The sequence below is a fragment of the Anas platyrhynchos genome, chromosome 1, assembly GCF_047663525.1.
Source record: "Anas platyrhynchos isolate ZD024472 breed Pekin duck chromosome 1, IASCAAS_PekinDuck_T2T, whole genome shotgun sequence".
Classification (NCBI taxonomy): domain Eukaryota; kingdom Metazoa; phylum Chordata; class Aves; order Anseriformes; family Anatidae; genus Anas; species Anas platyrhynchos.
This window is the reverse complement of record NC_092587.1, coordinates 30,155,075-30,222,702: the sequence shown is the minus strand read 5'-3', so window position 1 is coordinate 30,222,702 and position 67,628 is coordinate 30,155,075. Positions and strand designations below refer to the sequence as shown.

At 38.8% G+C, this 67,628-nt stretch overlaps 2 protein-coding genes and 2 long non-coding RNA genes across 7 annotated transcripts; 2 read left to right on the top strand and 2 right to left on the bottom strand.

Moving 5' to 3' along the window:
* The first annotated feature begins 7,482 nt into the window (after nucleotides 1-7,482).
* LOC140001422 (uncharacterized) lies at nucleotides 7,483-8,469 on the top strand. Its single transcript, XR_011806641.1, has 2 exons — nucleotides 7,483-7,669; nucleotides 8,238-8,469. It is a non-coding gene; the product is annotated as an uncharacterized lncRNA (long non-coding RNA).
* Nucleotides 8,470-11,540: 3,071 nt separating this feature from the next.
* LOC140001620 (uncharacterized) lies at nucleotides 11,541-36,739 on the bottom strand. 2 transcript variants are annotated; one of them, XR_011807045.1, is made up of 4 exons: nucleotides 36,369-36,739; nucleotides 32,501-32,628; nucleotides 21,574-21,630; nucleotides 11,541-16,102 (listed from the first exon to the last, which is right to left on the bottom strand). It is a non-coding gene; the product is annotated as an uncharacterized lncRNA (long non-coding RNA). The 2 variants fall into 2 exon arrangements; XR_011807046.1 differs by lacking the exons at nucleotides 11,541-16,102; nucleotides 21,574-21,630 and adding an exon at nucleotides 24,711-25,033.
* A 13,490-nt stretch (nucleotides 36,740-50,229) lies between these two features.
* On the bottom strand, nucleotides 50,230-56,552 carry THAP5 (THAP domain containing 5). The gene is made up of 3 exons (XM_027457290.3): nucleotides 56,394-56,552; nucleotides 53,087-53,276; nucleotides 50,230-51,758 (listed from the first exon to the last, which is right to left on the bottom strand). The coding sequence occupies exons 1-3, from the start codon at nucleotides 56,474-56,476 to the stop codon at nucleotides 50,796-50,798; spliced, it is 1,236 nt and encodes a 411-aa protein (XP_027313091.2). The 5' UTR covers nucleotides 56,477-56,552; the 3' UTR covers nucleotides 50,230-50,795.
* A 63-nt stretch (nucleotides 56,553-56,615) lies between these two features.
* Nucleotides 56,616-65,148, top strand: DNAJB9 (DnaJ heat shock protein family (Hsp40) member B9). 3 transcript variants are annotated; one of them, XM_027457297.3, is made up of 3 exons: nucleotides 56,616-56,740; nucleotides 59,854-60,081; nucleotides 61,457-65,148. In XM_027457297.3, exons 2-3 carry the CDS (start codon nucleotides 59,865-59,867, stop codon nucleotides 61,885-61,887), a joined length of 648 nt encoding a protein of 215 aa, XP_027313098.2. In that variant the 5' UTR covers nucleotides 56,616-56,740; nucleotides 59,854-59,864; the 3' UTR covers nucleotides 61,888-65,148. The 3 variants fall into 3 exon arrangements, with proteins under 3 accessions (XP_027313098.2, XP_027313107.2, XP_005019083.2); XM_027457306.3 differs by having other exon boundaries at nucleotides 56,731-56,847; XM_005019026.6 differs by lacking the exon at nucleotides 56,616-56,740 and adding an exon at nucleotides 56,884-57,090.
* The last annotated feature ends 2,480 nt before the right edge of the window (nucleotides 65,149-67,628 follow it).

Sequence of the window (67,628 nt, the reverse complement as noted above, 5' to 3'; positions counted from 1 at the left end):
TAAGGCATTGCTTAATCACATGGAGCTGCTGTTAGGCTGCTCGGCTGCTGCTCCTGCAGATTCTAGGTGAAGTATGCCCAGCATGGAGAATATCCTGGCTGTTTCTCTCTGATGAGGATGTGTGAGATCAAAAAGGAATAAGATGTGATATAAAAGTCCCCCTCAGCGTGCAGAAAAAGTGCACATGCACGAATGGTACACAGTGGATGGTGGAAGCATATTGTGTTTATTTAGACTGCTAACAGTGACAACAACAGATGATTGGAAATGGACCACGTGAATTACTAATGAGGATGTCTGCCTGTAGACATATGCACTCAAACAGGCCAAGTGACCACAGATTATCTCAGGGAATGTCCATAGTGAAGGCACTAGCACAAGCAAAACCTTAACTATTGTACTTTTTTGATGAAACAGTGCACTGAATATCTGACTGGTTGTGAACAAAGTTAAGCAAGGGATTAACACATGGAAAGTTGATTAACACATGGAAAGTTCATTTTGTGAGACTAAGAAGAGAAGACAACACGTCGCAACTCAGGTTCTGGGTTTGTTATATTCTGGAGATGCAAATATTTTCAGACAATAACTTACAGAGGCTCCTTTTGCCTTCGTTTTGCCAACACGACACAAGGCAAACATTGTCTAACCAAGAAAACATCAACACAGAATGTTTGTGGATAGAGGCAGTTTAGTGCCTGGCATTCTGAAAATCTAAATGCACATAAATATCACACATTAATTAATAGGAACATAGTACAAGCACCTCTCTGATATCCACTCAAAACATGTATTCAACTGTTACTGTCTGTATCTTTTGACTCCTTTTTGCCACAATTGTCACCTTTGTCTGATACTTTTAGTAGAAGCTCCCTATAACATATGGTAGAAGCTACCATATGACAGAGATTTTGTTCTGCTGAAAATGAGGCAGTTAAGCTCGTCTTACTCATAGTTTAATCAATGACTGTCTCTAAGCTACAAACTGTTGAATTCTGTTTTTAATTACCCTGGAATATCATAAAAAAATACATTTTAAGTCACTGAAATGCAGGAACTGAGCTGACTGAAAACCTGACTTATGTATTAATTCATTAGATTCAGACTTTCCTTTAATAAAGATTCTTTTCTGTAAATCAAAGCAGATGAGAGGAATATCATAAATGTAAAATGAGGTTAATCCTATTGAATTTTAAGCTGTGTTGAGGCTGATAGAATTAATTCATTGATATAGGACAAAGAGTTAACCTGAGACTTTGATCAAAAGAAATACAGTGTTTTATATGCATTATCTATACTATATCTGGGGGTACAAAAGGACTGTCCCTTGAATGCTATTGAATACTGGTGTGTGTTTCTAACGTAAGTCCATCATTCTGTAATTAAAAAAAAAAAACACACAAGTATGTAAAATCAATGTTTACATGTTGATTTAATTTTGTGATTTGATATAAACTGCATAAATTGTAACATTGCTATTTCCCATACTTGCCTCCATAACTAGAATATAGTCTCTGTTCCCAGGCTAAGAAATCAATGAATTACAAGTTTGTACATGCATTTTTGTCCTGGATGGAAATTTACGGTTGATTCAGACAAAAATATGCTAATTGTGCTACATTCAAATTGTTCATCAACCTCCTGCATTTGTAAGGGAAAGAAATTGTGCAAAAGTATCATTTTTTTTCCAGAAATTTCAAAATTTCTGTTAATACCAAATATTATGGGAATATATTAAGACTATGCCGTGTAGCTAGAAGACAGTGTCACAGCGTAACAGGTAGAATCTACCTTTACCTTGAAAATTAATGCTTTAGCACTGCGTACTTTTACATCATTGTTAAATGATGATTTATCTTGATATCTTACATGAGAATGAGAAAATAGAAATGGAAATACTTCAGATTTTCCACTTAAAATAATCTGAAACTCTGCTAATTTAAATTCTACTCTTCACAGAATGCCTCAGAACTCTAAAAATTAATGTTAGTTTTATTAATTCCAGTTATTTCAAAATGTCACACCCCTCTGGTGTAAAAGGGAATGAAATGATTTAAATGAGTGTTCATTACTGGCACCAACTTTCACACTCGACTGTGCTCCCTCAAGGCATGCTGCATGATTAGAAATTGAATGATCACTGAGAAATTAAAATGCTTAGTGTATCATGTGATGGACAAATTAAATTAGAAAATGGGCCTTACTCAGAAAGTAAAATAAAGTAAAATAAAAATTAATATGAACCAAAATCTGAAACCAAGTACAGACACACAAATTCTACATTCAACATAAAGACAAGTTGGAGGGGAAGGGTCTCATAAAGCTTTTTCAAGTCCAAGGCTATTCTACAGTGGACAACTTATTACAAGACTAAAAATCCAATAAAGTGCAAAAATGATTATTGCTGAATCCTACAAAATCCCTATTAACAACAGTTCTATCATATCTCTGTTTCAAAGTGATGTTTGGCAAAGGGGTGTCAATATTAGTACCTGTGGTTTCCTTTGGTGTCTGTGGAGAAAATGGTAATATTTCATCCTGGGTAGTCTTTAAAACAGTATTAACAAACACCTTAATGTGTCACATATGCCAAACTATGTTTATGCAAGTCTTAGAACCACTTCCATGCCAATATCAACCTCACTCTCATGTGTGCTGCCAGATTTTTGGTTGCTGTGTAATTGAGCAGCACATTTTCAGCCTGTCTTGATACCAAGTAAATACATTTAAGGAAGCATAGACTGTAGAAAACAGTCAGTTACCAAGCAAGTTTTCTGCAACACATATGCTATGGAACAGCAAAATGTAGCAGAATAGGTTTGAGGGTCAGTGAACAATGCCAATTTGTATGACATAATTACAGAAGCATTTGTGCTAATTTTTTCCTACCCCCTGAGAACATCTACGGACTGTTTAGTAACTATTAAGGTTTGCAATTTGTTCCTTGGCATATGGAGAATTCAAATTTTAAGCTGCTTACATACTTTTTTTTTTTTTTTTCATGTCTGTGGTTTGAAATCACTTGTTGCTTGAATAATCTAGCAATTCTTTTGTCCTGAGCCTTTTTTTTTTCTTTAATGAATTTTGAGAGTGTTCTGTTAGAAATAAGATTGTAAAGACTAAATCACACTCTCAAAGCTAATGAGTACTTAGTGGGTGATACCAAACTCCTACTTTTTGGGATTCCTAGTCTGAGGTCTGGCTGAAGACATGAGGATTCAAATAATGCAAGGATCTAGAAAAACCCTTGTGAGCAGACCTCAGGGTCTGCCCTGATCTCTGGAACACTATACATCATATGCAGAAGATATTCTTCTGCAAGGGGTATACAATCATATAACTAGATTTCTGGTCCTTACTGATTTATTAGTTTGTCTAACAGGGAGAGAATATTAAATACACCATATCTTCTCTTCATTATTGCCCTATCAGTCATTTTATGAAAAAGACCTTTAAAACAGTCCTTTAAAGTTGATTATACTGAGTGCTATATAATGGACAGATAAACACTATTTCTTCCATAAAATATCCACTTTCTTATTCAATACTAAACATGCCATTATCAGAATGAAATCTGATATTCTGATAGACATTGTGAATCCTTTTCTGTTATGCAATAATCTGAGAGTGAATGTTTGCCTAACATAGATTGTCATAGTTTCACAATGTAAACCAGTTATTGAATGCAGAGGCTTCTAGGCTGTGCTTTCAGCAGTCACAGCCAAGATACCAAACTATGACTCCTAAAGAGTAACACTACACTGAGAATTAATGCTAGCAAGTAAACGAGAGTGCATTTCTTTCTGCCTTCATCAGCTAGCCATGGAACAAATAACGCCATGAAGGTTTCCTCTATTTTCAAGTCACATTGCAGTGTGAAGTACAATGTGTATTTTAGATATCCATGGTTGAATGGTTACAGACAGAGGCCAAGATATATGTAATATTATCAAAACATAACTTTTAAGATGTAAGTCTCTAAAAGAACAGCTTATTTATTAAAGCCTAGAGAATAATTACAGGCATAATTTTTAAATATAATTCATATATACTATATTTTTATTCTTAGAGTTGTGTTTGTCTTCCTGAACTTGAAAACAATGGGACTGATGCAGGTGAGAAAAGGAAAATTTGCTTTAAATAAAGAAAGGTATACAATGATCATGGAGAATAAAAAGAAATGGTACCAAGGACACCAGTGACTGCATATCCTCAGAAATTTAACCTAGTTTAACAGCTTCAGGTATGAGCTTTCTTACAAATCTCATTGTTTTTTGTACATGTCTATTTGAACAATCATTTTTGTGAGAAATTTGTCATATAACAAGAATATGAATTCTTTTATAAAATGTTCTTAAATGGAAACTACAGCAAATTTCAAGAGCATGAAGCTTGTAAGGTTGTCTTAGTTCTACTTTTAATGTTATAACAAGCCAGTCTACATCAAAGTAACTGGATAGTAAATAAGAATGCCAATATAACACCTTTTTTTTTTTTTTTCACTGAACATGCCATATTTGTTTTATTGAATGTCAATTAAATGAAAAGAGGCTCCTCAAACTAGGATATGTCTTTGCTCTTTGAGGATTTGTCTCTGTTCTTTGTTTGAAGAAGGTGAACTGTGGAAACTTGTTTCATCCCTGAATTTGGTTACAAATGTGCTAGATTGCTTTTCGTAATAACATGGTAGATTGCAAGTGGTGTTTGCCCCAGTTCAGCTACAAAGGAGAGCTTCAAAAAGGAAGAATAAGTAATGGTGGAAGTTAGAAGCCAGCTCAGTTAGTACTGTGAAGGCAGAGAAGCCAGGCAGAGTCTGCTGGAAGCCTGAGAGATGTCTGGTAGGCAGAATAAGGAGCTGGGAAGTAGCTTTGTAGCAGTCACCAGTCATACCGGCAATGTATATTTCTGGGACTTGGCTGCAGGTGGAGTTCAGATGAACTGTCCAAACAAGACAGAACTGAATATTTGCTGTATTTGTGGTCAAGCAGGTCAAACGTGTGGTTACTTGAAGAAAATAAGAAGGCTTCAGTAAGCATTCTTGAGACCATTTAGTTCACATTCGGTGAAAGGTTTCAGCTAAAAAAAGTGTATGAAATAGAACTCTGAAATGTCAAAATGATCAGTTTTTCATTCAAAGATATCACTTTATGAAAAAGTAAATAGGATTAATCTGTTTGATTAATCAATTTTATATTTCAAGAAATTCAGAGAATCTGTTTCTTCTGAATTGATCTTGATTTAATATTGTTGTCAATGTCCTAGTTTAAAAATTATCCATTTTTTAAACAGCTCACCCTCTGGGAGAATAGTTAGCCCACTGTGTTGCCAAATATGAAAGAGCTGGGTATGCCACAGATTTCAGAAGAATGCTCTGGGATCACTGTCTGGGTAGTTACAGTTCAGCCCTCATACCATCTGTCAAAATGACCACACAGATGAGTGAGTGCTCAGCAAACATAGATAGTGTTATAAGCCCTCTATAACTGTATGTCTGTGTCAGTTTTATGTCCTTCATGCTGTTACATCCAACTAAGCTTCTGAAGTATATTTCTGCTAGATATAGTATTCTTCTGAATATGTATTAAAACCTGCTTTATGTGAAAAAGAGTTATCAGTTAAAACTTCTTGGGCTGAAATGCAAATGAACAGGGAGGTAATAGCCAGCCAACATGATCGTTGCATCCCAAATCTTTCATGGAATAATAATATATAAAAACCCCTCAGTGTATAAATATTGCCTTTATGCTTTGAAATTTATCATACCAATTGGCACACAGGCAATATGAAGCGAAGGTTCCAGTACATGTGTACTTTATGGTATAATAAAAAAAGACACAATATTCTTCCCACAGGAAATGTCATCTATAGGAGATAGCATAATTCATTTAAAAGGCACCTCCCTGAGAGGTAAATTCTCCCTGTGTTGCAACATTCAATCATTTCCTCTAGAAATTTGTCTAAATATTGCATTTGATGCTGGTTCTTTATGAAGAACATCTATATCTAAAATTAATAATTTATTCTAACTTTCACTAGGATTAATTTTAAATGAAAAAGGTCTAGGTATTGTATCATAGAATCATACAATAACTTAGGTTAGAAAGCACCTCTGGAGGAGATGTAGTCCAATCCCCTGCTCAAAAGAGGTCTAATTAGTTTGGGTTGCTCAGGGACTTGTCCAGCAGAGTATGCAGCATAGATTATAAACTTAATCAATCCTATTTTTGGCTCAAAGCCCTACATTTGTAACTAGACAGGACCACTGGTAGAGAGTTTAATGAAGCTCTTCTATTCTATTTTTCTTAGTTAATTTCTAAGACCATGATACTTGTGCATTGTATTTCCTAGGCATACTTGAGTTATGCCAATATACAAATAGGCAAGAAATTGTCTCCTGTACTGGATTTCATCATAGCTTAATCTTTACATTTGTATCTGAACTACAATTATGAGATGTAGATGCTGAAATACTGCAGAGTTCTAACAAAAAAACAAAACAAAACAAAACAAAACAAAAAAACACTGACTATGAATAGCAGGACCTTCTTGTCTGGATAAGACTAAATGTTCAATATTATGTTCAATGGATAAAGAAAGGCCATGATATATTAGAAAGAAAGAAGTTTTTTTTTTTTTTTTTTTTTTATCCTGTGATGGGAAAAGACAGCATTAGACGCTGATACGTTTATCACTAATCGTCTGACAGGTAGGCTAGATTTTTACAAATGTTGGAGTCAAAGTAAGATGGCTAAAATCCTTGTGACAACCAAGTGACAGATTATTTCTTGTCCTTGTCCTTGTTTCTTTGACACAGATTTGCGAACAAAGGAAGTGTGATAAATATTTCAAACCTTTATTTCATTTAAACATTAAATGTTAATGGGGGTGGTGATTTATGTGTTAAGATTTTATCATTTTAAACCATTTCCTTTTTCTAGTACTTCAAGGAAATGAAAGGAAGACTATAATTTTATGGAGTCTTTAGATAAAAAATACTCAGGGAACTGTTAGAACTTCTTATTTTGACAGTAATGAATCAACAATAATTTTGACCTACCTCTTCATTTATTTTTGTTATTTCTACTCTACCTTTTAGAAAAAGCATGAGATAGTGATTGCAATGAAGTCTGTTAATAACATTTCTGATTTTTTGGTATAAATAGTTCAATGAGCTTGATGACTGACCTTTGTACATAACTTAACCATGGGCAAGTCAAAACCAGTGGGTTTCTTTTACGTTTATTGCAGGAGGAAGCTGCTGGAGGTGGCTCTGTAGCTGGTTGCTCTTTGCATAGAGTTGTGCCTCTTGTATTTGTGTGATAGGGTTCAGCCAAGCATACTGGGAACAATCCCAGAACCCTTATGTTTGGACTAAGGTCTAGGAGCACTGCTTTACCTGCACCCAACACTCAGGTTCAACAGGGAACATATTCACAGAAGTTTCCCCATGACTGATTATGAGGCTACTATATGCAAATCAGGTGTGACCTCACGGCTTTCTTGCTGTGTCAGCAGCACTTGCTGGGGTGCTCACAAAGCCCACCTGTGGCAGGATGGCCCATGTAACAGCTGCTGTTGGATGGGAAACTGAGTGTGCTCTCCCCCACATTATATGAGAGGGTGTCTGCCCAAACCAACCACGCTGAACAGGAGGATAACTATTGGCCAGGTACCAGGGAACTATGAAAGAGACTTCTAAAACCTAATGAAGTTCAAAAAGGCCAAGTGTAAGGTCCTTCATCCTGCACAAGAAGGACATGGAAGTATTGCAATGAATCCAGAGGAGGACCATGAGGATGATCAAGGGGCAGGAGCACCTCTCTTATAAAGACAGGCTAAGGCAGTTGGGGTTGCTCAGCCTGGAGAAGAGAAAGCTCTGGGGAGACCTTACAGTGGCCTTCCAGTGCTTAAAGGGGCCTACAGGAAACCTGGAGAGGGACTTTTTGTCAGGGCATGCAGTGATAGGACAAGGGGGAATGGATTTAAACTAAAAGACAGTTGGTTTAGATTAGATATAAGAAATTCTTTGCTCAGGAGGCAGTGAGGCACTGGAACGTGCTGCTCAGAGAAGTTTGTGGGTGCCCCATCCCTGGAGGTGTTCAAGGCCAGGCTTGATGGGGCTTTAGGCAACCTGGTCTGGTGGGAGGTGTCCCTGCCCATGGCAGGGGGGTGGAACTGGGTGTGCTTTAAGGTCCCTTCCAACCCAAACCATGTTATGGTTCTATGTTTCTAAATAGGGGAGCCAGCTTGAAAAGCAGTGTAAGCATGAAGATTTCTAACAGTGGGAAGAGAGCTTGGAGTGGGAATGGAGTCATAGTACAAATCCAGTTTGATGTTCTTAAAAGCTGACTCACCAGCATCACAAGCTCTGCCTCTGCCTCTCCCCTGTGGATGCAATGAGCAGCCTGTGCCCAGCTACTGGAGTGACAGAGTGGGGTGCACCAAGTGGGGAGCTGGGGCATGGTTATACGGCCTTGTGTGATGATCTCTGAACAGCTTTGTAATTAGTGAGCATCATGGTGCTGCATGTAATGTGGAGCAACCACACCTGCCACAGGAGGTGTGTGCAAGTGGGGAAGACCCTGCTGCCGTGAGAGTCTGGTGCATATAAACCACCTGAATGAGGGGATATGGTGTTTGTGTGCATTCAAGTATGTTTGGGTGCTTTTGTGTTAGGGGGAGTAGAGCTTTTTAATTTTATTCATAGAGGGATGTTCAGAAATGTGTAGGTGTATGTTAACATTTCTTAAGTGACTGGTATTGTGATATATCTGTTTTATTTCTGGCATGATTCTGAGTGGTGCCGATACTGAGCTCACAGACTGGTGATTAATTATGTGTAGCCAATAAATCGAAGAACTGCTTTGATTTTGGTTTTGTCTAAACTGTCTTTTCCCTAAGATGAGTGTCTGTTAAGACAGCATGGTCACTATATAACAGTTGAGCAGTGTTCAGAGGTGATTTCAGAAGGGATCCTTTTTGAAGCTGACAGTGCTTTCAGCCAATGCTCTATTAATCTTGCCTCCGTGGTGAAGCTGGGAAGGGAAGACAGTGATGGTTACCTGCAGGGCTGCAGTACCCAGCTGAGGGGCCTCTCCCTCAGTCAGCCAATGTTTCTGTAGGAGAATGAGTCTGCTCTGCTTCTTGTTTTCTCTTGTTCCTTCCACCCACAGTTTCTTTAAATTAATATCTTAAAGTCAACATAATTACAATTGGTTTCTTTTGTCTCTTTGTATTTGACAGTCTTTTTCCATATTCTTGTCTTCCTTCTAATCCCCACCCTGAATTTTAGCTGCTAATCCTGGAATGTCTCCAGAAAGCTCTTCTGCCTTTCAGATCTCTTTTATCACTCTCATTCCTATCTTCTCTCAATTAATCTACAGCACACATCAGGAAGATGAATACTTCATTTCATGGCTAGTGTTATGTGAAATCTTCACTTGGATTTGTATGGACACAGATGGGGTCATATTCCAAGCAGAAATGTCTTTTATGGACTGCAGGCTTGACTGAGAGGCAAGGGCAAAACTGGGTGATTGGACAGCTGAAATGAATGGCAAACTTTCCAGTGATATGAAGTCTGTTATATGTGTGTCTAAGACTCCTATATATGCATGAATGTGGCAAAGTCTGGCTGGATGGGAGCAGCTTTGGCATCCGGTATTTCTGGAATGGCCAGAAAAGAGGTCAGAGAGGCCAAGCATGTAGTTGGTGGGTGGCTGTGTGGTAGAGTCTGCCTATGACTGCAGTTTGGACCATGGCAGAGATAGGTCTTAGGGACCACTGGCACTGAAAGTATTGTGGATTTTTTGCCTATGATGTCCTACAAATCTAAATCAACTGACCATTAAATTTAGAAAATTTAGAAAATTCAGTCAGTGGAACAAGCAGAACAGTTTACAGGACTCATGTCTGGACAAGTATATAGGGGTAAACTGCTCATTCTGTATATTACACAAAACATTTACACACTGTCCTGTAAATGGATTATGTAATATTCTACAGAGCAATACAAATAAATCCAGCTCAGGCAAAGATATGATGAACTGTCTGCTAAGCCAGAGAGTTCACAAACATATACAGACATAGGCATACACACATATGCTACTTTAAATGCTCATAAAAAGATACCTTAAATGCCAGAGAGGCTTTTGGGAATCTGCTCAGGGTGGGATACACAGAGCTTTCTCAACTTTCTGAATATTCAGCTCCTGTTAAAATGGATGGGAACTGAGCATCTGTGCTCCTCATCAGGTTCAAGAACTTTGTCGCTAATTACACGCCTCATTTTCCCTCTTTGAAAGGGGAATAATAATTTTCCTTTCTTCCACCTCTTATCTCTCATGGTTGTTTTGTAGCTGGGTTTCTCTCTTCAGGTAGGTACCTCAACTAGGACAGTGTGCTCCCTAATCTAAGAAAGAGCTTAAACAGTACAATAAGGTGAATGTTTAGCCCTACACCAGAGTAATCTGATATTCAGTTAGTATTAGTCATGAACCCACAGAAGTAACTTAATTTTCCATGTAATTTGGCAGAAATAAAATTTGTCTCCAGAAGAGGTGGGTCTATAACCTTTCACTCATTCCTAGCTGTCTGTATCCTTCCCTATCCTGTGTTGGATCTAGCTTTTTTGTTCACAAACTGATCTAATTTTTAAAAGAACACACACAGGAATAATGGACACATTTTGGGTGTGTCTGTTAGCTTTCTGTCAGATTAGGTGGTTGATCAGATTCTTCTAATGGTTCTAAGGAACATAATATTAATTTGGTGGGAAGCTAGGGAAAGAGCAGTCTTAACAAGACTTAAATCAACAGAGACTTGTGAAAAAAATGGATTTTCCATGTCCGCTTTATGACTTGGTAACATTCAGGCATGAGGTACCACGCTAATACCTCAGTACCGATGCGTACTCATGTGTTTTTTAGTAGCACACTTCTGTGTCATGTAGAGTGAATTCCCTGTGGTTTTGGTGCAAAATAATCCTGTGGTTAATGCTAGATTGGCTGGCCTGAAGTTCCACAAATTTTGTTACTGTTTTGTGAAGATGGGTGCAGCATTTGCCTTTCTCTAGTCATTGCTCCAGTCCTTACCTAGCTCAGTTAGGAATTTAAGAATTTATTCTTTAACCAAGCTGGCCTTCTTCTCTGTCTGCCTATTTTCTTGCAGACTGGGATCAATTGCTCTTACACGTTGGAGGTCAACCTGCTCCCCTGAATACTTTCACCTGTGAGAACAACCCCCCAAAAGGATGAGTTTAAAAATACTAAAAAACCCTAAACCTGCTTGTCTAAAATCCAGGGTTTTCAGTCAGAGTTTTTAGAATAATTTAAGTAGAAGATGACCTCTGGAGGTCATCTGGTCCAATCCCACTCCCAAAGTGAGTGTGATATAACTCAGGTTGCTCAGGACCAAGGACAGAGGTTCCACACAGTTTCTGGGCCATCTCTTCTGGTGTTTGACCACCTTCGGGCTCTAAAATCTACTCAGAATTTGCATTGTTTTAATGTGTGTCTCTTGTCTCTCAACTTATCACTGAGCACCTTCAAGAAGAGCCTGGATTTATTTTCCCTGTATCTTCATACTAAGAATGCTGCTATTTACTTAACTTTCTCACGTCCTCAGGATCCACACTGCAGTCCCTGCAGCCAAAAATACCCTCAACTATCACATTCCCAGCCAGTTCTTCCTTGTATTTGATTAGCAGTTGAAGCAGAGTGCCTCCTATGAACAGTACCTGTGTGAAAAAAATCCTCCTCAAAGCATTTCATGAATATCTCCATTGCATAGATTATGAGTAGTTGAAAAAGATAATTTTTTATTTTAACCAGAAATTGAATGGTTAAAGCTTGACAAAGTTTACAACTTGGATAAAGCAATAAACAACCCCAAAGTACACTGTGCCTGTGGCACTGACATCAACAGCATAGATATACGCAATTTGTCAGCATTTAGCAGTAATTTACAACTCCAGTTATAATCTGAGAACATTTCCTGTCAGAGAGGTATTTACATGGAGAATACTAAAATCTATTTTTGTAATGGACTGACCATCATTACCTCATTAGAAGCTACTGACAGTACAAGTCATATCCCACAAGTTGTTCTTTTTTAATATCATGACACATGGTCTCAAAAAAGGCACAGTTTTGCAGTCAATCATTTAAAGCAGCTAATAATCATTTTATTAATGACTGTCATAATTATCATTAGATGGTCCTCCAGAATTTAAAGTCATGGTGACGTCCACCTAATGATGGTTTTAAAAGTGTTCACAGATATTCCAGTTTGTTTCAGGTGATCTACTGTTTAGCTGGTTAACTAGCACAAAAGAAATAACATGAAATTCAAGGCTTCTGCTCTTCATGTAACACGAATACGCACCACTGTTGACTTTTTTCTTACCAGTCTTCAGTGAATTCATGTATGAGACTTAACTCACTGGAAGTTCTGCAGGAAAGCAGTGCAGTGAAATACAGATCTCTGGCAGTCTTTCAATTCTTATGTCTATTTTTAATTATTTCCCAACTAGAGCGCAGTGGGAAACACAGGACATAAATATATTTGGATATATTTAGCCAGGAGATTTACAACTGTTAGGAAACTCCAAATAGTACAGAATGTGACAGTGTTCCTCAGCAACACAGGCTACTATGGGCACTTCTGATTTGCATTCAGCTCTTTACAAAAGCTTGTTACAGCTGAATTCAGAGTTCTTATATCACTACATTTAAAGATCTTTTAGATTTTCTGTATTTAGACCATCAAAAACACTTGAGGGTGAAGACCATCTTTTCCTCTTTGGATGCTGTGGCATACAATTTGTGTGAAAAGGAGTTTCTCAAATGTTTTATGTGTACTAATTTCTGTTTAAGGATAAATCAGAAAATCAAGAAATGTACAACTCAAGTCAAGCTCTGAAAATTAGGGGCTCTTTCTAGCCTTGTTCTTGTACCTTAACATCACATCTGTAAAGTAGGGCTTGTAACATTCACTGCCTCATTAAAATTTGTGAGAATACATTTATACATATGCAATGGTTAGATATTGGAAAGACAAGTAGCAGACATGAAGTCTGTGAGGAATTCCCCTGCTCAATGCAAAGTTTGATTGGCATATAACACCTGAAGTATTAAGCTAATCATCAAACAATAAGAGAAATTATTTGAATACTGTATGTACTTACGTACTGAATAACACAGTGTTCTCAGAAAATACAGCAGCGATCAAGCATTAAATTTATTCCCTTCTATAGAAATATGGAAGATAGGGGTTTCTATGTTGTCTATCAATATATGTCATGTGGTGCCCATTATGATTATCCAAATAAGCATAAGGTTGATGCTAGTTCATTTAACCATTTTATTGCCAAACCCTAACATTCTTAATCTCTAGAGACTTTGCATTTGTGTGTATGTGCACAGTGGAATAAAATTTAGGCATTTGAATGTAAGTAAATATATACAGATGGGAAGTTAATTTATGTTTCTTGCCTTGAGATTATTCTTGTCATTAGCAGAATCCTGGCCAAATGTGGCATAGTCTTCAAATAACAATATTCACAGCCTGATGAGTTTCTGCCTCTAGTAATGTTTATGTTTTATTTGAGTTTTATTTTTAATGTTATCTGCTATGGATCTTTCACTCACACTTAGTTCAGTTACTATTGCTGTAGCAAAGATTTTCATAGGGTATTTCCATCTCACTAGATTGAAAAAATATCAGATTGTGTGTAATGAGATATTACTCATTGTAACACCTTTTGGAGATGTTCTTTGTGGTCAAAATATATGGTCAATTCTTACACAGGAGTAGCCATTTTCACATAGCACAGGAGGGTTTTTCAGTAAAGTATTCATTGATGCTGACAGGACACAAAAACCTGAGTTTACTTGCAGTTATTTGAAAATGTCTTCAATAGATGAGTGAAATTAAATCAATGGAACTTGTGAGAAAAATCTTAAATAATTTTCTTCAGACAGGATCTTCTGTGAAGCTATTTTATTTGCAATTGCAATGGCAGGCATCCTGTCAATCAGGAGCACGTTTTAGTAATCAAATCATAACCTTTTATTCCCTATTACCTGATGCCTGATCACCTCCCCTGTTTCCTCATTGGCTGAGTACTACAGGTTCAAAAGCTACTCGATGCTCCTCTATACCAGATATGTAAATATTTTTTTTCAATCTTTTAGTTTCTCCTTTCTTATGTTTTGAGAACTTGTGATCTTTGTTTTACTGTTCTCACACTGCTCATCCTGTTTTTTTCAAGCTTCTACCTTATTTTGGAACAGTGAGGCCTTCTGCTGTCCACTTATCTACTTAGCATTTCTCCTTATTATGACTACACAACTACCTTTGAATACAGAAAATTAGTTCTCTACTCCAAAAACACAACTTAGCTTCTCACTATATGGAACTTAAGATCTGTAGCAAAGGGGTCAAATGCTTCTGTGGTTATTTTTCACCCTGAACAGATATATATATCTTTTCACATTCATGCTTCTCAAGAAAATAGATTTTTCTGGTTTTCTGACATTGTGTCTGCCAATATTTCAGGTGTTACTTTGCTTCTGTCATTGCACCATCAATGCATTCATTTACCCACCTGTGTGTTGATGCATGGGTGCTATTTACTGGTGACCTTGAAAATGTAGAGTACTATTATATTTTCTTTTTCAAGTATTTCAGGTGTACCATTTGCAGTGAACTAAATCGATCCCATCTGTCCAAACCTACTGCAATTACAACCTGTATTTCCTATCATTTGTTTGTGGAGATAAAAGCTTAATTATACCTATGTCTCTCAGTTGCACATTTGTCCTGTGTCTGCTTCTGTTTATTTCTAAGATATTCAAGGTACCACTCATGGTCTCCCAGAGACAAAATAAAGTGTATGCTGCCCAAGACAGTCACTTCAGCCAGATATTAAAATTATTTTTGCTTGAAATCTCTCCAATGGAAAGATATGTCACAGCAACTCATTACTGAAGTAGTTCTTGTAGCATTAATCTGTTTAATTTGGCTTCTGCTTGTCCCTAGCTACAAACAGAATATGATTCAGGAAGGGTCCTGTGTTATTCCTCTCAGACATGCATTTTGATATCATTTGTCACTGCTGAAGGGGAATGAGAAACTCTTACTGACCTCCTTGGGAGTATTTTCGATTTCTGGACAAAACACATGCATTTGGGGAAGTTTGAGCTCTGTGTCTGGAGAGAGGATATGCTGGGGGCAAAGCACATCTACAAAACAAAATGAGAACTATAGTCCTTTGATAGAAATGTGGTTGCCTGAAGCAGACAGTGTGAACTGGAATATGTAAATTTGTAAGTCAGAAAAAATGTCAAGCTATATAAAAGCACATTTTCCCGTCAATGGTCTTAGCTTGTTACCAAAGTGAAAAGGCAATACATGACTTTTGACTTCTTATTATGATATGCCTAAATGTAAATGAATGTTTTTTTTATAGGAAAAGTGCTAGCCTTTTACAGAGAACTGAATTTGTTATGAATAAAATGACCCCTGAGACTTGAGTGTTGTATGCATTAGCATAGACACATGCTGCTGCTGCCAGCAAGAGGAAGAGATCCTTTCTTAAGTTTTATTGTTAGCTGATTTTCTTCTTTGTTGCTCTTTTACAGACTAATACTAGAACTTTTTATTTATTTTTTATTTATTCCACTGCATTTTACATGGCAAAAGCTTTTAGGCACTTTCAGTTTATAAAGCTTCTGTACATAAAATTTGCTTCATGGAGTATTTTATAGAGGGGAATATTCCTTCTGCATTGCAAGTCTCATCTGAACACTCACTAACTGTCTGCAACAAGAAGTAGTTCTGTATGAAAGATGAAACAATTTTACATTTTTTACTGCCAGAATATATGGAAGAAAGCCTAACATTAAACACTAATTTTTCTTTCGAAAGCTAAGTCTGCAGACTCATTTTGACTGTATTTCAGGTGAACTTCTTGATATATTTTGCTGGACTTGACTAATGATAGCCACGCTGATTTCCCAAGTCACCCAAACCTGTCATATCCCAGTGCAATGGTTTATTTAAAAAATGTCTTCTCTTTCTCAGTGTAGGAATACTGGAACTGTGGAAAAACATATATCACAATAACTTCAGTAAATTGATACATTTTGCTTTCATATGCAAACTTGTCATTCTTATAACCCTAACTTGTTTTATTGTGAGTCTGAAATTTCCTGTAGATTCCCTTCATTCTTTGGCAGCTGCTGCTGAGATTCTTTGTAAATATTAATGATTGCTTCTCATAGAGACTTTTAAATCTGCATCACTCCATAGATGTATGGCAGCGAGTTAATTTATTATTACTTTTTTTTTTTTTTTTTTTTTTTTTTTCCATCAGAGAAGAAAAGGCTTGTTTCAGGTCTGCTTGCTGATTTTTGTTTGTATTCTGGAGCTGTCTTCATGCTATTAAGTGAGACTTTCTTGCAGAAGAAGTTGAAAAGCAATTGTGTCTCTGCTAATCTTATTCTGCTTTGAAGAATATGGTCAACATCATGGTGCTCTCATACAGGGCCTTAGGTGCCTTGGTATCTCAGCCTTACTAATACAGTCTTTCTTCCAAACTGCCATGACATTATTTCTCCAGACTCCCTATGGGTGTATTTTCTCCTTTTATTTTTCTTGTGCCTTTTGTCTCATAGCCTTGTACCTGCAAACCTCAATGTTTTTATGCTGGGTTTGCATGGGAGGTGATAATCACCAGTGTGAGAATTTCACATTTTTCCCCTCTTTTCCTCACCTTTTTTTTTTCTGGTTTTAGCTTATAGCAGAGGAAAAGAAAACACAATGTATGGCAAAGTAGATTTCAGTCGTTTAAATACAGGATAAATATTAACCTATAATACTTGTGTACAGGAGCTTAACAACTAATGGATATGCACCACTTACACTTAACTAGCATATTCCAATCAGTACTGACAGTATTGTAGACTGGAAGTAACAGTGACTTTGAGGAAATCACAATGGAATGTATTGAGGGGAAAAGCATGATGAAAATGATGATTATCATCATCTTCAGTGTTGACAGCAGCTGCACTGGTGAGAGCATCCAGAGGAGGACTCTGTGAATGCTCTTCCTTGCTGGCTATGGGGACAGCTTGCCTCTCTCTCCCTCTCCCACTCCTTCTCCTCTTTCTCCCTCTCTTCCTTTCTCTTCCCTTGTCCATTCTTTCCAGCCATGAAAACCCCTTGATAAATCCTTGTGCATGTGGAAGTGTCTTGACATCACTTGCGCAACACTGCCATTCAACAGTAAGGTGCTCCTTAAATGTGGATCTTCACAGTCTTAGCCCAATGCAATGGGCTTTACAACTGAAAGGACATGACTTTGGAAACAACTGAAGGAGAAATATTACATACATGTATTTCTTCCTAAATCCAGCCTTTTTTTTTTTTTTTTTTTTTACTGAGAGATACCAGAGAGAATGGGTAAATAGTGTGTTGTAATTTAACCTGCTGGCAGCTAAACACTACACAGCTGCTCGCAGTTCACACCCTCCACATGATGTGACATGGCTGTATGGCTGTCAAGCTTCACCTATACCCATTGTGGCAGCTTTTGGCCCCAGGAACAGCTCCTGGAAAGTATTGCCCAACTAATCCAAGACTTTCTCAGAGAGAGCATAAACATGCCTGATCTATTTCGGTGATCTTAAGTCACTGCTGAAAGTGATTCAAACTAAGTGTGCATGCGTCAGCAAGTGTGCTCTGACGTGGATCCACACTCTATCCCAGTGCCCTGCTGTAGGAGCTGCAACCTGTAGTCCAGAGACAGAACTGATTATCTGGGACATTGACTTCTTAGGCAGCTGACATTTAATCAAAAGAGCTCCTGGGATCCCTCCCATAAACTTACAAGTTGGGGCAGTTTCTATGTATGAGAAATTTGATCTACCATAGTGTAGTATAAAGATCACTAATACCAGGCAGGGCTTTTACACAGTGCTGAAAGACTAACTGATTTAGGGATCGATCTGGAAAATCCAAGCATTGATCCAGCAACTCTTTCCAGTGTGCTAATAAAAGTAAGCTAGATACAAAGTGAAATGTGATATATGTGAAATGCTGCAACTCCTAGGAACATTTTTCCCTTTCTTCCAAAACTTGTTTACTTTTCCCAGCAATAAAGCCAATGCTCTTGGAAACACTATGTTTAAATAGTACTTTCTTTTCATTATTATTATTATTATTATTATTATTATTATTATTATTATTATTATTATTATTATTTATTTTTTATTTTTTTTTAAAAAAAAGATTGGTCCCTTTGGAGGACTTATTTTTGGAAAATAGTGGGATTTACATGGAGGTTATGTGCTTAGCTCCTTGACCAAGGCAGTTCTGGACATTTGTACAGGGCTGAACCTCAGTCACAGGCAACAAGAGAATATTTAGACTAAGAAGACTGCAATCAGCAAGGGGAACTTTTCAAATACGGGTAGAGGGGCATATTCCTCTTTCACATGCTTAAGGCTTTGACATGTAAACCACAATTTGTCCATCTAGAAGTAAGAAGATACTGAACCATATTCCTGATAGTGTCTATTCCAGTCAGTGGACACATCCAGAAGGCAGTTCATCTCATCTTTAAGTAGGTGTCTTTGAGGTGCTATGCAAAACCTGATTTGGAAGTTGCTGTTATTCTAAAGTGATTATAATGTGAACCGGGGATGACTAGTTCAGACTTTTACGTCTAAAAATAGTTAAGATGAATCCCACTGACAGTACTTTTTTTTTTTACTTTTTTTTTTCTTTTTCTTTTTTTTTTTTTTTTTTTTTTTTTTCCCACATATCTATTTATTTTTTTCATACAAACTTCCCTTCTATTGCACCTGGAGTTGGTCTTTGAACCTACTTCTGAGTAGATATCACAAGGTATGCTGGCATTGACCATGATCTGTGGAAAACACCAATCAATGAAAATTAAAGGGTAATGAGAGGTTGGTCCTCAGAGATTTGCATCTCCCATTGTCTTCAGGTAAATGATTGCTGTAGTGCTCTGCACAGGTATGTGATTTTTAGGAGCATAGACACCAGTGAGCCAGGCCACCATTAACATATATATTCAAAAGGAAAAGCAACTTTTATTACTATTATTATTATTATTTACACCAAGTATTCCTGATGTCCAAGCTCTGAGGCATTTCAATTTTATCTCCCCAAACCCAGAAGTGGAAAAGTTAATATTAGGATTTTAGGTCCCCAAATATTAGGTGGTTTAGCCAAGACTTTTGCTCTGGGCTATCACTAACTTACAATCCCACAAGCCTTTGGTAAGTGCTTTCTACTGCATTCCAAGTCCCTGAATACCTCTCATCATAACCTAATTTCTGTAAAACGAAGAAATATTGAGGGAATTAAAGAATTATTATTTTAGCAAATTCATGTGGTAATGGTAGCTGTTTAATAGATTGTTGCTTTATTTACAGCTCTGACAATCGCGGTGTATTACCACTGATTGCCATGTTCTTCTAAAATTTCTTATGTTGTTATGACAACTCAGATAGGGAATTACATTAGGAAGAAATTTACTTATTCAAAAGAAAAAAGGTTTTCATCACAATGAGTACAACGGACTAATAAAAATATTTAGACATCAAAGTTGCTGTGAGTGTGCCTTGGTGGACATACAGTGCTGCTCAGCATCTGAAGAATCTCTCTCATATGTATGATATTCTTCTCATTGGAGAGAATTTCAGTTGCTACCAGCAACTCTTTTTGCAGCAATACTTTGCCATGTCATATCATCTGGGTAATGAATGCATCATAAAATTGGAAGCATTGACTTTGCTGCTCAATATTACAGTTTTGATTTGTTTCAAGGAACATGCTTACAATCAATAAACCATGAAAGCAGTTGAATGAGACACATTAAACATTCCTGTTATAAATAAAGCAATATCTTTCTGTGACAACAGCAACATCAACAGGTCATGGGACAAAAAAATTCCTGAGTATTTTGAACGCATGTGAAGATGGCATCCTGCTGCCTCCACTCTGGTCAATGCAATCCACCAAGTGAGCTGGCAAACATGTTTCTAAGAAAACTGAAGTACACTGTCTGACTGAGGGCATGGCAGCCAAAGAACATGTGTTCTTCTTCAGCCCTGTTCCTAATTTAGTGTTGGACTATCACTGCAGGACTAAAGGAAAGAAACTGCAGTCACTTGGTTTAGCCAGACCTAATCACGGTTAAATGAGACCTCACATGTGACGTTGCCCTCTTTGTTGGCAAATGTACAGCTAAAGGCTGCAACTGGTATCTGGTATCTTCAACCCAAGTAACAGGAGGAATTCTACTGTAAACTTATATTTTAGAGTTACTGAAGTTGTTATTACTGAATTAATTACTCTATCAGTTGTCCTGGAAGGGGATTTTGACATGAGCACTTTGTAGAATACACAGAAAAACACAGACACATTTCTTTCCAGTGCTCTTGTTTTTGACACCTCTGGTGATCACTATTTTGCAGGAGGGTACTGTTTTTGTAGGGAAATACAGGCAGATTTCTAGTCAAATAGCTATATGAAGGGCAATTATTTAACAAGCAAGAGATGCTTTACTTAGGGATCATAGTGCTTTCTGCCTGGGAAGCATAGCTGTGGGGGAGTGTGAGCATTGAGAAGCTGATGAGATCTGTGCTATGCTGAGAGTGAAAAGGTCAGTGCCTCGAGTTTTTTATATCTTGTTCCTGGGAAGAGCTGTCTTTTCTCAACAGAAACCCCAATTAATCCTGAACCGTTTCTGTCATAGATTCCATACAGCCACTTATGAAAGGAAAAAAAATAAAAATAAAAAAAAATAAAAAGCTAGAGTAAGTCACTTCAAAGGATTGGTCATTTCTCCAAATCCTCCGAAACACTTTTGTGGCAATTTTGTTTGCCCTCTCTCAGGTTTTCTACTACTGTGCAAACTGTCTCTTTATTTCTTTACTTTCCAGGGTAGGACAAATACTCTGCCAAGAGCTGGCTCGTGCCATTCTCTTGTTAGTTATTATTATTTTTCTTATTATTATTTTAACTTTGATATTAGTTTTTATTTATTTATTTTTGTGTGTGTGTGTTCTGAGGCTGTGATTGTTATTCTCATTTTGAAAATGTCATACCATTTCATTGTGACATTTTCAAAATACAGATTATTGTTTACTTCAGAGCAATAATTTTATTTAACACTGACCTAATTTTGGAGGCCTGTCTGATCGGAGCATGTGAGCTATCTGTATCTGTCATGGAAATAAATTTTCATTGGCCAGACCTGAAAGCAGGACAAGGGCTTACAGGTTTCTTCAAGTTGGTAGGTTGACAGAGAGAAATCCTTCTGGTGGCCTGATGGAAAAGCAGGAGAATCCATGCCCACAATCACCCTTAAGATAATAATTTATAAGGAACCAGGCTTCATTGATACCATCACTAATGTATTTTTGGCTTTATTTTCTGGTCTTTTCTGGTTCAACAGCTAGCCCAAAATAACCATTATTTACTCAAAATACTTTATTCAGAATGACAGTATTAGAAATGTTTTACCAGCCTCCATACCTGGGTTTTGTGCAGGTATCCTGTTGAAGCAGGCCTTTGTGATGCTCCTCATCTTTGCTGAAGGAAAAAAAAACGTTTTTTTTACTCACACAGGACTGTAGGAATGCATTCGCTATCTACTTCCATCAGCAGAGACTTGGCCCTCCAGCCCATAATAGCCAAGGCCTTGACTCTGTAGGGAATTAAGTGTATTCTCACTTGTACTCAGGGAGACGTGTGGAGCAATCTGACAAGTGGGTACATAAGGCTGCACATGGCTTTCCAGTACAACCTCTGTGCTGACCTCCTTCAACAGTCCCTCAAACTTACACTGGATTTCTTCTCTGGTGTTTCTTTCCCTCAGGAATAAAAGAAACCAGATACAGAATTCTAAATACATGTAAGTACAATAAATACAATAAAGTTTCCCCTTTTAAAATGTTTTAGAAATTTTCATCTCAGCCTGGAAGAGGAGCAGCAGCAGACTTCATTCTTTTTATTGGAAATAACTCTCTCTGTAGTCAGAAAAAGGCCTGGTACCTAATTTTGCTGGTTTTGGCTATGTTTTTTCAATCTGTCTTGTTAGGCAGCACCCATGAACTGCATTTCATAAAAGCAGCAATTGATTTAAAATTCAGTGAGGGAGATTTAGGTTAGATATTTGGGAAATACCTTCTACTGGGGATATTTAGGCACTGGATTAGGTTGCCTAGGGAGGTCAAAGAATCTCCATCAGTAGAAACTTTCAAAGTCTTGTTTGGCAAATGTCTGCCAGGGGTTATTTAGTTGATCCTGCCTTATATAGACCAATAAGTAAGATGACCTTTAAAGTCCTCTCCAGCTTTGTTTTCTATGATTGCTAAGAAAGGAACGGAATATGTGGAATAAGAGCACTCATGCCCCATCCTAGGTTCTGTAATAATAGGGCCCTGTAACAGGGATTAAAATACTCATCTTCCTGAAGCCCCAAGGTGCTCTGCAATAATCATGTGTACTTTAAAATACAGAGGAAGTATCATTATTAGATACAAAAGTTAAATTTATTTTAGATGTATAAAAGGACACATTGTTAGTAGCCTAGCAACAGGCTCGTCATCCAATATTGTAGTGCATTTAGAGGCGCACAGATGTGCTTGAATGAACACTTTAAAGATAGAAAAAGTAAAAATAAGCTGGATGCTCTCTTGCTTACTCATCACCATCAACAGCATCAACTGCAAAAAGTTTCTGTAGGGTGTGTTCTTTTCTTCATGTCAGCCAGAGAGCCTTGCTGATTTCCAACAGTGCACTCAGATGGGGCAGGATAATGTCATTAATGAAGATAATGTGAAGCAAAAAAAGAGCTCTGGTAAATGAGATTCTGCAGCTAAAGCCCACAAGGATTCATTTAGCTCCTTAATTGAGAAGCCTGTTTTTCCCACCTGGTCAGCACAAAGCAAATATTTTTTTTTTTTTGTATTTCTGAAATTCTGATTGTTGATGTTAAAAAAAAGGCGGGGAGGAAGGAAAAAAAAAAAAGAAGGGAAAGGAGGGAGGGAGGGAGGGAGGGAGGAAAGAAGGAAGGAAGGAAGGAAGGAAGGAAGGAAGGAAGGAAGGAAGGAAGAGAAAGAAAGAAAGAAAGAAAGAAAGAAAGAAAGAAAGAAAGAAAGAAAGAAAGAAAGAAAGAAAGAAAGAAAGAAAGAAAGAAAGAAAGAAAGAAAGAAAGAAAGAAAAAGAAAAGACCCTGACACAGATTCTAGGCATGAATAAACCATTAATAAACCATTTTGTTAATAAAATATGACATACAGTAGAGTTCAGATTGTCTTCAGATAGCTGTGTCCAGTGTGCAATAAATAAGAGCAGGAATAAGGATAAGCTTGTTTTGCTGTAGAGGACTATGGCAATGGCTCTGAACAAAGCTATATAGCAGGTGTATAATTTTTATACCATCCTTCAAAGAAAATAAAACATATCTTGGAGAAGTTAATAAGTTAAGGGTGAATGCAGGGAAAGAAAGTAGTCTTATGAGTTTGGTGGACATCTGAAGGATTTTGAAAGGTTTTGTCTAGAGGAGGTGGATCAAGAAATAAATAGCTACTTCCCTCTTTGCCTTTCATTCTAACATGCAGTTAAGGAAAATAAACGAACATTTTTGAGATATTTGTGATAAGTGCAAGATAACCTCTCCTGAGATGGAGAAAGCTAAAATGCAGGCAAGCATCAGATTAATGACAAACCTTTCTAGCCAGAGAAAGGAGGAGATACAGACACTGAGCAGAAGGTATAATATTCCTCCCTTCTGTGACTGTGCAGTGTATGTCCATCCATATTCAACACATGGCCTACTGCATTTACAAAGCAGGCTTCAAGAAGAATTTCAGGAGGCAGGACTGGTAGGGAGCCATTGCATTGTACTTCAAAGGGCGTTGCATTGTTAAGCACTGAGGATAACACTGCTACAGGTTTAACACACATCTCATTTTCCAATGTATCAATACATTGCTTGACTACAACATTAGCTGGAAGCCTCCTTAGCAACAATTTATTGTATAATGGCAGCTAGTGATCCCAAGCTGGCAAAACTCTCCAAACAGCATTAGTTTTGAAAGTGCACTGAAATTAGTGCCAGAACCGTTTTAATTCAGGGCAGAATTAATCAATTATGTGTTTAGCTCCCTCTTGCTAAATGAACTGGGATAACAGAAACTGATCTTAAAAAGCCAGAATGAGGTGGTTTAAAGGAACATAAAAAAACAGAAATTTGTCCTTCAATTATTATAACACCTGACTAATACTCACAGTGAAAGGCTAGTTACTGTGAGAATCTTTTGCTGTTTCAGTAAAAGTGGTTTTAGGAAGAAATTGCTGACTGTCCATTTGTGTGGGGTCAGTGAAGTTGCTTTTATTTTATTTTATTTTATTTTATTTTATTTTATTTTATTTTATTTTATTTTATTTTATTTTATTTTATTTTATTTTATTTTATTTTATTTTATTTTATTTTATTTTATTTTATTATCTTTTTGAGGTGGGGTTAAATATACTGCTTTAGGAGTAAGTATATAGTCCAAGTGATATATAAAACAATACAGTCAAGGATCTATGTCCTTCAGAGTAGTTAAAGACATACAAGAAAAAAACTGCTTACATGAATACAAGTAAAGTATACCACGGCTTGGTTTTATTTTCAACTACTTTTCTACTATACAGCTTCTGCTATATATACATGTAAATGACATACCAGAAAATCTGTCTGACAACAATAAAACTATATTATACTCCACATTCAGTCTGGGTCAGGGTTATTTATAGGAAATTGTTCATGGGTCCAACAGGAAAATGCAAGAGAGACCGACAACTCTGGCAAGCCTTGGAGATCAGACATTGGTCTTCGTTTGTCTTTTTGCACAAACCCACGGAGCAGAGGGAGATCAGTAGTTAGGCAGCTGCAGGCAGCACAGATTTTCCAGTGATGCACTTCAGCTTTATAATGCATGTGCTAGTGGAAACAAGGAAATAAACTGACACAGTGTAATATTTAACTCCTGAGCCATTTCAGATTTTATTTCTGAGGTATATCTTCCCTCCATTACATAGACTAAAAAATCATCTCAGCCCCTGCCATATAGTTCACTACAAGAAAAATCCTACTTGTCATCACAAGCACAATCTTTTATTAGTTTATAGCTTTGTTTACAACAAATCTAACCTCTATATATCTTCTTTGCTTTGGAATCCCATGTACAATCCTTCCAAAAATATTGAGTCCATCTTGAAAAGATATAGTGGTGTCATTAGATGATATTTTTACAAGACAGATGGCATACAAGGTGGTAAGCTAGTGATTTCCACTGGGATGATCTGGTTAGATACATTATGGACCTGCAGACTGCTCTTGTAGCTAATGCGTATGTTCAGCTGTGCTCTTCAGAAGACATGTTTTCTTGTGTTTCAGAAGATGGTGATATCTGTACTCACCACCCTGCTGGTGAGTATGAGCATGCCTCTGATCACTATCTGATTGTCGAAAAATATGAGGAGAGGTGAGTTTGGACTTGGGAACAAGCTCAAGCCAGCTCTAGAAATGCAGTGGAGATCCTGCCCTGTGATGAAGTGCACACTAGGAGCAATAATTCACTTGAATTAATCTGTTTCTCTTGTAGCTCAGGATGGATAAAAAGATGTGACTTCATTCACAGGTACCAAAGGAGTTGAACCGCACAATATATATCATTTTGTTTTCACATTTGTTTCAACTCTGTAAACTTTGGTGCCATTCTGACAACAACTGTCTCATAGTACGGTCTTTTAGTATCCATTAGATGGCAAATGCTCTTATCTAAAAAGGCTTTTGTCATCTAGACCAGATGGTATAATTCATTTCTGTAATGAATGCTTTTTAATGTGGACATTATAAAATAAAGACATGACAAATATACAGAAGGATGGCTGGAAGAAGTCATATATAACTAAATGGTTCCAGGAAGATCAGATATGTCATTACTGTACTTTATGTCAGCAGAAATTACTGCAATTTCATTGTCTTTTGTGTGTGTGTGTGTGTGTGTGTGTGTGGCTTTACACATGCACAGGATTTAGTGAGCTGAATATACTAAAAATAATCACTTATATTAACAAGTGAAATTAGGAGGTACAAGCAAGATCTGCTGAGGGAGCTTGTGGACTTTACCATAAGTTAGGTGGCTGGGAGATGCATGGACCCTAGAGCAGATTCTTCTGTCTGATGAAATGAAAAATGGATAAAACTTAATCGGCTTCTCAGGCATTTTGCTGTCCTTTTTTTTTTTTTTTTGTATGTGTCTTGAAGCCTTCTTTAAAAGTCTTCAGTATACTATAAAGCTTCACTTCTACAGAGGCTTTTACTTTTTCCAGCCTTCCACGATGAGAATTATCTTGTTTTTATTCCTGTTATGTCATATCTGACACTCCTTATCCCATGTTCAGTGATTGCAAAGAGCCAAATGTCCGACAGAAGTATACCTCATTCAATGTTCTTTACTCACCTGAGTACCTTCAACAAGAGTCTTAAAATTGCAGTTGCCCATTGATTCCATACTTAGTCTCTTTTCCGTATTTTTTGTAGATGCCATTTCTCCATTTAATTGTTATTGGCATAGACAAGACAACTGATTTACTGGGATGTCTTCCGAGTGAGACCAATTTTGTTTAGGGAAAATGAACTTTACATAGCTGCTGCTTAATCATCAGAAATAATACTGTTTAACAATCATTCATTTATTCCAGGCCAAGTTGTTAGCTTGGGAAATTTTAATTATTTCAAGAGAATGCAGTCAAGAGCAGTTTTATTAAATTTCGTTTCATGTTTGTTCAGATGTTTAAGAATTTCTTCTGTTGGTTGGACAGAACATTTAATTGGGCAGACAGAGCACCTGAAAGGGCCTCAATTTACTGAAACACTCCATCTACAAATGCACAAAAGCCCCTCTCTAAGCAATAGCTTCAGTAGTTCCTTCCTGCCTACACTTCAGTTTCTGTTTAGCCCCCATTCAAAGCCATAGTAAAAAAGGCTGATAACACAAACAGAAGATCAGGAAGATCAGGACTACCCATTCTAGAGGCATTTTTCCTATCAACCTTAAAGAGAAAGATGTTTTAGGGATCTTGGGAAAGTCTTGTTAAAAACATAAATGAAAAGACTTGCTCAAAGGATGCAATGAAGCCTCCTGAAGCTTCCTCACTTTCTTCTTTCACTTCTTCCTCACATCCTAACCACTGACACCTTTAAGCCCAGGTTTGCTTTGGTTGTACATCTGCTTGCACACACCGTAACCATGGCTCAAAGGCATGATAAGACTGAAAATCTTCCTAGATTTTCTTCGTGTCTTCGTATCCAAACATCAGATTTGATGTTTCCTTCTAACCCACAGTGGATGCCTGACAAGGGTGCTAGGTGTACTCAGGACTTGCAACTGACTACAAAAAAACATAGAGCAGTGTACTGTTGAAGAAGGCTCCTTTAGTTTCCTTTTGTGACTGGTTTACTTCACTCTTTGTCACAAACATAAAGCTCCTGGTTAAACATGACAAGATCGCAGGTCATTCTAAAGTAATTAAGCATGATATTAAGCCACAACATTGACGTACAAATATATATTGGGGTCTGGGATTTGTTTGGCTTTTTTTTTTTTTTTTTTTTTAATCATCCCTTTACTGAAACTATTAGAACTAGAAACTTATCAGAGGCTCTCATGCAATGACTTAAATACAGAAGCCTGGTCTTTAATATGTTATTTATTGTTAGACTTTCAAGAAAATTGCAGTGACTAAAAATATTTCTGTTGTAGAGGTGCTTATGTGAGTGTACGCTGAAATCAGGGAAAAAAAAAAGAAGAATGCCAAAGGGAGTTTAGAACGTCCCTCTTGATGCAGTGCAGAGTGGAGGGTGAAAACCCTGAAATGTGATTTTTAAGTTCAAACACCCTAACCTTCCTCCTCTGCTTCCTCACCTCCTACTCAAATCCTGCCATTTTAAATTTGTTTCAAAAGCAACTTATATGCTCCTTGGAAGTACACTCACACATTTAGTGATACAACATTACTAGCAAAAATGTTTTTTGGTGGCAAGTGAAATGAACAGCCCTGAGTATTCCCTGGCAAGCTGTTTGAAGCCTGGAGCTCACACGTATAATTATCCTCGTTTTGTTTTCCTGCCTTGGCTATTGAAATAAAGATAAAAGTGTCTTTTTGTCTCCCAAAGAAAAATTGAGGGGGAAAATGGCATTCATATAAGTCACATCTCTTATTTTTTTTGAAGAGGCTTAAGGGAAGGGATTTTTGAAAGAAGCTTAATAACTGCCACAGAAGCCCTACAGACACACTGCTAAATAAGAAGGGCAAACTAATGATATCAACAGGGACAATCTATTTCAAAGGAAGAAAACACAGCTGATAAATATGTATCTAAGCAGAGTGGAAAGAATTGAAACAGTGGAATGTGACAGAAGGAAATGTTTTTCTTACAAAGCACAATAGATCTTATTTAGTTAAATAACTAGTGTAGCTTATTTAACTAAGCAATTATTTTTACTTTCTCTCTCTTGTTTGGCAAAACTAGATCTCAGGGCAGATATCCAAGTGGGGGGGCTTAACTTTCATGGCAAGCAGGAACAGCTGGTAAGCTAATCAACTGAGTCAATGTTTCTAGTAAAGATGTTCCTCTACATATGCATTAGCTATCTATAAATATTTATTACAGGCATCCAAGTTTCACTAGCTGGGACAAGTAGGAAGTGAAAATTAGTAGTAATATTTCTGGTCTATCATTTCTATTTGGAAAAATATCTAAAGTAGCTTTTCCATGTGCTGTTTCCTATGTGTGGAAAGGGATTTCTGTCCAATTAAAACCATTGGAAAAAAATCAGAAGTAGGATTTTGCTTTTGCTCTTGGTAATTTCAGAAAACATGACATTGTTGTGTCACCTGTTAAGAAGATGAATAAGATGAATTATACACTTTTTTTTTTTTTTTTTTTTTTTTTTTTAATATATAAATCTAGGTCTCTCTGCTGGCTTGTAATGATATTCCCACCTTTTAGAATATATTTTCCCATTGATCAATGGCTAGATGAAATTCTTTACATATTATCCATCAGTGGTAACAAGAAAGGAGACAGGTGAATTGGTTCTTTTATGCATGTGTTCATTGGGTCAGAGCAGAAGTGTGAAGAGACCATTTATATGGAAATCTTATTTCTTGATCCAAATTCTGCCAAAAGCAATGAAAATTAATGGAGGACTTATATGCAAACATCTGTCGCATAACTGAGAATATTGGCCTAGAAGAGAATGCAGAAATCAACTCGCATTCAGAAACAAGTTCTGAGGTATAGTGAAAAATGCCATTATAAAAAATATTTATTTTTTTTTCTGTTATACTCTTGTACAAAACTAGGAAGATATGTCAAAGTAATGTGTAACACCCAAAGGACTGAGGGAGAATAAAGCTTTTAAAAATCAGATTGCTTTAATACAACCCTAAAAGGCCTTAATTGTAATGAGAGTTTCTGTGGGACAATAGCATGTGTGTACGCGTGTTTGTGAATGAACACTTTTACAGTATTCGAACAGTTTACTATAAACTTTTTAGTTCCTGTGTTACATCTATTATCAGGGGTTCCAGGCCTTGATTATATCTAAATGAATAATACCTGAATAATTGCAATGGATGAATGTTTGCAAATAGAAAGAGTATGCACAGTTAGATTGCATTGTGAATATTAATGCATATTAACTCAAGGGGCAAGCAAAGAGATAAATTCCCGGTGCTTTAAAGACATTTATTCTTGCCACCCTTTATGATAGTATTTTAATATGAATTGAAGTGGATTTGTTGTCAAGGAAGTTTTTATCAAAAGTTCCTGCAAAATTATATTTTTCAATATAAAAAACATTTCCTGGGGAGCTTATAGTTCAAAGTACCTAAGCACAAGAGATAAAAAGGGCTGAAAACATGTGGAAGCACTATGTGGCTCCTCCTTGGTTATTTGAAAATTCTAATTATGTCAAACGCACATTCACTAGCTCCAGAGAGAAGGATCCTGATTTCAAGCTGTTGTCTGCCTGCTATGTGGTCCCTGGCACCTTCCTTTAAAGAAGTCTTATCACAACGGGTCTTTGAGGAGGGCTGTGGGTCTGAGCGGGCTGGTCTGCTCTCCACAAATAAGTCAGTGATTGCATCTCAAACTCAGTCCCTGGTCTGAGCATCCTCACCCTTGCTTTCCCTAGGCAGGAGGTGTGAGGGATCCACCACACGTCACTGTTGGGGCTGTTCACAGCCCCCCACAGCAGCACTGCATGGCATGACGTGGAGCAGACTCCTCTCTGCCTTCCTTTCCAGACCCACACCTCTAGGAAATGTCTCCTCCTCCACTGGTCTCTGAAAGCTGTTCTCCAGCAGCATTAAACTGAGGATCTGCCTTTCATGAGGAATTTGTCTGAGGCTGAAGGCATTATAGGCTTTGTACGCATTAGTACATTCACAGGCTAAGCTCTGGTATGTGCTTGCCGTCTGCTAAAATGTTTGCACAGAGATTTTGGCCCAGTTCTGGCTTCAGTAATCTAGGGCTTCCCCAGCAGCATCTGGGTTTGCGGCAGCTGGCACAAGCTGGATACCATTCCCAAACAGCCATGTATTAATATTGTTAATATGTATATCATATTGTACACATTAATATAACAAACAACATATTAATATTAATAGTTATATGACTATAATATTAACATCATCTACCAATATTAGTGTATGTGATGCTAATAGAACTGCTGTGTTTGGGAGGATCCTGGGCTGTGCCATATTGCTTGTTTCAGGACCAGGCAGTGCCTCCTTCTCCATTTCATTTACCCATGAGGATATGACCACAAAGTCCAGCAGCCAGTCTAAAGGCAGAGCAGTGACTTCTGAGCTGCTGAGGGTTACGTTAACTTCTGAAAGCATCTACCACAAAACAGATGCTGAAGCTAGAGGTACCTGTGGTCACTTTATGACAAAAACATGAACCCTGCTGCTATCTGCCTGTTGCCAGCAGCATGGCTGGGAGTCACCAGGCCCCAAGGGCTGATGCTTTTTCATCTGGCTTTTGTTTTTTTTCATATATTATCATTAAAATTCTTAGGAGCACAAATAAGCAAATAACAGGCATCATTTCCAACTAGAGAAAAGAAACATGTAGCCTCATCAGTAAGTCTTCCGTGGTCAGCGTTTGCGTATGTGTGCAACACTGCTAGGGATCACACCAGGGTCTGACTCAGATCTGTAAACCACAGAAAAAGCAGAGGCAGGAGACTGGTGAAACAATACTTGTTCTGTCAGCTGTCCAAAAACATGCTTAATCAATTCCCTTTATCAGGACCATGCAGACCTCATTTGCCAAGAGAAATTAGCTGCAACTAATTTACAAGCAATGAGTAATAAGCAATTTATCTAGAAGCTTACAACTGTTGCCTGGATACAAATCTGTTCAAATGTGTTTATATATAAAATGCTTTCAGGGTATTTGCAGCAATTTGGATTGATGACAAATTGTCGTACAGAAAGCCAAGGCCCACAGCACAGTGCCTTTAGCCTCCTGTATGACTCAAAGTGCTGTCCTTATGCCACCACTGAATAGGCACAAAGAGGAGCTGCCGGCTGTCGGGCACTGTCTGATGACAGCCCTTGCAGCCTATGTGGTGCTTGATTTGCCTCCGGAGGCTAAGGGAGGCGAAAGCACAAAGAGCAGAGTTTCATTTAATCAGCTCACTACATTTATTAGCTGCTGTTATATGGCACACTAAAGTGCTGGAGAAAACTATTTATAAAAAAATGAAATACACTGGGTTAATAAAGAGTACTCTTAGGGGCTGAACTGTCAGAACTGATTGCAAGGATGTTAAAAATTTATGAGTAGGAAAAAAAATCACATGTAAATGTGAAATGTATAAGTGTACAGTCTGGAGAGGTGTTTTCAACCAGCTTTTCATTCTAGTGTCTGTCTGCATTGCCAAAGTCAGCCTCTGTACAGATAAGTGCAAATAAAATACTGGAATTCCCAAAGTGAATGCCGAGCTGCATCCACATGTCCAGCAGCTGAACTGAGTCCCAGAAACACAAGGCTGTGGTGGGAAACAAGGAAGCCTCCTTTGCAGAGATTTGCTGTTCACTCAGATTAGACCCACACCCTGATTTTGTTAGAAAGCGTGGTTTGATATAACTGTGACACCTGGTTATGAGCTAGAAGATCTATTCTATTTGGCAGGAAAAGAAAGCAAAGTGGGAAACAAGAAAGAAGAAAGTGGCACAAACAACAGTGACAGAAAACACTGGGGACAGCAGTGAAGCTGCTGCTGCATTTTCCCTTCTGAATTCATTCCCTTTATTTTTGAACTTCATTAAAGAGAGAACACCAGCATGTCCTTTAGGAGCTTGGGCCAACAGGAGAGGAACTTACTTCTGGCAGTCTGTGATATTCCTCAGGTTCCCTTTCCCTGGCACCTTCCCATGCAGTGTGGGCAGGCTGGGTAGAACAAGCGTGTCCCCATGCCTGGAATCTTCTGCACATTACTTTATGTGAAGATACTGTATGACAGAAACAATAGAGTTTATAAGATTTGTTGTTTGTTTTAGAAGTTTCTAATAATCAAGATTTTCCCTCTTAAAATTCTACTTAACATTTTCCCAAACTTTAAACAAACAAGCAAATTAATGCATAGAATAAAATATTTTTTATCCACTGTATTACACTGCCTCCCTCTGTCACCTTCAGCCTTTGTCTCCTTAGCATACATTTCCTAGGTTTAAAAAATCCAGATGGTCAGTTTTAAGAGATCACTACCAAACAACTTTGGCCATAGCTGCATGAAAGTAGGACTAACTAAAATGTAGGATGTGAATATTTTGTGCTCCCGATCCTTTGCATTCTCAACTGAGTTTTGATATCTCATTTTCCTGTTGTTATTTGTGGATATATGTATAACACCATCGGCGGCATTTCAAGTTAATATGTCATTCTTTGAAATACACTCTTATTCCACTAGGCTGTTCTGATAAGGAAAAAGACTGTGCCCTAAAAATCAATACAGCCCTATAAAAATGGCCTCTTCGCTTTCTCTTGAAGAAAAATGTTTTTTTTTTGGGGGGGTGTGGGGTGGGGTAGTGATGTTTAGAAACATGGGCCCAGCGGGTCTCCCTTCTGGTAAAACAGTCAGCTCTGCATGACTGATGAAAGTACTGCCACTTGGCTCAAATACTTAGCCACTAGTCAGGGCCTTGCTAGCAAGGTTTTCCTTGGAAGATAAATTCTTGAAAGATTCAAATATTTGGCACAGCTCTCTTTATCTACAGAAATGCAGTCAGCAGTGCATTTCCCGCAACACAGACAGGCTGAGCAGCAGGAGGTAGACTTCTCTTTTGGAAGCCCAGGACTCATCCGTGCCAAGCCCATAAAAGATCTCTGTTGCCTTTCTCATGGTGGAACCACGCATCTACCACTGGCTCTCTTCTTGACATCTTCTGTGCCAGAATGAATGCAGTAAAAGGTCCCACAACTTTTTTTTTTTTTTTTTTTTTTTTTTTTAAATCCTATAGAAACATCTTTATCTGCTTGACTCACCTTCTATTTTGCCAAATAAAGCTACTTTGCCAATCAGTTGGGTGCTAGTTGCTCCTGCTTAACTGCTGACAAAAGAGAAGCTTTCTTCTTTTAGCTTGAATAAGAAATGGCTGCTGTGCCAAAGCTTGATGGCAGATCAAAGGCATCACCTTCTTAGCATCTATCATCACTTCAGAGCATCAGATAATTGTTCATAGAAACCTTTGGCCACATCTCTTTAAGGTACAGTATCATTTCCACAAATTGAAATGAAGCTGCTCATTTCAAAACTGAAGAACACTCATCCAGGCTTCTAAATGTGAGAACACAGGACATTTTATTAAAAGATTGCATTTTATGGCTAGATTAAATCCTTTGGAAAATTTCTCCAGGATAGTTTGCTGTTGTAAAGCCAATAGCTAAAAATTATAAGTTAACACATTAAGATGCAAAAGAGAAACCCATCCTTTGCCTGTAAATGGTAGGAAGTGCTAGTGAGTTATCAGGCAGGAAGAAATGAAGACAGTAAAAGAGAATAAAAGTTACTTTTTTTTTTTTTTTCTTTCTGTCAAATTCTTTAAGACCCTTGAAAAAGCTGTATTTAAAATAAAGAATGAAGAAAAGAAGCTTAACCAAGTATGCAAGAGAGACAGCTGCAGCTGAGAATCCATTCAAGTTTAAGTTCAGGTGGCACAGAAGGGCTGCTGCCTTTGCCCAATATCACCTGGAGCTCCACTGCATCACTGTACCATGTCCTGGAGCTGACACGTGCATGAAGGGACCCACAGGCATGAGGGAGCAGGGTGATTTGCTGCTGAAAGTTGGTGAAGAATGCATGTAGGTGATGAAGCCATTCAGGAACAGAGAAAGGTTGGGGGAAATCTAGCACACTGCCGCTTGATTTCATGCCCACTGCAGCTGGCTACGGTGCGAGGTGGATGTTCAAGCTGTGCTCAGTGATGACGCTGTAGACCTGTCTGATTGTTTGCTGGGGGGCTTGGGTTGCAAGTTAGAAGAAGGAGACTCTACCATTCCTATGAGAATTCTTAGCACATCTTGTGATGTGCTAAGTGACCCTGCTTGGCAGAGGGATGGACTGGTGATCTCCAGAAGTCCTTTCCAACCTCGTCCATTCTGTGATTCTGTGAATTCACTTTCAGTATATCTGTACTGATAGCTTCAATGATATTGTCAGTATAAGATGAAAATTAGGAAGAGGAATCAGCTAAAGCAGATTTTAGGGGCTGCCTTCTTCACTGAGAATTACTAATTCATGGAGTGTATTAGTGCTGTTGCAGGTTTTGGAAGAAAGGGTAAGCTTTTGTTCTAGGTAACTTGAATTTTATAATAGAAATAGTTTTGATTATCTAATAGTCTTTAATATCTTCCAATCTCATGATAGAAGGTACCAGTGAAGTGAAGTAAAAATATAACTTGGAATTTAGGAATGACTTTAGGAAACTTCAAGTTACTCTTTAGGTCACTAAGTTTGTCCCTGGTAAGCAAAATATAAATGACAAATTGACAAGTGTGCCTCATGGCAGAGAGAAAATCTTAATCCAAGTGGATGTGCATTGGTTAAAATTACACGGGAAGTGCTGAAGCAGACTACACAGATATGAGCTTATTGATGTTCTATTTCATGGCATCATTCTTTTTCTCTGCCTCTAGTCTGACTCAAGTTTCCAGAGATACTTATTTTGACAGTTTGAAGAGACTTCAAGACAATGCAAGAGTTTCAGTTCTGTGCATACCAGCATATTTTTCCATATTCTAAATCATATTAGATGAAGACTGAATTTTGATTTCTGTAGAAAATAAAAGTATATTTTAAAGTTCCTTAACAAAACAGCTCTGGAATTGTTGCTATTATATGACACCTATAAAATGAATTTGTTTGCTTGTTTATTTTTATTAAAAAGTGTGGAAGATACAACAAATGCTTAAAGTAGGGGTCTTATCTGCAAATATTCCTTCAATAGTTGTATGTATTGTCACTAATGATCCCACTGAACGTCCTTAAATGTCATTAATGAAATATTGTGTTTTCAATGTATACAAAGTCCTTTCAAATGCATTACATTTGAATAGTAATTAACGTTTACCATAATAATTATCATAAATTAATGTCAGAGCATTGGAATATTTGTAGCAGCTAAGGTCAAAGGCCCACTTAATCTGACATTCTGTGTCGAGGAATGGCCATAAGTGCAAGAACAGGGTAAATGTGTATGACGCTTCCTTCCTATTCTCCTGGATGTAATTTGCTTACTTAGAGGATCTAAATAGTAGCAAGATGCCCAGTAGGTGTCTTTCCAATTCATTGTCAGTCTCCTCTTGAGCCTGAGTAGACTATTTGCATCCCATGTCCCCTGGCCAAATTCCATTAAAGTATCTGTTCTAAAAAGGTTCCACCCATTGCACAAAGCACTGCCTGCTGCTCAACATTTCAGACATTTGGAAGAGATGGGAAAGAATGTCTGTTCTAATGAAAATTTAATCAAAAAATATGGGTACTCTTCTATGTTCCTTAGTATATATACATGTAGTATGTGCATTTTGCTGTAATCTTGATGGCATGAGACCCGTAAGACTGAAACTTGAAACTACAGACTTGACAAACAATCCAATATGCATCTCCACGGACAACATAACATCTGAGTAGTTCCTGCATTTTAGAAGGAGAAACAATTGGATAGGTTAAACTCAAGAGCAAGGCTTGACACACCTGGAAATAACCCATATGGCTTGCTGCACCACCTCCACAGCAGGTCTACACTGGTGGTCTTCTCCTTTCCTAGTGCAGGTGACAAGGGCTGGACCCCTCTCTGTCTTCTGCTTTGCAGGTGTCGTGGCCAATAGCTGTTGTGGCTCTTCATGGCTGAAGAAAACTTGGGTGCTGGAATTAAAAGAAAAACAAAGTCTTTCCAGGCAGATAGTACTGTAGATTACAAACTCTCATTTTAGAGAGTATAGAAACAGTTGTTCTTCATTGGCCATGAAATTCAGATGCAAGAGGAAAAACTTGGTAGCCTGTGGAGCTGTACTGGGAAGTTACAGAGAGCACAGCAGTTGTCCTGGCATACATACGCATGTTCTTCTGAAGATGGCAGCTGTTCTGGGCTGATTAGCAGCTGTGAAACTGCTTGGGTGCAGGCCAGACTGATAAATAAAGTAACTCTTTCAATACCAATTCTGCTCTTAGATGTTAGAATGGAAATGTATCAAATTAACTGTTCCACTTTATTTTCTAGCCCTACTGCAAGAGTGTCACCTAAAACAAGAGTAAGGCTCTATAATGCTGAAATGTACTATCTAAATTTAATGGACTTTTTCAAGGAACTCTGAGATAAATAAGTCAATTACTTCAGACTGTAGAATGAGATCAGAATGACCTCAGTCCAGTTGGTCAAAAGGGATCTTCACTCCCACTCTGTTCTGAAAAATACTGCTGGCCATCAGCAGTCTCCAAAACTGTTTTCATTTCAGCCTTCTTAGCTAAGCTGGGCTGTTAAACAGCATGTTTGATTCCCAGAGCAGAATTAACATGATCCTAGCTACAGTGGTTTGCCAGGAGTATCTAGGTTGCCCAAAGGAGCCGCAAAAGCTGAGCATGCTGAAGAGAGGCTCCTCTAAGCTGTGACACACAAAGGATTTCATGAAGGGATAACACTGACTTCAAAGATAAGCAAGTTGCTACGAAAATTAAATCCCATTGAGTATGATGACAGCTGGGGAAACCATATAAGAAGATTAGTTGAAAAATGTAGTAGTCATAAGATTTAGCAAGTCGGCAACCCCCTATTTGATCCTGGAAAGTATTTTTGAGATGGTGGGGAAAATAACAACTCAAGGGTATTTCCTAGGTACCCTCCATCATGGTATAAAACTGATTTACATTTAAATACTAATGGCAAAGAAAAAACACTAGAAAATAAGTGAAAGATTATTTTTACTTAAGGGGAAAGGGTGTCTGCAAGGCAATCTGTTCTCAGAGAAAACTAAAACCAAAAAGCATCATAATATTAGTACCCATCAAAACATAATTTCCTATGGGCTTTCAGATTGCTAGAACCTAAACTGTAACCACATCATCCCAGTGCAGATCTCATGGTTTGATAGAGGTGGCAAGCTTCTGCCTACTCCTTGTGCTTGAGTATCGCCATGTCTTATTGATGAGCTTGGCACCTGCTGACTTGGAAATCATGTTGTGCTGCTGGTGGTGATGTCTGAGCAGAGCTGCTCAAGCAGAAAGGCTCTTTGTGTGGAAAACAGCATCTATTTGCAGCCTACCAGACTCAGTGAGGGTAGCTCAGTCTGTTAAACAAGACAGCTTGCGTATTATAACATCCGTGCTGCTAAAAACATAGGATTCTTTTAAAATCAAGTGTTCAGAGGTATTAATGTCTGTGGGTGTGTGCTCCAATTAAATAATTAAGATGGCATATGGGAAATAAGAGGATTTATCAATGACAAGATCTTTCTCTCTCTTTCCATCATTTAGGTTCTCGGGTAGGTTTCAGCCATTTCTGGGCAAATACTGTGCTAATTGGTTTCAGTTTCCCTGGGGAAAGGATCTGACCTTTTTTTTCCCTTCCCCTGAGAACATGTTTTCACACTTTTAATCAGAATATGCTGAGACTGCTTCAAGTCGGAGGAGTCTGTCAAAATACACAATAAAACCTGGAAAGTTGTAGTGGCAAGTTGGCTTTTACTTTTTCTACTTCTTTATATTTTTACTTTTTAGGAAAAAAAAAAAAAAGCTTCAGCCTGTTCATAAATATATATCCACATATATTCAAGAATCATTTGTGGAGATTTTCATGATTGACTTCTTAGACTGAATTAGGGAACTGGCAGACAAAGGCAGGATTTTGAGTCATTTTGCAGCCCTGGGGGATGTTATCAGAAGGAGAAGTGGTGCTGCTTACCCCAAAGAACATCAGCTGATGCTCAGGCCCCTTTTTATTCTCCCATTGATATTTCTCTTTCAGAATCATCATGATCACAATCTGAAAACAAAGCAGGGCTTAGTATGGGAGGATTATGCTGTTCCACTGCCACTGTTTCGAATGGATGTTCCGAGTTCTCTGTTAATCACACAGGGATGTCTCTAATGCTACCAGAATTTCAAAGCCTGCATATTATAAGAAATGGCAAACAAAAGGCTCTACTGCCCCCTTGTCCTCCATCCTTTGACCTAGTTTTCATTCTCTCTCTCTTTTTTTTTTTTTTTTTTTTTTTCCCTAGCTAAATATGGCAATGGAATATTTACAAAAGAATCATAAAAAAATAATAAAGCAGTAAGTGTATTTATGACCATAAATATAAACTGCTAGTGCTTAGATATTTGTATGAATTCTGAGAAGCTGTGTTAAATAATGGATTTATTTTATTTTTTTTAATTTTCCTTTTCTACTAACTGGAGCAGGTACAGAACAACGCTTGGCAGCCTTTCCATTGATTATGGTGTGTTTTGCATCATCATGATGCCCTCCTCACCCAGCAGAATTGGAGCTCTGCATGCCATCCTAAAATCAGAATGACTTTGTTCAGCCTTAAACTAGTAGGGCTGGGACATGGCTGGATGCCATTGCTATTCTTGCTCCATGTCATCTTATTTTTCACTGATGACATGTTCTCACTAATAGTTAAACCAGAGGATATTAAAAACAAAAACATTTTAAAGTCTTCAGCCAAAAAATATTGGTTGCTTGGTCTATACACTCTTGCGAACATGAGCACATCGCTGTGCCAATAGTATATTCAGAAATGATAGGGAGAAATTTGTTCCCTTTATTTTATGCAGTGATTGCCCATAAAGCAGAGAGCATCTCGGTGTGGGGCTGCAGTCCGTGCCAGCACCAGGACCCTTTCCTCCCTCTGATGCTGGTGGGGAGCAGCCCAGCACAGAGCCTGTTGCATCAGAGCTGTAATTGTAGGGTGGTAGGGCTGCTTTGAGAGGGGTCACTTTATGTGCCGTCCACAGTCCTGGTGGAACCAACATTTCTGACATTTTTTGGTTTTGTGGTTTGAGGCTAAGATACTAGACTGGCATCTGGAAGCTCTGGGGTCTTTTTGCACCTCTCCCAAGCGCTTCAATCTCCCTGCATGGCTCCAGCTCTGTGAATTAAGGGTGCTAAAAACATCTTTTTGTTACTTGCTAGCTGATTGGATTCATTACTGGGTATGTTTTTGGGGCCCATGATCCCTGAGAAACACGTTCCTTTTGTAGTAGTAATGCAAATTACTGCTAACCTCCCTGGGCAGTTGTGCTGTGGTTGTGATGGGTCATGGGAGATGGAATTTGGATAAAAGTTGATTTTATATTACTTTGGCCCCCACTCTCTCTTTAACCACTTTCAAACTATTTTTGCAACATGTTTTATAGTCTCTTCAGTATCTTCAGGATCACAAGTTAGTTCATTTTCTTCTTTTGTGTTTTTCATTTTAGATATATGTTTTGGCTCAAGTTTTAAATAAATGTTTTCAGTTACAATGCTTTCTATCAGTTTTAAGAGTATTGTTTCCCTTAGCATTAAACGTTCGGAACAGAGCTGTGTTATTACATGAAATTAAATCATCTGAATATCTATTATTAATGTTTACATGTATAAAGAAAATATTACCTATTTAGGAGTTAAAAAAATATAAAATGGAAATGTGCATGATTTGTTCTTGTGGAGCTGCTCTAAAAGCAAGAGTTGGCAGTAGAGGAATAATGCATTTTGCAAACCGTGTGAAACTGGCAGATTATCTTCACTGGTTTATAGAGCTGTGTTTTTCATGTAGTATTTCAAAAGTTACTGTTCTCACTTTTCAAATGAATAAAATGTTTTCACTGTGGGGGGAAGGTTTGCATTTCTTCCTTTAGGAGCTACTTCACAGTGACTTCTTCCCAAGAGAGGACATGACACAGTGGAGTGCAAGTATTTGTCCTTCGCTGGGGTTGTTCCAGTGCTCTTTGGAGCAAGCACTGATGGCAGGCGGCTTGGGGGCAGCTGCTGGTGCACATTGCCTTTGTGCAGAATTATGTTTCACGGGGGGATGCAGGGAGATGTATTATCTGCAGGGAGAAGAGGGGGTAGCATTTTTCAGAGATAGCACCAGGAATGTTATCTGAATATGAACAGTTTTCTGCTCTCTTGCTATTTCACATCTGCATAAGTTTTTCCTTAGTGTAGGTAAGGAGTATTTTGACATTATGTCATGTCAGGTGACAAATGTACCAGCCTTTTAGCATTTGTAGAGTCCTCCCAGCCTCCAGGCTGCACAAAGTATGTTACCTGCTCCTACCAGCTATTGCTCTCCCTTGGAGGCAGGTTGTGGGGGGAGCATGCCTGGGCTAGAAACAGTATGAAAAACTCTATGTTGAAAATTCAGCTTCACCTCCATCTTATTCTGTGTGAGGAGGCTGGGGGAAAGGACAGTAGAAATTTGCAGTCCTTACTTTTCATTCAAAACAGCAGCAGTAAGTTTCATACAGGCAATGAGGTCCCAAGTGCGTCATCCCACTGCTTGTGGGATCCAATGTACCGCTGCCTTCCTGAGAGTTACTCATGGAGTTTCTTTCATAACAGAAATGTGTTTTTTTTTTTTTTTTTTTTTTTTTTTCTGCAGAGAACAGGAAATTACCAGTGTAATAAATAAAGAGTAGCAAGGTTGGTTTAAACTTAAAAAATCACGACTGTGCTTTTGTTTACAGTCTTCACTCAGATCCCTTGAAAATCACAAATCTGGGAAGAAAAGCAAAATGAATAAACACTTAGTGTTGTTAATAATCCTGCAGTTCTTAAGTATTACTGGCTTCTGCTTCTTGCTCAGAAACCTGGACTGCTGTGCATGTCAATATTAATTTCAAATTGGACATCCACAGCTACAACGAATCTGAAAGATAACTTGTTTCTGTTTGAACAGCCATCAGTTTTGCTGATTAGAATGCAGTAAAGGGAGTTTCCCAGAAGGCTATTGATCCTGTCAAGGTTTGAGGTATCACGAAACAGTGATTTCCAACATTTCACTGTGTTAGAGAAGTCCTACAAGAAAAGGCAGGATATGTTATTCTGTCACATGCCTTTTTATTACTGCTTCATGTTCCTTTGCTAAAAAGTGTCATAGAAAGAATAAAATGTGTGTTTGCCATAGAAGCTGAGAAACAGGAGCACTTTTTTTTTTTTTTTGGTATGCTTAGAGGGAGAAGGTGTTAATATAACTTGTTCTAGCAATGTTATTTCCTTCCTTCCTTCCTTCCTTCCTTCCTTCCTTCCTTCCTTCCTTCCTTCCTTCCTTCCTTCCTTCCTTCCTTCCTTCCTTCCTTCCTTCCTTCCTTCCTTCCTTCCTTCCTTCCTTCCTTCCTTCCTTCCTTCCTTCCTTCCTTCCTTCCTTCCGCCAAATGTGGTACTTTGAGTGTTTTGTGGGTGTGCATGTATGGTAGATGGAGAGGCAGGGCACTCTATCACTTCACACCAGTTCTGCATTGCGTTCATATCAATGCGTGACACTCATTGCATCACTTCATATGCAGTGAAACCTACACTGTATGCTCAATTATTTAATTGTTATTAATCTTGTTTAGTTAAAACCCAAAGAAAAACTTTAATGGCTAGCTGGGTTATTATTTGGCAAGGTATTTCAGTATTTCTTTAACTATCAGTCTGCTGTTTTTTTTTTTTGTTTGTTTGTTTTTCTCTCTCTTTTTTTTTTTTTTTCTGGAGAATGCAACTAGAATACTAAAAAAAACACTGCAGGTGTTTTTAGAACAAGGAATTTTTAAAGCATCTTCCAAAAGCTTTCTAGCTTTTATGTCTCCTACATGTATGATGGGAAGTCAACCAGTGATTTCTATTATATTATTTCCACAGCTGTTAATGGAGAGGGGAAAGTATACCAGTTTTCAAACTCTATATTTGTCAAAGAATCAGATCAAATAAACCAAAAAGATCCCTATTTTTTTTCCTTTCATTTTATTCTTCCATTCCCATATATTTTCTGATATAAACAATGAGGGAGCTGGATCTGCAGACACCACAGTTGAGAGTTTATTATCAGCAAAATCCTTTCAGACATAATAGGTTGTTTCTTTTAAACAAAGTGGATTAAAAGATATGCTATTCATTACACAACAAGATCAATACACAACTTATTTACATTAACTGGTGGAAAATAATTCACCTTACCAGCCAAGGCATAGCCAAAGGAAGATGAGGATTTCAACATAACAAGCCATGTGCTTGCCTTTAACCTGATTTTAGTGTGAGCTTGGAGTAAGACAAAGAGATGCAGGCTGAAAGCAGTGTCTGTTAAAAGCTGCAGGCACCCAGCAGCTTGGCTAGGGATTTTGCAATAGGAAGGCATATTCCAGGAGTCCTGAAATGAGATTAGTGCAAAAGGTGAACAGAAACGACAGGAAAAACAGGGCTCTGCCTTCTTGCAGTGACTGTGCTCTGTAAATGAAGGTAAGCAAAGAGTATCTGAAGTCCCCCAGCGCAGAGTCTCTCTGAATGAAGAATTCATCTAATTTGTGAGCCTGAAGCTTTTTTGTACTGTTGGGAGCTAGGACACTATTGCACATCAAAACCTGTGGATAAAGCTATAAATTCATTTCAGATGCTAAGTGCAGGAAAGAAAAAGAAAAAAAAAAAAGAAAAAAAAAAAGAAAAAAAAAACAAACAACCACTGAATCCTTGCAAATCACAAATGTATAAATACTTTTACTGAAGTCTCATAAAATGGATCCCTAAAGAAAAGAGTTGATGGCTGGAACATCAAAACTGTAAAATACAATTTAATTTGGATTTATGGCTGTGATATCATTATGGTGAATTATATATTTAAAAGTTGTGAAATTAGTCAACTCAAGTGCAATTGTGGCTGAGTGCATATTTCTGTAGTAACTCTTAGATAAGTGTCAGTTTCTAATATAATTTTAATTAAAAATCTAATTGGGATTTGTTACTGCTTCTAATTAATCTCCATAAATGAAACATAGTTTTCTGCTCATTATCTGCCTGTTATTCTCCGCGTAGCATTTCCTACCCCAGCAAGTCCCAGGAGCCTGGCTTATTGGTCCCTACATAAAGCAAACCAAAGGGACAGGGGGATAAAAGCGAGCATCCATCCACGTTTTGCTTCCTTGTAGAGTCATTGCTGGAGGACTGATTCAGTTGAAAGCCATGTCCTCTGTGCCAGCCAAACCTTGAATATTTGGGGCAAATTTTCTCCTTCTGCACCAGAGGACTTGCAGAGCTGTGCTGGGGTAAGCCCCTGGCTTCTGGGGCTGTGGTGCACTGCCCTGATGTGGTCCTAAGCGGGAAACTTCACAGCAAACTTTCAGGGCCAGTAATTTCACAAGGCATCAGACACCCTCTCTAACATCAGCCAGACAAGGCTTTAATTCCACCCCTGGACTTCCTGAAGGTCAGACCCAAAGTAGGAACTGCCTGATTTAATCTACTTTCGGGCTAGGGACAAGAAAAGCCGATTTCCCCCTTTTTAAGGGACTGAACTTGTAACAGAGAGGTGGAGAGAAGCTGCTGCATTGGTAGCAAGGTGTGAAAGGCTTTCTGTAGGAGTCTGCTGGGGCTGTGACCTGGAGAGAGTGTGAGCTGTTGTACACCCTTATCTAGTGACAGTAGAATATTGGGCATTTCCTGAGAACTAATGGCCATTCTGCAAGGCCAGATAACGCAGTGCTGTGAGAGTGTCAATGGCTGGGCAATAGGCACTGAGGCAGTATGGGCTTAGTGCTCTGAAACTGCCCTGTAGCCAAAGCCAGCTTTACAAAGTACAGCACTTCTCATCATGTAAAACACTCAATAAAGGGCTTTGATGTAAATTTAATAACATCTGCTTACAAGTATGAGATCCAAAGGGTTTGATTTATTTTGCATGCTGTGAAACTACAGGCCTTGTATCTTTATTATCCCTCATCTCTAAAAACTAACTTTTCTGGTCATTGAGAGCTCCCAAACCTGTTCTTGTTTGTCCTCGTAGTCTATTGACTCAAAGTGAAGGTCAAACTATCTGCATTTACAATCTATAATGTCCTTACCCAAACATGCATGGCTGAAAAAGAGCTCCATGTGGTGTTTGCTACTACATTGGCATGACTTTACAGTGGGCACAAGGTTGTTTTCCATCCCAAGGGGCTATAAGGTGTCTGATGATTATCTGTTTATGTTATTCATGAAGCAACGCAGAGCTCTTATGTGCACCTTGTGAGGATGTTCTGCAGCACTGAGAAATGTGTCTTCGATACTCTGAAGAGAATATGAATCTGTTGAATGAGTTTTCCAACTTGTCCACATTTTCTATACAGAGAAAAAATTCTTTCAAAATCTTCAGAAGAAAAATGTTGTAACTGTATAAATGACATATCTGAACAGGATCTCCTCTAGAAGCTCTGAAGGACCTTCCTCTTGTCACTGGCTGTACAGGAAATCGAAGCACAATTTGGAAGAATTGCCTTGCCAAGAGCTTTTAAATTAGGACTTAGTCTTCCTAACCTGCCCGTCTAACAACTACGTAACTCTCAAAACACAAGGTCACATTGATTTTAGCTAACTCCAAGTATCTATAACAAAACAAAATAAAAAAATAAAACTGAAATATGTGTCTAGAACATCTCATTGGCCATAATCAGTAGATAAATGGGCATTTCCTCACTTCTTTTCTTTTTAATGAAGGTATTCAGTATTGGTTAATGGAGGAGCACCTCATGATGGAGACACCCCGAGTCAGGTGAGATGCCTTCTTTCAGGAGGCTGTGGTGTAATCGTGCCTCCCTGGTTCTGTTAGGTGGCTGGATCTGATCAGTGAACAACAGGCTGAGCACCGCAGGCTGTGCACCCAGAGAAGATGCAACCAGCCTTGAGGCAAATTTATGCCTCCAAAACCGAAGTTTACCTAGGCATGGCTTTCTTCAATGTCTGTTTTTGCAATTCCTGTTTTTAGACCTATTCTATCCATTCAGAAAGCCATAGGGTGTCCTTGTTTTGGCTGGGATAGAGTTAATGCTGCCTGCCAGGGTTAAACCACAATACAGATATATCTAACCTGCACTGTAACACCTTATTATCCATTATATTTTGAAAGTAACACTGGAATAAGAAGGAAAAAAATCGTTTGAGTCTGCAGGACCAGTGTTCCCCTATACTGATGCAGTTTGTATCATCTCAAGTTGTATATTCGCTACAGTACAGTCTGTTCCACAATATTTTAAGAGGGGACTAAGCCATGCATAAAGCTGATATGCATGTATCTTCCCAGTTAGAAAAACACAACCACAGTGCTTGTGTAGCAAAACAGACATTCTTGATGAAGGCCGTGATTAAACACTCACACCATTACCCTGATTAATATGCAAATGAGCAACGCTAAACTGTTTATGGAATTCAAACTTTAATCACTGACCCACTTCAACATATGATGAATGCAATCATGCTCCACAAAAGGACAATGAATAGATCGTCTTTTACGACTCTCTTGAGCAGAAAGCTCTCGAATTTCACATTTTATGCTCAGAATATAAATGAGTTTTTTCTCTGAAGCTTTACTTCTGTAAAATTGAGGAAAATTAGCCATAATGTTTTACACAGATACTACCCTACTTTATTATTAAAGATACATATAAAGCATAGGGAAAAATCCCTGAATAGTTAATTTGTTTGCTTGTGTTTCTGACACCCATGCAAAAATAAAATGCTTTAGGCTGATTAGCGAGAGCAGTCCAGTAGCACCACCTGCTGTTTATACGGAGCGCTGCTTTTTTATATATGCAATATATATCCACGTATAAATACATACAATAATATGTATTCTGCAATAATCTATATAGTTTAATGTCTTAGAAAGGATGCGGCACATGCTTCAAAACTGTGTTTATGCTTTCAGAAATGGTCTTCTAACTGTCCTCTTCAGGAAAGACAGATATTAAAACAGTGACAGGCTTTCAGCAATATTATCCATGATATTTAATAATGCCAAGAGTTACTTACTGGGGAAAAAAAAAAAAAAAAAGAAAAAAAAGTTTGATTTAGAAAATATTTTGGGAGAAATTCATGTCTTTACTGCAGGAGTAAATGGCCTGGTAAATTAGAAAGTCATCACACTGATTTCAGTGAAGGAGAAAATAGAGTGGTGATATTTTTATATGATTTAGTGTGAATAATATTCTAAAATTTCCAGCTTGTGTCAGTAAGTCGTAACATTCTCGGGTAATTGAGCAAAAGAAAATATATTCTGTATCTAAATTTAAGTCCAATTTTAAGTCACAATAGCGTATAATTCTCCCCTTTTCCTCCCCTTGCCTTGGTGCTGGTAGCTCATGCGTCCTGTGGGATCCTGAATATGGAAATTTCCCCAGGCAGGAACCCTAAAAGCCAAAGCCTGCTCTTTCCTCCCTGTCCCACGCATGATGCTGAGCGTCTCTCACGAGGTCTCACACTTCCCCCCAAGCCTTGCTGTATGATGCAGGGCTTCCTGCTAGAGGAGTTTACAGAAGGGAAGAGGACAGAGTTGCTCAGCATCACCTGTGTCTTGCATGGCTGGGTGTGCACTTTTTCTAGTTCTGCCTGGGAGGATAGAAAATGGTTGGGCTGCTGCTCACAGTGTCTCCTGGGTATGCCCCAAAACCACATGGGGCTTTCCCAGTATCTCTCAGTACGTTGTTTCACGGAAGCAGGAGCTCAGTTTCATTGACTTACTGCACTGATGAACTTCTAAACATGTTAAGAGTGACACAGTTTCAACACTCACCTCAGTGACTCTGGAAATAATGCATCCTAGCCAGCAAATGGCACCACCGTCATTGACACAATTAAATAATTAGGGCTGCGGGAATCCAGGGCATACAGGCAACCCCTGTCTGCACGAGTACTCACCTAGTTGTGTGATGGGGTCCGTGGGCGTTACACCACGTCGCTGTGACACAGAAGGGCTGTGCAGGCTGTGCCTGGTGCTTTACTAAGCACTGGATACAGACTGAGGTGCTGGAGTGAGGTGCTGTGTGTGTGACACTGGCTTGCAGATAAGCAGCATTATCTAGTGAGAAGAAGCATCAAGTAGTGTACAAGGCATTTTTACCAACATGCAGTTAGGTATTGAGGAAATCAGATTATTAAAACGTTGGGAGATGGAGTAAGTATAATTTTTTTTAAAATGCAACATGTAGCTTCAAGCTTACTGACAAGAACAGCACCAATTGAAACAGCATCCAGGTTTTCTAATGTACAACCCACATCTCAGAGTAGGATAGGGTTTAAGCAGAAAGGAAGAATAACTACAACCTCACTAAGGTAAAGGGGAGTAATGAGATTCTTCAGACAGATAATAACAGTCTTGGCAGACTCCTAATGAATGCCCTTGAAGCATCTAGGAGTGCTGTCACCTAGTGCCACTCATGCAAGAAAGCACAGAAGAGAACTCCCGGATACGAACAGAAAGAAGATGTCCTCTGTAACTCTACTGCATCCAGACTGTGTTAAACAAAACACCTCACTCCACCTTGTAAAGAAAATGGAAATCTAGGGGAAATGAGTAACAGTTTATTCCATGCGGAGCGACACTGCTTGTCCGTGACTTTATTAAAGTTGGTGGAATTTAAATGAAGATCTAGGGAAAAGCCAAATGCCATATTTCTGTAGTAGTAGAAGAGAAACAGCTTAACAGTTCAATATGTGTATTAAACTGCTGACGCCTCTTAAATCTGTAAAATGATGAAATTATTAATTGAATCACTGGAAACAAGCAGTCAAATGTTTTTTTTAAAAAAGGTGCAAATGCAAAAATATTGAAAAGACAAATAAGATCATTTAATTTTGATCACTATAAGTTGGGTACATTACAAAATGTTTAATGATTTAATGTACTATTACCATAGTGAGCTGCAGCTGCTCAAGAGCAGTTTCCATTGGATCTGAAGGAATAACATAGTATCTCTGAAAGTCCTTAGGTTTAGTGAAAAAGGTTACACATTTTTATGATCAGAAAATGCTGAGAACAAGACATACACATAGCACCTAATCACGGGAGTGAGGCAATTTCCAGCAGTTTTTCCTGTATTTATAATGATTAGCTTGAGTAAGTCAGTGTCAGCATATTGTTGAAGCTAAGAACTTAGTCATATTTTTCTGGAAGCAAACATAGTCAGCTATAATTCTAAATATTTTAAAATGAATATAAAACTTCTCTGCCCAAAATAATTTATTGGAATCAATTTGCAACAACCATTTACAAAACAAAGCACCAATTCTGGTCAAACTGCAGACTGTTTTGTGGTGGTTCAGCCTCTTCATCACTGCAAGACTGGCTCTGAGGAAGGCTACATGCAAAATCATCTAGTTTTCCATCTCTGGCCTTTTTCAAAGTAAAGTTCGTGATGCTGATCAGTGCTGCAAAAATCACTGGATGAGAGGGACTATAATCTAACAGAGAGCAATCAAGCATAAAATTCAGAATTAAGGAAAACTGGTAAATTCACACAGCTCTACTTGAACACTCAAGGTTAACAGGCTGTCATATTATTTAACATCTATTGTTAGACATGAGAAAATAAATTTAAAAAAATAGAATAATAAAGCTGTAATACCCTGCTTGAAAAGAGTAGAGGTTACTTTGGGCAGCAACTAAGGTAATAGGCTCAGCTGAGAATAGCTAACTTAAGCATAAACAATGACCTATCTGGTATAAAAAGTTGTGTGCAAAGTAGAAAGGCAGAGGAACATTTAAGCCCACCCAAGTCTCATTAGCTCAAATTATCCTGTAGGAGAGAAATTCATAAACTTGGTGACATGCTTACTAAGTTTTTTTTTTCTGTTGTATTCCCAAGATAGTCCATAAAAAAAAAAAAAGTAAGGATCTTTTTTCTCCCAAGTTTATATACCTATGCCTCTATGCCACAAGAAACATTCTCAGTATTGCTATCAGGATTTTTTTCTGAAATTTTACTAGTTTATAACTTCTCCAGTTGCAGGTCAACTTTGTAATCACTGTTGCTTGGATCCTCAATTTAATAATCAAAAAATTCCCCGGAAAGTTTCAGAATGAATCCAACAGAGAGCACAGGTAATTCACTGCAAAGAAACACATTAGGTCCGGTCCTATACTGAACCGGTGGTGGGAGAGATGCTTGAATAGTAGGAAAGTACATCAAAGCCCCTCAAGAATGTCAGTCACTACACACTGAACTCTAGCTCTAATCGGTAGCATGCTGACAGAATAAGCATGTCCTGCACACTAGAAACTGTTAATACAATCAATACAGGGGAGCAGATTTCTAATCTCAATATCCCACTTCTTGAAGAATTAGCTATAGAAAAAGTGACAGATTCTGTCCCTTTGCTCTATAAAGCATTGTTTTCTTCAGTATACTATTCAGTGTACATGAATATATATACAGACACAGATTGCATCATGATCAAAGCTGAGCAGATAGCACTCACTGAATATTTAGTTTTCCTTTTTACTAACCACAAAAAAATCCCTATTTATTTGTTTCTTTTCATTTGAGTGGAATATTCCATCAGCACAGAAAGAGGAGCGGCACCTGTTCATTGTAGTAATATTCTCATAAAAAACAAAACAAAACTAAATGAATGGACACACCTTTTATTGCAGAAAAAAATAATATGGTCGAATTTAATAAGGTCAAAATGTACAAAAAGCTATCAGAATTAATGCTAGATGAACAGAAGACCAAAGAGTAATTGTGGCCTCACTGGACAATGTGTATTACGTACCTCCTTACTGGTTTGAAAGAGAACCAGGAGACTTTTTTTTTTCCTTATGACAGCTGTTTTATAATTTTCCATTCTACTCAGTTACACTGTCCATTCTGCTGCTGCCCCAAATGCAAGATTTGCATGTTTCAGGGAAGCCTGCATCTGGAAAAGTTAAACTTATTTTTATTGATTCACTTTACATACTTTAACAAGACTAACAATTTTAGCTTTTCCTTTAAAGCTCACTTGCAAGTCATATTTTATGGGCAATGGCCTACCATCTAGCATTGATAGGAGTTGATGTAATATTTAGAGTATTTGCTATTCACACAATTTGCATTAGATATTTAAAATAGCATGACTGAATCAAAACTTATTTTGTTCAAAAGGGCAGTCAAGAGGCTGAAAAGATACTGTAGAACAGTAACTGAAAGCCTTTACTGTATCATAGTCACTTCAAGTGTTGTGAAGCAGTTTTCTACCATCTTGAGCTTTTCTTCAGAAATAAGGTTTTCTTGCTTCAGTTGTCCAATAAGAGCTTCCAAGGACCTGAGTCTCCCCAGAGTTTGTATCTCTTGCATTTCAAGTAGAGTTATCTTAGAGTGGAGCTTTGAAATTTTTTGCCAGAGGAGCTCTCTGTCTATGTCTTGTTTGCAGTATGAATGCTCAGTTTGTAACACTTCACTTCCACTATACACATTCACATACACAGATTTATCTGTTTCTTCTTCTTCCGTGTCGAGAAATTCTTCCTTAATAGCTGGGAAAGAACTATCTATTATTTCAGACTCTTTTGGACTCTCAGCTGGTAGGATGATGGCAATGACAGATTCTTCACCTCCACTGAACTGTTCAATAGCTTGTGTGACCGTACTGACTAAAACTGTGTTTTCACTTGTAGGCTGTACTTCAACAGAACAGCCTAAAATGTGTGAGTTTGGGTTTTCAAGTGCATAGTCAGTTATTGAACCCAAAGCATTGTTCAATTTCAGAGACGAATTCAAGTAATCAGGGTCTGAAAATTGCAAGACTGTAGCTGCACAACTTACTGAATCCTCCACAGAAGTATGAACACTGGCAGTTTCCACGTTCTGGACTGTTGTTGCCAATAAAACAGGCTCAGGCTGATGTATATGCTGCTGAGATGAATTATCAGGAATAACACTGTCTGCCTGAAAGTCTTCTCTGTTTTGTAGTTTTTGCATTTGTAAAGGTTTACTCAATGCAATTGAGCAGACTACTTCTGCTTTTTCATCTAGATTTTCTGCCATTGCAGGACTTTTCTTTGGTCTACAAAGTTCAAGTGATACAGGTACTTTCTCGGACTCTACATTTTTAGTTGTTTCTTCCACATCTTCTCTCCTTATCTCTTGTGGGCTGTTCTGAGAAGAGTCTTTTTCCTGGAGAACAAAAACAAAAAAACCCACCAAACTTCAGTCTTAAGTGACAGAAAAATGTATGCAAAGATAAAATTAAAGAAAACCAAATGAATTATATAATTTCAAATATGATACTTAACATCTCAGCAATCCTAGGGATTTTGAAAGAATGAATTAAATTGCTTCTGAATTAATTTCAGCAACCTGAGATTCCCACAGGCAGCAGCTCTCCAAGAACTGCTCCCACATGGCTCGGTACCACGGGGTCCATTCCCCAGGAGCAAACTGCTCCAGCACGGGTCCCCCACGGGTGGCAGCTCCCCCCAGACCCCCTGTTCCTGCGTGGGTTCCTCTCCACAGGCTGCAGCTCCGGCCTGGAGCCTGCTCCTGCAGGAGCTCTCCATGGGCCGCAGCTTCCTCCAGGCCACAGCCACCTGCTGCACCGGGGGCTGCTCCACGGGCTGCAGCATGGAGATCTGCTCCATGTGGGACCCATGGGCTGCAGGGGGACAGCCTGCTCCACCAGGGGCCTCTCCACAGGCCGCAGGGGAACTGCTGCTGCATGCCTGGAGCACCTCCTGCCCTCCTGCTGCACTGACCTTGGGGGCTGCAGGGCTGCTTCTCTCACATTTTCTCACTCCTCTCTCCCAGCTGCTGTTGCACTGCTTTCCCCTTTCTTATCTCTGCTCTCCCAGAGGCCCACGCAGCATCGCTCACTGGCTCAGCTCTGGCCAGCAGCAGGTCCTTTTTGGAGCTGTCTGGAGCTGGCTCTGACTGACATGGGGCTGATCCCGGGCTCTGCTCACAGAGGCCACCCCTACAGCACCACCCTGCTACCAAGCCCTTGCCACATAAACCCAACACACCAGTTCCCTAACTCTGTGAAAGACAAGATGGAATAGCCCTTGTGGCATACCTTTAACAGCCTACACTCCTGAGCTCTTAGGCGTTTGAGGCTAGGGCCAGGAAAGAGAAATGCTGAGTTTGAAACAAAAACATTCTAAAGTCAGCATTTATGTACAGTTAGTTAATAGAAGACCTTTAAAAAATTGAATATTAATAGTAACCACATAGTGAAAGAACTTTTCTATGGGAAATTTTCTAAAGAACATACTTTTGGAATTTCCAATTAAAAAATAATACCGAATCTCCACACAAAGTATGGGTAGTTGTTTTTCCTTTATACAGTGGAATCACACACTAGTTTTGTGTCAGTTCTGTTGGCAAAACATTTTGATGGGCAGGTATTTTTTAAATAAACTATGAGTATATTATAGACAATTAGCACATTTTTATTACAGAAATAGTTGGTTAGCTTTCTACTGTGATAAAAGATAGGAACACATTACCTCATCATCTGGGGAAGAGAAAATTGTTGGTACAGCTGTATGTTTCAAGTATCGTATACCCCATCGCACATCAAGGGAATCGGGGGTAAAATGATCACTGCATAGAAGCTGGTGTTTACTTGGAGTCCATGCATCTCGTTTCATATTCCGCAACCATTTCTCAAGTCTCTCCTTATCATGAAGTGGAAATCTTTTTTAAAACAGTTGGGGAAAAAAAAGAAACAGAAAAGCAAAGAATTGTTATTTTTTTCTTTCTTTCTTTCTGTTTTCTTTATAAACAAAGAACATTCTGTTGTTCCTTACGAGGCTGTCCTTCCTTACTTGATTCTCTTGAAAGGAATGATTTTAATTTCTTTCTTTTTTTTTTTTTTTTCTAAATATGAAAAGCTAATCAGGATGTCAATTACATGTTAATCTAATAACCATCAAAACAGTTTCTATTTGGATATTTGCTCCAGAGTTCAATAGTGGAATTTCTATTGATTTCTGCTGGTAAAGGGCTTCAAAGCCCTAGGCCAAGGTGTTTAAAAAGTCTTGATTTTGCAATACTTGCTCAAAATGTAGTTCTCCTGAAGTCTGATGAAATACTTCATTAAATAAGTGTTAGACCTGGCCCTCATTTTATAGATAGTATTTTTTTCCTTACTACACAAAATTATTACCCAATCCTTTTGTCATTATTTTTCTTTGACTAAGTGTCTCTTAGCATACACCATATTCAGGGTTGTCTGATAACTTATAAATGTGAATAGCATTTCCAGTGCAGGATCTAAATTTTGTTCAAAAAGTAAAAATGTTTTGTGCTGGTGTGCATTTACTTTTGGTTTCAGAAATTAAGCTGTCTTACAGTGTTGAGTATCCCAACAATGTCATGTAACCCATAACTAACTTTTCAACCCTCTAACCTACTTGCAAAATATATGAAATTTATTTTGAAAGTATATGCAAACAGTCATATTACATGGGAAAGCGAGCTAAGTTAAAAGAAAATGAGCCAACATATGTAATTTACTCAATGAATCACAAGACCCAAAAATTGAAGGGAAATTAAAGGCTCATTATGATGCATGTCCAGTCATGCAGTTAGGGTAATGGCAACACATATGTTCAGACCACCCTGAACTCTCAGCTCTTACTAGACGGACATCAAAGTACTTGAAATGTGCTTGCAGATTTCGCTGGGAGTGCTAAGTTTCTTTCTACACTAGCCTATAATCACATATAATACATAGAACATAACTTGATTTCTGAACACCAATAAATGACTCCTCTTAAGAAAGCAATACTCTAATATTCCACAGAATCATGAACAATAACTGCAACAAAAAAAAAAAAACAAACACTGCACTTTAAGTAAAAGAGAAATTCATTTGGTCATCAAACCTGACCTAATCATAAGTGTAGGACGTAAAGAGTATTAGATGTTGGTAGTATGAGGGGGTGACAACCATCCAGATGTGACAAGTGCCTACATTACAAACCAGTTTTGTCTTTCTCCCTAAATAGCTGATTTTTTCCTTTTAATTAACCAGTTCTTTCTATGATGTTTGTTATTGTATGTTAATAGACCAGAATAACATTAACTGAACTTCAATGCACGAAAAATGGTGCAGCAGTGAGGTATTCCCACAAAACAGAAGCTGTGCAGAGAGCCTGGGGTGCCGAGGGGCTGTGTGTCACCCAAATTCTATGAAAGGTTGGTTACATCTTGGCAAACCCTAGATCCCACCCCTGAAACCACAGGTTTCTTTTCAACAGCCACACATGGCAATGACCCTCCTCTGCAGGCCCACAGTGTCCTAAAACTGCAAGTAGCTGCACTTTTCCAACCTTTATCCCACCTTTTGAATTTGTTGCCATTTAAATTTTCAAGTTACCAAGGAAACGGTGCAAACTGTTGATCCAACCAGCTCTTCGCAGGAATGCAAAGAATAACACCAGTAAAAAGAAGATAACCTCTCAAGGACAGGTCAGTGGTTCAGCCTCTTCAATTGCTGCCTGCTCAGACTGTGTACACCCAATAGCAGCATTACACATATTATACAGCATGTTACAGAGCTCAGCCTGGGATGTTACTATCTAGGTCCAAAGAAGGTTCTCAGTAAGAGGACAAGGTTCCTTCAGTAGAAGGTCACACCACCAAACACACCTTCTCCAAGAAGGCCTGGAAAGCATTTGCTTCCACTGCCATTACCCTTGCAACTCAGCACTCACTGCCTTCCCCACCACCAGCCAGCTTCACGTTGGGAAACAAAAAAAAATCTGCGGTGAGAGACAAAGTCTGGTCATGAGATTTATTATTTTGGCTAAAGAATAACTTTGCCAAAACCTGCTCCTGCTCTCAAATACCCCCTAAATCATCAATAGCATCTGTTATACTGTTATAGCATCTGTTATATCTGTTATAATAGCATCTGTTATACCTGTTACCTGTTATAGCATCTAATATACCATATCTGGTATGAACAAGTCTCAGCACCTCTTCTACCAGACTGTGACAGTTTTAACACAAAATAGTTCAATGGCTAGATAAAATGGCAGGGATTTTGAAATCATAGAATTATGAGAGTTGGAGAAGAGCTCCAAGACCATCTGGTCCAACCATCACCCTACCACCAGTGTTACCACTGAACTATGTCCCTAAGCACCAGGGACCATGTCATGCACTTGAATGTAAGTATGTACCAGCACTCCAACTTGCTTTGATCATCCGTGTGGTACTCAAATTATTCATATTACTATAGAAGATGTATTTCCACTCGTTTTCATGATTGTTTTATGATGATAACGTATTTTGGCTGAACCACGCATGGTGTATGTTGTAGGTGAAGTAGTTTAATCTGATCTAAAGCCCTTCTGACGGTGTTTTCCTGTGAGACTTCCTGATGCAGGATCAACACCGCCTGCCGAACAGCGGCCGTGCAGCGAACCCAGCTCACGGCTCAGCCCTGGGCTCACCCAAACCCAGTCCCGGGCTGCCTGCGGAGCCGATTTTCTCCTCAGCGTCAGAAATTAAGCATTATCTCCACACACCCGCATTTACTGCGCCTTAACGCCACAGCGACCCGCCGGTACCGGCTCCGTGCCCCTCGCAGGGCCGAGCAGCTCAGCTCCGAGCCCCCACAGCAGCACTGACCTTCCCTTCCCTTCCCTTCCCTTCCCTTCCCTTCCCTTCCCTTCCCTTCCCTTCCCTTCCCTTCCCTTCCCTTCCCTTCCCTTCCCTTCCCTTCCCTTCCCTTCCCTTCCCCTCCCCGCACCCTCCCAGCCCCCGCCCGCTCCCCCCGAGCCCCCCGGGCCGCCCACTGACGGGTAGAAGCTGAGCTTGCGGCGGTCCCTGGCGCTCTGCCCGCCGCGGTTCTTGCAGCAGGCGGCGGCGCAGTACCGCGGCATGGCGGCGCGGCCCCGGCCCCGGCCGGCCCGGAACCACGGGCAGGGGGGGCTGCGGGGGGGGGGGCGGCAGTCACGGGGACAACGGGGAGGGGAGGGAGGGGAGGGAGGGGGCGGCCCGCCGCGGAGTCACGTGGTGGCGGGGGGACCAATGGCGCAGCGCTTCGTGTAGCAGCGGCGGGAGGGCGGGGTGCGGAGGGGAGGGAGGGGGCTGCGCGCGCTGGGGGCCGTTGGGCGGGAGCGGCGCGCGGGGACGGCGGCGCTGAGGTGAGGAGTGGGGGGGGGGGGAGTGGGACCCCCTGAGGGGAGCGTGGCGGGGCCGCTCCGCTCCTGGCCCGGGCACTCGGCCGCCGGCAGGCCCGCAGCAGCAGTGGGTGAGGCAGGAGGGAGGCCCTCAGAGGGCAGGGGCTGAGGGTCGGGCACCTGCCGGTGGTGGTTGGGGCGCGGGGTGCTCGGTTAATGGCTCCTTGGTGTAAAGCCCTGGCTGATGCTGGGTGTGCGCGGCTCGGAGGGGGCTCTCCAGTGCTCTTCGGAAGTTACAGGGGCTGTTCTGTGGTGAAGCTTAGTGTGAGGAGGCGTACAGAGCTCAGCGGTACTTAACCGAGGATAAATTCGAGGTAATTAAAGTGCAGAGCCTCCGAAGTGAAACTTACTTAATGGGGAGGGGAGGCAGACGCAGAGTCAGCGTGGACAAGAGGCTTTGTAGCGAAAGTAATAGCAGAGGTACTCGGGGAGCGGGGAGGAGGTCGGGCCTGGCCTGTATCGGTAGCTGAGATGCCATGAGCAACGCTGAGATGCTCGCTCCATATTGTACATCTTCTGGTGAAAAAAACTCAATAATTCAAAATATATCGTGTAAACTTAAGACTTGTTATCAGGTTAAAATGCTGCCTATGTATGGGTTTCCTTTATGTTTGTTTTTCGTGTGAGTTTTATTATTCCATGCGTGTTTCACAGAGTTGTTCAAGGACAGCATTAAGTCTGCCAGTGTTCTGAAGCTTCATTTCTTTAAAGCGTAACAGGTTTGATAGAGGTTTTGGGGAGTTTAAGTGCAAATAAATGTGTCCGTTTTTTATTATTTATTTAAAATTCAGTCAATTTTTAGTACAAATTAAAAAAGCCTAGAAATCCAAGTAAAACCGGGGGTAGTAGAGCGTGGATCTGCATTACCAAAATCTCAATGTAAAGCTATAGAGAAATAAAGAAAAACCTAGCTATAATTCCTTAATTAAGAGTCATAGAAGTTGAGGGACTTAGGCAGAGCAGAAAACTTGAGTGACTTGACATTCTCAGGGTCTGATAATTCTGGAAGTTATAATAGAGGGTTTGTCCCTTAATGAAGGAGTTAAATAACTATTCTTAGCACCTTTTGGTGTTTACTAGTAGAAGCATGGAGTTAAGCCTCCAGAAAGTGGAACAGATTGGTTTTTATTTCATTTCCTCACACCTACATCATGCTTATGTAATCTTTGGCATGGTAGGAAGACGTGAGCCTGTATCTGCAAAGCAGAAACAGAAAGAAAGCACACAAAAGTGTGGAGGGATGTACGTGTGTCTTGGCATCCAGGTGGCAGAGTTTCAGGTTAGCGAACTGGTGGGTGAAAATATGTGGAAAATGCTTGGAAAGCTTCTTGTGCTAAGAATACGTCCAGTGTCATGCAAGGGGAACATGGAAAAGAACCGTCCATTTGGTATCTAGATACAGTGCTCAAAATACAGTTTGTTTCAACTGCTGCTCCTTACCACTTGATATCACGCGGGCTGCTTGCCAAATAAATGCTTAAGAGGGCATGAGAATGTTAATCGTACATGAGCTTTTTGCTCTGACCTTACAACATTCGTTTTAGCCCCCTGCCTTACCTATTAGAAATGGTAGTTTTGCCAATTTTGATGCTTAGGTGTTCATTTTCTTTAGAGGGTGTGGACTTCCTATTAAAGTCTGAGTTGTCTCATATGAGTACCTGATACACAGAATTCAAAACCTTCGAGTGACAAATGTTTAGGCCACGTACTGACTAAAAGTATAGTTGGAGTACCATTAAAGCTAGAGTCAAGTTAGCTTATTCAGCTTTCAGGAGAATAATGCTACGCTTAGCTATAGAATTCTTCTCCTTGAGTTGTGATTGTGATACTGTCACATCAGTGCAATCTGATGGGGGTTGGGGGGACCATGTTATTTCTGGCATGTTCAAGGCATTGCCATACATCCTACTGGTTAGGGGACAACCAGCATTCTGTCTTTGAATGTTCGTGTTTCGGTACTGTATGTTTTACGTACTTTTTTATATGCATAAATCCTTCAAATATAGTTTGAGCTTGTCTTCTGGTAGGAAGAGCCCACTCTTGTCATTTATAAAAAAAAAAAAAAAATCATAAAAGATGATATGGCTACATGGAGCTGATTTTTTTTTCTGCATCTTATCTATGCCACTGCTTTTTCCCTGAGTTTTAGTTTCAATTCTTTTTAAGTATAAGTTTTTGACAAATACATTTGTTAAAAAATAGTTAAACTTTTAGTTACAGTTTAAGCTGTTTGTATAGAAGTTTTTTTTGAGCTCAGTTCAGACATTGAGAATTGCATGTGTAAATCTTTATATGCTGTGGCATTTATTAGATAAATTCTCTGATATCAGAGGTATGGTAGGTGTTTATATTTAGAATACAATCTAAAATGCAAGTAAATCAAGCCCAGCCCGTTATAAAATAGTGTTCTACTTGACTGACCTCTGTACTCTAGACGAGTATTTCCTTGTATCATACTCACCTTAGGTCAGTTAGGTGACCTTCTGAAGCTGACTGAGCATCTAACAGTTGTGATTTCCTGCAGCCCAAAGTTGTTTTTCAGGCCTGTTGTGTTTTCAGGTTCTTAATGTTGCACAAGCTAATCAGTGAGTTATTCTACCAGCACATTCGGTAGGTTTTGAAACCTGTGCTCTAATTTAGAGCTGCTGTGTTAATGATCCTAGAACTTAGTTTAGAAGTTAGAACGTAGGGCTTAGTTTAAAGCTAGTCCGGGTACGCCAGCATGAACTGTTTCATGCAGTGAAGGTACTGTATGTTTAATTCAACAACTGGAAACAGGACTGGGGGGAAATGTGTGGGTAAGGATAGCTGTAGACCAAAGGTGAACACAAAAGAGCACCTGAGATGGATGTGAAATGTGAATTTGCATCATTTCCATTCACGTATTCTGTGACTGTGAACCTAGGGAGGTGGGGTTTGTTAACTAACAACAAAGGTGAAAGAACTTGCTGATGTGTCAGTCACAGAGTGACTCCTAAAAAAAAACACGTCTTCCTCTTTCAGTTTATGGTTGTGCCTTTTTAAGCTGCTGTGGAACCTGAAATAACCTGTTCATGTATATTTCTCTTTCTTTCTAGGAACCAGAGAAATGGCAACTACACAATCTGTCTTCACATTTGCCCTCTGCATTTTAATGATAACGGAGTTAATACTGGCTACGGAGAGCTATTATGATATCTTAGGAGTTCCAAAAAATGCATCTGACCGCCAGATCAAGAAGGCGTTTCACAAACTGGCCATGAAATACCACCCAGACAAAAATAAGAGTCCTGGTGCAGAAGCAAAATTTAGAGAAATTGCTGAAGGTAATGTATGCTAACCTCAGTCTTAACTGGATACGTGGCTTATATCTGTGAACAAATGCAGTAACTGAAGTGTACTGTTTTTACTGAATAAGAGATTAATTTTTTTCGTTATATTTCTGTGGTGCAAATGCCCCGTATCAGTTTTCCATTTTCTTGCACATAGGCAGGCCTTTTGCACAGTTTATGCATTCCTGCCTGTTAGACTTCTAGGCTCATGCCTCTTCTTACAAAAAATACTTGGCAGGAGGACAACTTTGGCAGTAGAAGAGTATTTCAAATACTCTCCTTATATTCTGGTCTGTCTAGTAAGATCCAGCTCAGGGTTACTAAGGTTTCAGGGGGACCTAATGGAAACCTTACAGCACTTATGGGGAGATTTTGTGTGTTTTTATTAAAAACAATCTGCAGCAAGGCTCTTCAGTGGTTCTTGGTAAGAATACAAGAGGCAGCAAGTATGAGAGATGCCATGTGGCTATAAGGAAAAACTTTGAAACTTTCTTCACCATGAGGACAGGCAAGTGTTTGAACAGGATGATCAGAGAGGCTGTGCACGTCCCATCCTTGGAGAGTCTTCAGGAATGAGTGGATAAAGCCCTGAATAACTAGTCTGATCTCATAGCTGACCTTACTTTGTGCAAAGCATTAGATTAGAGACCTGAGGGCACTTCCAGCCTGAACTATCCTGTGATCCTAGGAATACGCCATTCTTATGTGTTCTGGGATTAACGTATACTGATGGAAACGAATGATCAAGAACATAAAAAGGCTTGCTGAAAAATAGTGTTCCCGTTTCTGCTCCCCATAGACTATTATAACATAGGCATTTTGCATGACAAAGCTAACGTGACTTCTGGGTTTTATCTTCATGTCTGCAGAACTGTTCTTTTGGAAGAAAGGTAGTGGTTAATGTAGTGTATCTTTAGATACAGCAGCTGTTAGCATATGCTAACAGGAGGAAGCAGGAGTTCCAAATAAATATTGAGCTATTTAGAATAGTTGGTAAGCCAATGACAGGTAAGAAAATGGAGGGGTTTAAAATACCCATTCTAGTAACACTGTGTATGTTATCTGTCAATTTCTGCCTTGGAGCACCAGTAGATGTAGTTTTGGACCAAGATCAGATAGAAACCTAATTCCATTTCAGGTATCCCCAATTACAAAATCTAGGTTTATTGTTAAACTTCTGTGAAGTCGAAAATTTGGTCATATGGTAATTAATTTCCTTTATTTTATCTCCATGCTGTTTAGCTTGCCACTTAGCTGTAACTGCAGTGTGGCTAGAGTTTACTGTGCTGTTGTTCTGTGTATGTGTTTGTCTTTATAATGGACGTGCAACTGAAGTTTTTCTACTTTTTTTCTTTTTAAACTGAAATAGCATATGAAACATTATCAGATGAGAATAAACGAAGAGAATACGATCAATTTGGCCGTCATGGAGGACAAGGAAATAATGGAAGCCCATTCCGTCAGTCATTTAACTTCAACTTTGATGATCTGTTCAAAGACTTTGACCTCTTCAGTCAAAACTCACGGTCGAAAAAGCACTTTGAAAATCACTTCCGAAGTCATCGGGAAGCTCACAGTCGGCAAAGACGTTCTTTCCAAGAGTTCTCCTTTGGAGGTGGACTGTTTGACGATGTGTTTGAAAATATGGAAAAAATGTTTTCTTTTAGTGACTTTGAAAATGCACACCGACATGCAGTGCGAACTGACAGCAGGTTTCATGGATCCAGCAAGCACTGTAGGACTGTCACTCAGAGACGAGGAAACATGGTCACTACATACACGGACTGTTCTGGACAATAATGTTTCCTTTCCTCTTCTTTCAACATCTTCATAATTTTCCTTGGTTTTGTGCTAATATGGAAAAAAAATCTGTGTTCTGAACAACACTTAACACAACTGCTATAAAGAAATTATAGATGAAACTAATTCTCAGAATAGAAATAACATGCAATTGGAACTAAATGCCTCAGTAACTTCTTAAAATGGGAGAGAAATAATCCCATGTGACAGAAGAAATTGTGTTTTTCAGTTTAGTAAACACTTTCTGTAAATTTGAACTTTAACACATGATATATTTTTTTAATTTTAGATATGTAATATAATTCTCCTATGCCAATTTAAGAATGTTTGAGTTACTGGTGCATGGATTTCAGCAGAGGAGATACTTTATTCTGAAGTGCTGCTTTTTTTATCATGACTTTCTGAGTTTTCACTAGCAGTTTTTACTTGATGTGGACTTACTGCACAAATTAGACATCTTACACAAAATAGCAGCAGAAATATAACTTACCTGGGTCTTTATTTGTTACTGTCCAGCACTGCAAATCTATTAAAAATAAAACACATGTTATTCTCCAACTTAAAAATGTGTTTCACTAGGAGAGTGATGCAGGAATGACTTCTATTTCCAAGTAACTTTTCATTGGCCTGAAAGTATTTTTAGGATGTGTATAACCCTTGACTTTCTTAAGGGCTGTTCATGTATACAGTTCCATATTCACGAGGTTAGCGTGTCTCTCACCTCCAAAACACAAATATCCCTTAAAGTTTGGAAGAGCATATTGAGTACACTCTTGCTTTATGCTTGTTATATTGTCATGTGTGCAATGTAGTTTCCATAGCTCAGTTTTTTGAACTTTAATACTCTGCTTTTGCAAACTTAAACACGATAAGCTTACCTACAGATTCCTAGTGTTTCTGGAAGGGTTTACATAATAATAATAATTAAAAAAAAAAAGGTAGATTGTTTAGATTGACTGCTTGTCAGCAGGGAGCTTTTAGCTTTGTGATTTGAAAGGTAAACTCTTGTCATAAAGAAAGAGTAAAACTGAAAATTACAATCCATGTGTTCACCTAATGCCTTGTGGTGCTGGAATCTGATAATAAAAGCAGTGCTAATGGGTAACAGTTTCAGTGCCATGGAAATCCATAACCAGTATAAACTATTCAAAACATAACAAATCTCTTAATATAACTGATGTCAACCCAAAACTTCAATTTTATTTCTTAACCAATAGTATAAGTCCAGTATATGAAATTGATTCCCCTTTGTAAGGTTGCTATCATACACATATTGCTATCTTTTCTTAAGCGTGAGTGAAGAATTTACCTTTCAAATTGATTGCATGAGCAAAATGAGCATTTTGAACAGCAATATTGCAAATAAGTTTTGAATTCTTAAAATCTTCAAAGAGATCTAACCATTTGTTTCTTGAACTGATACTGAAAGCTGACTGTTTGCTAAGTAACTTTAACCTTTCCCATAAGGGTGTGTATTATTGCTTATTCAGTTCTCATTCACTAATTACTTGGATTATTGCATTGTATTAAGTGCTTTTCCGTTTCCATGTTTTTCTTTATTTATTAATGGACTAATACCTCATATATGGTCTTTATAAAAAGCCAGTAATTTGTGCAACATTATCGGAATGTGCAATATTCTTACAGTAGGAAAAGTGCTGGGGTGAGTGTCTATGTCTGTTACTTCCACCCTCTTTCTGTGTAAGTAGATATTAGTTTCTTCTGTATAAGTAATATGACTGAACTGAAAGTTGTAATTCATGTAGATTTCTGCAGCTGTTTTAACAGACTCCATCAGTCCTAAGCGTGAATTGAATTGTCTGATTCATACCATGTGGGCATCCAAGTGAACAAGTCACTAACTTATAGTTACGAATTATTTTCTCACAAATATCAATTTATATTTTTGAGAGAGAACGTTTCCGTATGTATTTGGGGAGATTTGTTCACACTGATAAAAGCTACATCCTTTCAGTAATGCTGTTGTATTTAAGTATTAAGTAATGTTCTATAGGGATTGGAATTTGCTGGAATTTGCAGGTGGGAAACAACTCTAGAAGCAGGCTGTGAAGGTAAAATATTAATGTATTTCTCAGTCTAGTGAACAGTTTCTTAATTACTTAAAAATAACTTGGAAACAGCAGAATGAGCAGTTTTTAAGTGTTGAAGAAGGAATACTTAAAGTTCTTACCATAAGCAAACTACTGACTTCTCCAAAGGTAGTTTTCTCTGGTTATGAACTTGGGACTGTTCCCTAAAACGAGCTTTGTAAATTGTAGGAAGCACAGCTACTGCCAAAATGTAAATATCTGAAGTGGCTACATGAGTTCCTCTTTCAGGCAAAAGCTGTTGTGTTTTGTTTTGTTTTTTTTGTAAGTGAAAATAAATCCTTGGTTGCTTCTGTGTTAGCTCCCCCTCTTCAAGGATGCTCCAAGCTTTATTAATATAAAGTGTGCTTGTTTTCCTTGTCTCTTGAAAGCTAAAGTATGGAGCTGGTAATAAAATGATTGGATCACTAATTTTCTTGCTAATAGTACCTTAAAAAGACTTTTGCCTAGTCTATTTTTATCTGCTTCCATATTAGTTCTCTTAAATCACATCTCATAGGAAAACCAACAAATACATCCTGTAATTACTGTGGCTTCTCAGAGTGACCTTTTTGCTTGCTTTGGTTGTTGATCAGAGCTAAAATCCAAAGGAGAGGTTGTCAGGATAGAAGAGTAGTGTATTGCTATCCCGATGGCTTTCTATGATGGGTGTATTTTAAGAGGACTCAGCTGAAAAAATTCAGACAGGCTTTCCTCAGTCAGCAGTCTGCAGTTCACGGCTGTCAGAGCACAAGCTTGCAAAACATGCAGTGCGTCTCACTTATTTGGAGCCCTTGCACATTCTTTTCCTATTTATAGGGTCTGCTTCATGGCAGGCTTGCTAACGGAAGTCCTAATATAACCTTATGACACCCCTGACTTCAGGAGTTTCTCAAGTGCTTGAGTCTTGTCATCCTTGATCTCCACATCTTGTGAAAAGACCCAGCAAAGGTTATTTTTTTGTTATGTAAGGGTGAAAAATACAACTCTTAGTTTTTAAGAAGGCATTTATGCATATGTAACTCCAAATGTTGAGTTTCTAACACTTTATAAAAGACTAGTGTTCTACTCACATTTGTTTTTTCCTGTTATGCTTTTGAAACACAGTATCTAATGGAGATGAAAGTACTGTAAACATGATTAGGGTGCCATTACATTAAATGTGTGAAAATTGTTTGTGTGTGGAAATCTTTTTTTCTTTTCTTCCCTCACAGTAGTTTGTAGATTGAAGTCAGATTAAAGGATGTTGTGTAGAACTTGTGTTTTATAGAGCACCTTGAGTGCTACTTTTTTTCTGTGAAGACATCAATAGGATGATGGGGATTGACAGGGAAAAGGAATTGGAACTGAAAGAAATAGATGTGATTTTTCCCTGGTCTGTTTTTCTTTTTCTGTTTTTTTTTTTTTTTTCAGGCCTAATCCTTCAAAGGTGGGGGATGTGAAAGTTTCAGACATGTCTCATTGTGCCATCTATCATTAGAACTGTCTTTCCTGGAACTTGAGCAAGTCTTCCATCTTAACAGTGCAAAACCAAATTTTTAGGTCTAAATGTATTGGAGATGATGGAAGATCTCTGCTTGATGCTGAGGGATGGTTGTTTGTGTTTAACTCATATTGAGAGCGCCTCTTAAGAGCTTTTCTGGGACTTGATTGTCTGAAGTCTTCAGCTGACGAACTGTAGATAGCATTACTTCTGGAAGCCAGAACCACACGCAGGGACAGTTTCAGGCTGGATGTAAGGGAAGAAAATGTTTGTAGTGCTTGTTGTAGTGTTAGTGCTCACCCAGCTCCTTATGAATCACTGCACTCCCCCCTGCACAGGGATGGCAACCTCTAGCCTGGAACCTTTCTAGGAAGTAGTCAGGCTGAAAATGCACGTTTGTGTTTCAGTTGCCAGTCAGGTCCCAGATGAAACATGAATAAAGGACTCTCCTTTTTCCTGATACGGCTGCCTGACCAGGGAGTATGTGGTGTCTCCTGTTACGCATGCAGTTGGTCTGAATGATGGAGACTGAGGTCCACTGGGGATACTGGCCTGGCTCCAGGGAGAGACTGGGAATTGTGGGAGACCCAGGGGACATGCACTAGTGGTGCAGCTCATCTTCCAAAACAGGAATCTCTTGCAATGCAGCACTTATAATGTTTTAATAAAGTGGACGGTGTGGGGGGCAACATATGGAGATGAGTCTTCATATGACTTCAGGGATGTTATGGATGTGTTGCAGGATATTGAGCTACAGGATGGTACCCTCAGATGGGGTGTGGAAGGAATCTTTTTTTTTTTTTTTTTTTTTCTCTCTTTCTCCAGAGTCCAGGACATCTGCTGTTTGGGCGGGGTGGATTAGGTCAAGAGATGCAGAACATTAATTAGTCCGCATCAACTGACCCAGGCAATGTAACTATGTATTGCTGTTTCCAGAAGCTGTGGTTTTCTGTTTCACAACAAACCTCGTTAGGCACCACTTGTTACCAGAATTTTATCTAAACACTAGTAGAAGAGGAAATACATTTTAGGTGGTTGCTTGTTGATGATACCACTATCATCTGTTCCTCATCTCCCACTGGCACAGAGGTGAATATGCTAAATGAGAAATAAGAAAGATGAAGTGAGCCTTGTCTGCGGGGTCCCACTTGACTTCACACCATTTTGCTTCAACACCTGGCACAGGCAAGACTTTTAGCTTTAAATATGCAGGGTTTTGGGTAGTGACTTGATGAAAAGTTGTATATTATGCCCGTGGGGCAGGGGTAACATACGTTTCTCTTCTGTCATGCAACAATAGGCACTTTAGAGAACTCAATTAAATTATAAAGCAGATCTGAAATGCCTGTCCTGGGGCAGCGTTCTCCAGACTCCACCTGGCTGAAGAACAAGAACCCATTACAATGCCACGATCATAATGCTGAGCATGCAGAGTTCCAGCAGAGAGAGAAGATACTCTATCCTCCACCCAAATTCCTTAATGCGTCCAAACAAAGACTTTGAGCCAGTCATTCTGCTTTAATATGTAAATTTGAAGTCTTTTAAAATAATGCGGGTCTTCGGCCTGTTAGGGAGCTAACCCACCTGCTTGGGAGTTGATGATTCTGCCACCTCTTGGTAGCTCAAGCTTGGAGACAGGGCAGTGTGGAGGGAGTGCTGGCTATGCAGCTGGGGTCGGTTCAGATGTTAGCACTTGTGTACAAATAAATGGAATAATGACCTGTGCAGATGAAACATATATACAACATGCTTCTGCTAGGAACTGAAGGCAGAGCTTGTGGTTTGTTGTTAAAAAAAAATTATTAATCATAGGATTGCAGGGGTTCAAAGGGACCTTGAGAGATCATTGGGTCCAAACCCCCTGCCAAAGCAGAATCCCTAGAGCTAATTGCACAAGTAGGCATCCAGACACTTGATTAAAATCAAGAGACACATTCTCTGTTCCTTGTGTAACACCTCCCCCTGCCCCCTCCTTTTATTTTTCTTTTTTTTTTTTTTTTTTTTTTTTTCCTTTTGATATCTTGGGCTGCACTCCTTCTACTTTTCCCATTTGGCAATTGCTGTAGTTATTATGTTTCTACTTGCATTTTATTCTGTGCTTATGAAAAATATTTTGCAACTCAAGGAAGTTTTTTGAAATGGTACAAACCATTTCAGTGCAATCTGATTTC

Excerpts from the sequence above, each read along its gene's own strand:
- THAP5 (XM_027457290.3), bottom strand. The coding sequence starts at position 56,476 with ATGCCGCGGTACTGCGCCGCCGCCTGCTGCAAGAACCGCGGCGGGCAG. Across the intron at positions 53,277-56,393 it reads CGCAAGCTCAGCTTCTACCC|ATTTCCACTTCATGATAAGG; the intron begins GTCAGTGGGCGG and ends GTTTTAAAAAAG. Across the intron at positions 51,759-53,086 it reads TCTCTTCCCCAGATGATGAG|GAAAAAGACTCTTCTCAGAA; the intron begins GTAATGTGTTCC and ends TTTGTTCTCCAG.
- DNAJB9 (XM_027457297.3), top strand. The coding sequence starts at position 59,865 with ATGGCAACTACACAATCTGTCTTCACATTTGCCCTCTGCATTTTAATG. Across the intron at positions 60,082-61,456 it reads ATTTAGAGAAATTGCTGAAG|CATATGAAACATTATCAGAT; the intron begins GTAATGTATGCT and ends AAACTGAAATAG.